The sequence below is a fragment of the Chaetodon auriga genome, chromosome 3, assembly GCF_051107435.1.
Source record: "Chaetodon auriga isolate fChaAug3 chromosome 3, fChaAug3.hap1, whole genome shotgun sequence".
Taxonomy (NCBI): domain Eukaryota; kingdom Metazoa; phylum Chordata; class Actinopteri; order Chaetodontiformes; family Chaetodontidae; genus Chaetodon; species Chaetodon auriga.
In genome coordinates this window covers 28,404,881-28,476,288 of record NC_135076.1, presented here as the reverse complement: position 1 = coordinate 28,476,288, position 71,408 = coordinate 28,404,881, and the positions used below count along the sequence as shown (strand labels likewise).

Genomic DNA, 71,408 nt, shown 5'->3' with positions numbered 1-71,408 from the left:
TGAAATGCGGTTGTGTTCAGGTAATGCGATGGTGTTTAAGCCCTCTCCCATGACCCCCGTGACCGCCGTCATTCTGGCTGAGGTCTACAAAGAGGCGGGGGTTCCCGACGGGCTCTTCTGTGTGGTGCAGGGTGGAGCAGAGACCGGCACCCTGATCTGCCATCACCCGACCGTCGCCAAGGTCTCCTTCACTGGCAGCGTGCCAACAGGCAAAAAGGTACAGAGTCCAACACAACGCTGTGATTTTTAATGTAATGTTGATAATCTTAACTGAAGAGAACGAAGCCGTCGTAGAGCCCAGACGACCGAAACAGACTGCAGCATCCCAACTGTCCCTAAACAAAATCATCCTCTTTTCAAAGGACCACAGCAGAGTTTTTAAAGGTTCTTTTGTCGCACTCAGGTGATGGAGATGTCTGCAAAGGGGGTGAAGCAGGTGACTCTGGAGCTCGGAGGGAAATCTCCGCTCCTCATCTTCAAAGACTGCGAGATGGAGAACGCCGTGAAGGGAGCGCTCATGGCCAACTTCCTGACACAGGGACAGGTGAGGCGGGAGCATCGTGTACGCGTTTCATGACGATCAACACGTTCTTTGTGAGCTCTGATTGGTTCAAATCTCTCTCTGCCTTTTAAAGGTTTGCTGCAATGGGACCAGAGTTTATGTGCAAAGAGAGATCCTGCCCCAGTTCTTGGAAGAGGTGGTGAAGAGGACGAAGGCCATCCCTGTGGGCGACCCTCTGCTGGACGGCACCCGAATGGGAGCGCTGATCACCAAACCGCACCTGGAGAAAGTGTTGGGATTCGTCAACCAGGCCAAGACGCAGGTGTGTTTCTAACACACGTCAGATGAGAGGAAGCTTTAATGGTCCCTGCAGGAGAGTCGAGCAGCTGTGGAGAAGCATTTATCTGAGAATTAATCAGCTGTGATGGCGCCTCTGGTGCTTTCACCACACCTCAAAGCACTCACATGAAGTCTTAGTGCTTCTCATAATCGTTTGATGGATTTGTGTGTTTGCAGGGAGCCAGAGTGCTTTGTGGAGGAGAGCCTTTTGTCCCCAGTGACCCCAAACTGAAAGGGGGCTACTTCATGTCGCCCTGCGTCCTCGGTAAGCTTCTCCAGTGTGTCTTTATTCTTTGTGACTCTCGTTTGAACCCACTGCAGCTGCCGTCACACCATCTGTGCAGCACATGTTACATCCAGGCCTTCCTCCCCGCTCAGACAACTGCAGAGATGACATGACCTGCGTGAAGGAGGAGATCTTCGGCCCGGTCATGTCGGTGCTGCCTTTCGACTCGGAGGAGGAGGTGATCAAGAGGGCCAACAACACCACCTTTGGACTGGCCTCCGGAGTCTTCACCAGGTCAGCAGAGGACAGATGCTTTGTAAGAATTTGCAAACAGACTGTTGACGTTTCTGTGCTTTAAATGTGAAACCGCCGCCTGCAGGGACATTTCTCGAGCCCATCGCGTGGCTGCTAACCTGGAGGCAGGAACCTGCTTCATCAACAACTACAACATCAGCCCTGTGGAAGTGCCGTTTGGAGGATACAAGAGCTCAGGTAGGATGTTTCACTCTAAATATACTCAGAATGACCACTTTTATTAATGTACAGGCAGCAGAAAGTGTTGACCTGAGCTCTGCTGTGCTGCACCAGGCTTCGGCAGAGAGAACGGACAGGTGACAATCGAGTACTACTCCCAGCTGAAGACGGTGGTCGTGGAAATGGGCGACGTCGACAGCCTCTTCTAAACTCCTCCCGCCAAGTTTACGCGGCTGTGAACTGTGAACAGACTTCTCCCTTCAGGCGCACGCCATCCGCCTGACATGAGCGCCGTTAGCGCTCTGTTCTTCGCTCTGTCTGCGTACACCTGCGCACTTACAGACCAACATCTGCTTCTTAGCTGCTCGCAAGTGAGCAGGTAGATCAAAGTAGAAGAATACAGACCCTGCTTATTAAAGACAGTGTGTGTGTGTGTGTGTGTGTTACAACCAAGAGCCTTAATTAGAGCTGCAGTGTGTGAACTGTGAATCAGCATTAGATGAAAATAACTAACACAGTTTGGTGTCAGATTTTTATACTGAAAGCTTCACTGTTGGACAGCTAACACCTTTTTTTTTTGAATAAATAAATAAAATGTTTTAGCCAAAAACTTTGTTTGTTTTTTTTGTTGCTTCTTCATTAAATACGTGATGGGGGGGGGGGGGGGGGGGGCTAGCTGATCATCTCCATGTTGTTTAATACGTTATGTGACAGTTCAATGCCAGCACATATTCAGCCTCCAGTGCTGTGTTGTACCTGCTCTGTTGTAACTGACCCAGGTCAGCTCATCAGTATTAGGTGAGTATTGCTTAACACAGTCCTCACCTGTCCTCATTTATTTTATAACAATGAACTGCAAGTGCCTGTGCTGATGTATTGTATTGTTATTGTGACTATCAACTTTTAATTAGTCACTGAGAGGGAGAAGGCAGGGATCTGTCTGACACGCTGAGTCCCAGAATATATGAAGCCATTGCTGCTGTTCAAGGGTGTTTATTGACCCTTTAAGTAAAATCAAACTTTCAGCCTTAAACGATATGCAGATGTTATTGCATTACTGGACCTTTAGATGGTAAATGGCCTTCGCGGTCAACAGAAATAAAGGCACCATACCTCACCCTCACTCTGTAACAAACAAACTGATCCCCAGGCAGGTGCAGGTGATATCAATCAATCAATCACTCTGCCCCAGTGACACTCACACCCAGCCACACCTCCACATAGACACACCCACACAGTGACAAGGTGAGAAAACACATCCCAGCTCCTACATATTAGTATTTATCACCATTCATACACTGTTTCCATGTAACTGCCATCACCTGATATAAGCACAAACTGCTTTTTCTCAAATGTTGAATCTGCGTAACTGCTCAGCATTAATTCAGGGGTAACATATTTAAACATCTGTGCTCTGCGAATGAAACTATGCACCAGTATTCAGACATGCTTTTATTTTGACGACGTGAACCGGAAGTGATTCGATCTCGGTTGATCTGTTATCCATCGTTAGTTAGCTTGCAGTTCAACAATGCAGGTAATGTAGTTTTAAAGCTCGTGTATTATAAATTACAGTATGAAACTTTGTTGGATTATTTCTGATATTTTCATTGACCTTTTCTTTGTAAACGCGGTGCTTCTGGTCTCCTTATTGTTGAGCTAGCAGTAGCTAACGCTAGCTTGCTAAAGTAGCTAACAGCTAACCAGCGTTTAGCTAGCTCGGTTGACATAATAATAAATATAAACTTGAACTGTAATTAATGTGACGACCTTGTGGTTTTGTCAGACTGTCGTTGGGATTATGCGGTGTGATTTTTTTTGTGTGTGTCTTTTCTGTCTTGCAGCAACGAGAAGAAAAGCAGTTAGAGGCGTCGGTGGAGTCTCTTATTTCTCGGGTCGCTCACGTCAAAAACGCTCTTCACAGTTTTATTTATAAGCTGGAAAATGAATACGAGCGATTAACATGGTCAGTAAACAAGTTATTAAAGGTATATTTCATGTCCTGCTGAGCTTTAAATGAAAAATCTTTCTTAAATAGTCAGTTTTATGTTGATAGCGTCACAGCCAACAGTGTTGTTTAGGTCAGTCATTGTCATTAAGACCTCAGGCTCAGCTGTTACCAGATGACGGAAGTTTAGTAGGTGTCGAGGCTTTAAGCGTTTTTATTGGTTTTATATCTCTTAAGATGAGTTGGATTTGAGCAGAGGGCGCCCAAACTGTCCCCTTAGCCCAGCTACAGTGTCCAAAGAGGCATTTTGACATCCAGTTTGAACATCTGTCTGTGGATGACAAACCTCTGTCTGTGTTAAGATGGACTCGTGTTTTAGTGAAGAAACAACGTCTGAACAGAGTTTAGGTGGTTTTAAATCTGTCTTTATGATGGAGGGCGTAGACAGCGTCCTCCACCTGTCAGCTTTACAGACAGGTGCGTCCACACCAACATAAACAGTCAACGAGGTGAAACAGCCTCACATGCTCCGACGTTCAGATCAGAGCTGTAAATTTGTCCTTTGTGACGTGTGCTTGTGTCTTTCAGGCCGTCCGTTTTGGACAACTTCGCTCTTCTGTCTGGTCAGCTGAACACCATCAACAAACTACTCAAGAATGAGAAGACGCCATCCTTTCGCAACCAGGTTATAATACCGCTGCTTCTGTCTCCAGACCGAGACGAGGATTTAGCGGTGAGTATCGGAGCCGCCGGCTGACCTGTCGGCTTCCCGGAGGCATTTTTTAAGAAACTTCCTCTTCATGTCCTCCGCAGAAACTCACAGAGCAGCGCGTCCCCGTCTTCAGCCACGAGATCGTGCCAGATTACCTGCGGACCAAACCCGATCCAGAGGTGGAGGAGCAGGAGAAACAGCTGAGTGCCGAGGCAGCACGAATCGGCCCAGAGGTGGCGCAGGTCAGTTTCAGTCCGGACGGGTGCTGAGATGCTGTTTCACCCACACTCAGACGTGTCAAACAGGTTGTAAAGCAGCCTCCACCTTCTGCTGTGGACATGCTTTAACTCCTCCGGCCGTACTTTTATGAACAGAAACAGATCCAGACGTTGAACAAACTGTGTTCCAACCTGCTGGAGAAGCTCAACAATCCTCGTGACGACAGAGATGCAGAGAGCGCAGGTTTGGCTCGCCGTCAGCTGATTGACCTCCAACCTGTTTCTGCACTGAAACGTGTTCTCACGAGTTTTTCCTTTTCCAGCGATACGACAGAACAAACCGTCTTTCAACCCCGCCGACACAAACGCATTGGTCGGAGCTGTCGCGTTTGGAAAGGGGCTTTCCAAATGTCGGCCTCCGGGTCCAGTGGCCCCCGGGCATCCAGGACAAGGGCCCATGATGAGCGGGGGTCCGACCCTACAGCAGGTCACCATCGGCGGTGGTTCGGGCCAGCAGGCAGGTATGGGAGGGCCGGTGGCTCCTCAGCAGCAAGGGCAGCCAGGTAGGAGACCTGGAGAGCTGGGTTAGTATTTCACCTCCTTCCTCTGAGCGTTCAGTGAGTGAGTGGACTGATGTTGAACCCTTAATGCTCCTCGTCTCCTGTGAACGTGTGAGAACGTTTGGACCATTTGTTGACTGTTTAAATTACGAGTATGAAGGTTAGAAAACAGATTCTGTAACGATCGCAGCATTTTCACAAATTTCAACTAATGTTTGTGTGACTTACTGCATAAAGTGATGATGATGATGCTGATGATGATGATGCTGATGATGATGATGATGATGATGCTGATGCTGATGATGATGATGATGCTGATGATGATGATGCTGATGATGCTGATGATGATGATGCTGATGCTGATGATGATGATGATGATGATGATGCTGATGATGATGATGATGATGATGCTGACTCGACCTCAGCTTTCTTTTCACCCTTTAAACTCTGAGCTTCCTGATGTTCGTCGTTGATTCCTGCTCGGATGACCTTTGTTTTTGTGTTTTGATATTTTTCTCTCTCAGGAAAAATGCCGAGCAGCATCAAGACAAACATCAAGTCGGCGTCGGGTTCGATGCATCCGTACAACCGATGAGCTGCTTCATTTCTTCATCAGAGACTCTTCGACAACACTCACAGAAAAAACTCGTCAGCTTTGAATCAGCCGCGAAGTCGCTCTGCCCTCTGAAGCTGTTTCACCGACCATCTCAAACATAAAATCTGAATCTTCAGGTTTCATGTTTTTATTTTTGATACACGTTCTGTGTTGGAGCCACTAGGTGGCAGCATGTCATCATTTCTGGGACAGTTTGTGCTCTGAAGCTCTTTGACTTTTTTAATAAAAGATGTGTTAAAAGGACTTTTTGTTGTGTGATGATGTTAAATTGTTGTGTTAAATATGAATATGGTGAATGTTTGTTTGTTTGTTTGTGCACTTGTTCAGAATAATCTTCTGATCTTATTTAAAGAAGTGGTCCGTGGTGCACTGGTTTGTCAGTGGTGTCGTTGACCTCTTGCAGTCTTCAGCTCTGCGCTGTCAGAACTGGAAACCTGCTGTGATTGAACATCAGCACCGTTCCTGTACTGTTCTCGCCTCGGATTGGACAGAACTCACTAAATGACCATCTGAGCACGTCGGTCACGCGCCGCGATCGGACGGTTTCAGCGTTTCTACGTGTCTCTTCTCCTCTGTGGTCATTTTGCTGCAGAACCAAAGGTGAGAGTAATGAGGGCGGACGTTGCTCAGTGTGGCCTGATAATGTCAAAGTGTTTAAGGGGCCAAATGAGGAAGTATCGGTGCTGACGTGTAAGGGGGGCCTCTCTCCACGCCGGCTCTCTCTGTCCGCTCCAATCCGCGTCCGGCTGCGCAGCACAGTGACCGTGCTGCTGTCACGGCGCGCGGCCATGGCTGACCTACATACACCCTCTGTCCCCGAACAGGCAGACGTCTCGCTGCGTCAGCCGCCGAGCAGAGACGCTCTGCTGAGACAGCTCAAAGCTGCACAAGGTCACACTTTGGTCCACAGATGAGCTCCAAATTACAAACAAAGACCGAACAGGCGACGAGCTGCAAACCTCCAGAAGGCAGGCCCCCCAACACTAACCCGAGTCGAAGGACCGTGAGGTTTTTAGAGCAAACACACTGAAACTTTGGGCATTTTCAAAGCGCGCGCGTGTGTTTTTCTTCTTTTACAGGCAGCAAATTAATGTCAGAACACCAGAACTGAACCATCAGAGGAGTCACACCTGCATTTGTTCTTGTTTTTCCAGCAGCTCAAGTTGATTTTCACAACATATTGAAATAAACGGGAACGGGCCCGCATTTCAAAATCAATCAATCAATCAATCAATCAATCAATCAGTTTAGAAAAACTGACGATCAGATGTGTGAAGCTCACTGGCTTTGCAGTAAATTTCCTCTAAAAACTCAAATCTTCTTGATTTTCCCAGATGACGCTGTGAAGATGTTTCCCTGATTATTTTACACTACATTTGATGGACGTGTTACAAACTACAGACGCACCTTTTCAAAACAATTAAAATGCAGTTTTCTTCTTCTTAAAAAGCAGAGAAACACTGAAGTTCAGTCGTGCATGTGGTTGTGACTGAAGGGATCGTGAAAAAGGACCAATCAAAAGGAGCGATCACACTGACGTCATAGTTTACGACTCAGGAAAAAGAGCAGGAAAATAAAACAAGAGCTTTAACACCGTGAAAAGGTCTTTTTAACCCGACTCTGGTTGAAAGTTCTGCATTTAACAATCACTGATGCTGTTTTTTAAACTATTTCTGAGGACGAGGATGAACTTTTACACTCAGCAGAAATTTTTCATGAATATTATTTTATCAAATCTGACACTGAATGAAAATAGCCTAAATAATAAATAATAAATAGAAATGTCTAGACATGTAAATCATTGGTTCAAGATTAATGTAAATGTGGTTTTTATTGCTGCATTCGAGCAAACGTGTTAAATAAATCGTCGTCTTCACGTATTAAAGAAGTTTCTGCTTCACTGCTCGTTCATGTCTGACAGTTAAGAAGTGAAGGTGGAAAGGTCAAAGGTCGCCGGACGCTTCCCGTGTTCTCTTCATGTTCTGTTGAGTCTCCTTTGTCGCGTCCTAAACATTAGTGACAGATGCAATTAAGGAAACACAGATCAGCTGGTCCTTTCTGAGGAGGACGAGCGGCAGGCAGTGATTTAAATGACACTCCCTGCAGAGCTCGTGCACAGACGTCACCATCACGCTGTCACAGTCGTGTCTCTGCATTATGCAATTAGAATATTAATGCACTCATTGTCATGAAACATGTTGCATCTGCATCTGGAAGGAAAACTGACCTGCGTGTCTGTCGGCGAAACGAGCAGCAGAAACTACGGCCTCATTCTGCTGGAAGTCCACGATTTCAAGTGATAAAAAAAATAAATAAATAAAAATCACATATTTACATGCATTTCATTAAAGACTAATTCATTAGTTTAAAATTCATTTCTTGTTTTTCGAGGCTGTTGGAGACCTCGTGGTCTGAGCTGAATCTCAATGTTTTATGTGTGCGATAATCAAGATTCTGCTTAAAAAGGTAGAAGATGAAGGTTTCGCAGCTCGTGTATCTGTTACACTGTTCGACTGAGAGCCTTCACACCCCTCATCGACCCCCCAGGCCCTCAGACCATCGGGGGTCAGCAGCGTCTCACCGCTGGGAGACAGGGGCCCTCCACAGGCCACAGACCACCACAAACCACCTTCTGTTTTCAGTGTGGAATATTAATTTGGATTCGTGTGTGTGTGTGTGTGTGTGTGGTGGTGGTGGTGGTGGTGGTGTGGGGGGGGGGGTCCCACCCAGGCTGAGGCTGAGCCACTGTACATGTTGGATAATGGCAAAACTCAATATGACAGCTGCCTCCTAAATTACAATATAGAGCACATTCAGAGGGGGACTGGGGGGACTGGGGGGGGGGGGGGGGGGGGGGGGGACTGGGGGGACTGGGCAGTTTTCACCTGACACAAATCCATCCTGACAACATAATCAGCGTCGCCATCTTATGAAAAGACAGGATTTCCCCGCAAAGCGACAAACCGCAGTGACCAAACGTGTCGAATGACTTCAGGGAAACATTTCCCAAAAACACAAACTCAAAACAAATTAGCCCACAGCCGCGTGAGAGTCGACGCGGATGATCCCACTTTTGTTGTTGGACGTGAGCGCCGTAATTATCGGAACAGCCTCGTCTCTCAATGTCCTCCATCATCAGCGCGAAGTGTCTTTTTGTCTCGTTTCTGATTCATGTTTTGGGGAGATAACTTTCTGCTTCCTTTAATAAGAGCATCTCCTGGCACCGTCTTTAAGGCTTTCTCCTCCATAATTGAAGGACATGATAAGGTCCATATCTCGCTCATTATGGAAGCTTTAGGCAAATCTAAAGAAACAGTTAACAGCCTTAAACTCCCACACCCAAACGCTCCGACACACTGCGGCTTCTCATTGAAATATTCCACGGTGGAAGTAACTTGAAAGGCTCCGGTGACGCACACTGATCTGTGAAATCTTTTCCAAATGTCGTCTTTATGAAAGTTGGGATCAGAGGAATTCATTAGAGATCTGTGGGTGGCAGTGCAGACTGAGGCTTTCCAGCAGAGCCCGTGCCAAACTGAACCGTTTCCAAATGTGAACTCTGCGGCGCTGACTGGAACAGCCCACGACCGCTAATGACTTGACCCTGATGCGGCAGAGGCTTTTCTCTGAGCTGTTTTGTGATTCGCAGGAGATCTAGAAGAAGAAGAAGAAGAAGAAGAAGAAGAAGAAGAAGAAGAAGAAGAAGAAGAAGACTTGTTTCATCACATTAATGCTGAGACGAAGCCTCTCCGTGATGCCCTCTGACCTCAGACCGTCTGCTTCAGCGGCCCTCCCCTCAGGCGCGCGTGTGTGTGCGTGTGATGCTGGCAGGCGTTGACATAACTGATGCCCATCATGCATTGTGCATGAGGCCGGCCTTTTCATGAGCCTTGTTATTGTCATTGATATAATGTGAGCCCTGGGCTGTGCTGCACGTGCCGCGCTGTGGTCTGCTGAGGATGACTGATATGAAACTCCAGTGATGAAGGTTCACATGTAGGAAACCAACGAGGGTGAAGTCACATCAGAGTGTGAGACCAGGTTTGATCTTCACTTTTTCAATTTGTTCTCTTTCTCTAAAGCTGCTTAAAAATCTGAAATCCAGACAAAAACTCAGTTATTTTCTCTCACGATTGAACCCATCGCAGTTGGTTTTCAGCTGCTGGAACATGGACGGCCATCTTAAACTGAACCACTGCAGCCTGTCTGTGCTGTGAGTGACAGCAGGGCCCCGTCAACACACAGGGGCCCCACAGAGAAAACCAGCATCGGGCCCCCATCAGCTGCAAGTTTACGGGTCCATTTTTCTGAGGAAAATCAGCTCCACTACAGGCGCTCCTTACAAGAATAAAGTAAAAAAAAAGAGAAAGAAAATATATATATATATATAAAGCAAATATAAGAAATACTGAATAAATAAATAAATAAATAAAATGTTGTTTACAAGGCCTACAAGGCTGCAGTTTTAGTTTATGTCCTTGTAACTGAGGTCTGGATCAGAATAAGCGTCGGGGACTTGGCAGCTCTTTGTTTTGATGAAATGTTCTTCTATGAAATGTGAATGCATCAGTTTTAAGACTTTCATCCTGATTTGTGTTGTTGAAGAACGTCGGATTAAAAACTTCACCTGACCTGGTTGTTTTCTTTCTTTCTTCACACCCTCAGTTCATTCTGAGCCTTACGCAGATTCTTAGCTCTAAACTGGACCTCCGACTTATTGACGATGCTCTTCATCGTATGTTTGGCACCAACTTTGGTAACTGTTACACCTTCAGGCCTTTAATTCTGCTAAAAAATGTCAGTTGGATTTTAACCTGGAGGTTTCAGCTTCACTTCGTCTCTCTGTCTTTGGGCCCCTGAGGGTCCGGAGCCCTGAAGGTGTCGTACCTGTGATTGCAAACTGCAGGAAAATGGACAGAAAAGATTATGACCGTGAAGAAAACGATGTCCAGACTGTGGAGGGACGCCCAGGTGACCTCTGACCTCTGAAACGTTTTATTTGTTAAATGTTTCATAGCCTTCTGTTAGCATTAGCATAGCATTATTATTCACACCCTTATTAGATCATTTTAATATATATCAGCTTATTTATTCTTGCCTAAAACAAAGCAAGTTTTAAGATATTTGGTCTGTCTAATATATCAGACCATGAAGGCAACATGTGAACCAGCACGAACAAAACCAGGACCCTCAGACTGAAGCGGCTAAATGGAACTCAGCCGTCGTTCATGTGATTGTTTGCGTCTGTTCCTGCTGTGACAAGTCAAAATGTATTTGGTGAAAAAGGTGCTTGAACATAAACTGAAGAAATGAGTGAAGCTGCTTTACGTTTGTTTCAAAGATCAACGACGAGCACAAATGTTTCACCGCATCCAAGATTCATCTGAACTGTTAGTCTGACTCAGTGTGGCTGGAAGGTTTCTGTTGTTTCAGCTGCATTGAAAAGCATCTTTTCACCGTGAAGCTCCTAAGTACATAAAGAAATCCAGATTCACAGTTTTTAACCCAAACGAGTGGAAAACAGCCACCTTTCAACCACCCGAAGCTGCTTTAAAGCCACACGTCAAAGCAGGTTTTCACATGCAAATCATCGAATCAGTGATTTCTGGGGAGGCTTGGATCAAAACATCAACATCTGCCAACTGATTCTCGTTTCATGAACAAAATCCAGCTGTGAAGTCTCATCCGTGCTGCGGTTTTCTTTGGGTTCGACTTCATTGATTACTCTCCACCTCAGTTTGAGCCAAGGTGTTCGTTAATGGATGAAAGACCGCAGGAAGTCCTGATTCTGCCGTGATCGGATTTGCATCTGTTCACTGTGAAATGGATAATAATCAGCGCAGTGTTCTTAAAAAGCTGCGCGGCATTTGTCACGGCGCTGCACGTTACGCGCCGTTTGTTCAGCTGTAAAGAACGTACACTGATCTCACTCAGAATGGGATTTACACCTTTTCACCATGTAATGACTGAATCAGCCTCACAATGCCTTTTGGTTTGCAGGAGCACATGAATAAATTATACACGTCCGGCACTTCTTGCCTTTCACTGCTCAAACAGTGGCTAAAAGAAGCCCTTTGATAGAAACAAGGAGGCTTCTCCATGTAATTACACTTGATCATGTTTGCATATGTCACTCCCACAGTCGCTGTCACGCTCTCTGCTTTTTGGATGCTCCTGGGAACCTAATCCACAAGTTACTGTTTGAGCCCCGTCCTCCTGCTGAGGAGCAGAATCAGACATCCTGTCTGGTTTATCTGGAGGAGAGAGATAAGTGTGGATTCCGCCTCTTTCAGGGAACGCACATTAACTATGCCTGGGAGGGAGCGCAGGGTGTGGGGAAGAAAGAGGGAGGCGGCGGGCGGGCGGGCGGGGGGGCAGGGGGTGGCGTCTGTCTGCCGGGAGCACACAGCTTTCACTCACTTCAGAAACTGTGAAAATGTCCCCTTCACACCCTCGGCGGCTCGGCCGAGCTCCGGCGGTATGTCGGCGCTGATAAAACGCCTGCGTGCTGCGGCGTCGTTGGAAGTGAGACGCGCAGAGTTATCCAGAGGTGTTGGACTGACGAGTCAACAACGTGTTAACTTGTATCCTACAGTGACTCCTGACCCTGACCCCGTTAGAGAAGTCTGCAGGAGGAAGCTCACAAACACGAAACGGACATGAAAAATGACAAAAGCGCCGTTTATGCAACAAAAGAAACTATTTATTTGGGATACGCATTGCCAGTACAAATGAAGAGACCATAAAACCTACACCTTTCAGCTATTTTTCTCCACAGAAAACAGGTTTTGAATTGGAATTAAAAAGACAATAGTTTTCCATTTGATACCTTTTTACATACGCAGAGATCTTAAAAGTTAAAACCTGTCAAGAAAAAGGCTCCACGATTTCACTCTGAAATCCTTATAAAAAAGAAGTTAACATTCAAAACACTGCAGTACGTTATTTTATTGAAGAACAAAAAGACATGCAACAAATAAAACATTTTATGTTTTACAAATTGTTCGTTTTTCTTCTCATGTCTCTTTTCCTTTTATATTCAAAAACTAAAAAGCATCATTACATGAAGCTTCGATAATATTTGACAGGCAATGTGAAAAGTAGAGTTAAGCCTTTGTTTGAGGGGAGCAAAAACAATCCTTGTGTTTGCTTTGCATGGCCGCCGCTGTCAGTTCACTCCAATGACTTCAGGAGACACGACGGAGGCAGCTTCTGTGAATCACTTCAGCGGCGCTCGGCCCCTCGACGGCCCCTCCACCGTAATACTGAGCAGGTGAGTCGAGGACGAGAAACGGTCCAAACCAGTTGGTTTGGTGGATTCGCGCCGGGGCCGACCTCCGGACCGCGGCTCTGAAACGTCCATCATTTCAAACGTGTGCAATAAATAGAAACCGACTCGCCTGCGGGCTTCAGGCTGTACTGCGAGCGGCTGGGATCTCGGGGTTGAACGTTAACGCTAACTTTTCACGTCACCTTCATTCGGACAGTAGCCACCTCGGCTCGTTTCGGCGGTCTGAGTACAAAATAAAAATCCAAATCCATCAGTCTGCGTGAAAATGGCTACTGTCCAAACCCAAAGATGCAAAAAAGAGTAAAGGTGCATATCTACATACTGTATATAGAGCATTCTGGGGCTAATTCACATATAATGGAAGCATAAAAAAAGCAAAGCCAAATAATACCAAATGAAAAGAACCAAAAAATGAGATATTCACAAAATGGAGACATAAAAATATATCCAAACAGTATCTGGATTTGTGTGCCATCAGGGTATTTGTTTCCGCTTTCACTGACAGAAACACAACTGTGTTCCAGCTGCAGGTTTGGCTTTGGATACGGAGCACTAGTGCACGATGAGATGCTCACTAGTACCGCAGATCATAAGATCCCACGAAAAGAGGAAGAAGAAAGCGTGGATAAAGCTGATCCCAACGTCCAGGATAAAAATTCTGCCTTTTTTGGTATCAAAGTATGTGAATGCTGATATCTCATGAGGACTACTGTAACCATGTCTACGTGTTCGACCACAGACTAAACTGTACATACAACAAATCTAATTTCACATTTTGGGTTGTTTGTGTTGATGGATTAGTGTCACTCCAAATCAAAACGTGGACTCCTGAATGCAGAATTTCAGATGTTCTGTTTGTCAGAGACGGGGCGAGCGTGTTTCTGTCGCAGCGTCTGATTGGATCCTCTGAGGACGCTGAAACATAACGTGGAATAATTTCATTTGAGCAAACACGAGAATCTGTGCTCCAAACGTCTCGTCGCGTCTCACCATCGTCCATTAACGAAGAGCGAATCCCCGGAAAAGACATGCACAGAGTTCAACACGACGGTACCTTCAGGTCAGATTTGGTTCCCAGCAGTATTTGGTTGATATTGATCTCACTGATGCGTCTGCTCACGTACTCGACGTTCACTCTCCTGCTTCCATATATGACTTCTGTAGTTAAATCTTAAAGTTTCCTCTGTTCTCTTCTCTCGGACATTTACAAACGCGACCCTTCCAGTTCAATCGCTCGCTGTTATTGTGCTTTAATACATATCGACGCGCCGTAAGTGCTGCTGATGTTGTCATCGATTTAGTGTTTCAGGTCAATTTTTCTTTGAACGTTGCGGATGCAGCCAGCGCTCGCTCGACGTTACACTCACTTTGTTACCTGCTTGCGTAAAAGTTGTGAATTCTTTGCGTTATTGTCCTGCGAACGAGCAGAAAACCGACGACTCTGGCAATAAAATAGAAAATGCCTTGCATGTCCATGTCTGTTGCAGAAGTTCTGAATACAAACTATATAAATTGAGGCTGAATACTTGGATATTACCTGACTAATATGACAGGACTAACATAATAATACTTCATAAAGTACGGCATGAAAAATGTAAAGACGTGACATAAAAATGTGTAATGTAAAATATCAAAATTCACCTCCAGGGTTGAACTTTGGCACTATAGATGAGCAAAATGTGTGAAGACAGTAATAAAGACAGAGGCGTGATGAGGGCGTGGGGCGGCGTACAGTAAGACTCCAATCATTAGAAAAATTTGTAAAACCGAAGCGTCTGAAACGTCGTTTTCTCTGTTGTTGTTTCGAATAGAGGTAGAGTGAATTTCAATTTACAAGAGGAGGGGCGTGACGCTGCTGACGGCGTGCCTGCTGTGAGGATATGTGATGTAGGAGAAATACAAAGAGGCAACATGGACATCGAGTGGAAACTGTACAAACTGTGAAGCGTGGATATGAGTCCGCTGCTGCCGTGGTCCAGGCGGGAAAGTGAAAGGTTTGTCCGTAACGGTGGAAAAGTGGTCCCAGACCCCAACCGCGTGACCGCGTACAGCACGCCACGGCCAGTCCAGGTGGGTTTGAGTTTTGGGGGATGCGGCCCGGGGGTGCGGGGGTGGAGGAGGTCGGGAAGCAGAGGACGGAGGATCAGTTGGAGGTGTCGGAGTGAACGCTTCCGGGTCCTTCTGTGGGTGAAGTCACTGATGAGGGGGTCGGAGCATCCTGCCAGCCACCGTTCGCCTGAGGGGGAAGAGGAGAGGAAGAGTATTACTTTCATGTTCATCACTCACAGCGGCCGGGAGGTGTGACGGATGGAGCTCCTGAGGGCGTGTGAGCGCAGTGTGGAATGCTGGGAAACTGCGAGCGCTGCACCACACGGCCGCACGCGGCCTGAAGCCAAACTGCTGCCTGGATTGGAGGAAAAATTCCAATTCCAGAACAAGACGGGAAATTTCCAGCCGAGCAGAAACGGAGTGAATTCCAGCTTCTCCCTCATCACCCTCAGATTCACACGGCGAGGGAAAGTCGAGCCGCGCCAGATTTCATCTCCAGACCAACCGCCGTCACCGTCGCTTTAAATAATGTGATTAATGTATGTAAATTGTGTGAAAAGAAACAAAACAAGCACAATCAACGTCATACGCACTAATTATGAAGCTGACAGCAGGAATTAACATACAATAAGATCCAAGGAGGGCCGCGGCTCGGGCGGCGACAGGCCCCGGTTGAGCATTTCGGATATTAATAGTAAATTTAAAGCCGTCAGAAAGGCTGGAAGCACGACAGCCTTTCATTCCACAGGCTGTTTTTAAAGCAGCGGGCGGCGGCGGCGTGTCATCAGAAGTGGAGGGTCAGACTGGAGAAGGTCTGACTTTGGTGACGCTCGGCCTGCTTCAAAACTGTAATTAGGGCTGTAATCATCCACAGCACGCAGTATGTATCTGCTCCGTCATTATCCAGGCTGTCTGTTTCAGATGGGAAGTCTCCCTCAACCCTCATCATCTGCCCCACTCTTCATTCAGAAAATCTGTCAGGTCTGAGAAACAGGCCGGATAACCAGAAATACGGAGCAGAATTTCTCTGCTTGAGTGCTGATGTGATGTCGTTTTTGATCAATTCTCAATTTTAAAAACAAAAATGAAAAGAAAGAAACATTTAAAAAGCAGCGTTTCTACAGCATGAAGCTCCTCTGTCTGAATTTTGAGACCTGAAACTGAAGGGTGAGAAGGCCTGATGACAATGCAGCGTGAAACATTACAAGACCAACAAGTCTGACAGGAAACACCACGGTTTGGAAAAATATATCAAACACGACCGAGAAGCCAGCGAGGAGCCAGAATCCGAACTTACGAGCCTCAGCGACATAAATCACAGGCAAACAGGCTGGCAGACAGATATCCTGCTCTTACATTATGCATCGCAGGGCTTCTTTACAGCGCATGAGAGTGAATAACACAGCATACTGTGGCAGTGTAAGATGTGGTAGAGCAAGCAGGCGTCCAAGGAGAACCGCATCGGTGAGGTCAAAGGACTGAGGAGGAACAGGGCCTGAATACGTTAGCGGCCTCTCAGGGCTCGCACAGCTGGCTGCGGGATGTGCTCCGAGCAGCCGGGAAGCCCATTTGAATACACATACATGTTTTTATGCGGGAGACATTTCATCTGATTATCATATGGCCACTGAGGCACGACGGCGGCGGCGGAGGAACCCAGCCGCGCCTGTGACCGTCCTCGTCCTCTCAGCGCGGCTCGCTGTCAGGGCCATTAGTGTGGCAGGAACATGATCTGAGCAATGCGCTTGGATTGCTGTCCCAAGTCCACACTCTGCTCTCCTTGTGTCTGTCTTATCGATTTTCCCCTTTACGACACGGCTTGTCGCTGTGAATTTCCCGACTGTTTGCAGCCGCCAGCGAGCAAACCCCCAACCCCCGCCCCCCCTCCACAACCCCCACTTCTATCCCCGAACTCTGCCGCAAAATAAGACAAACACGAGGAGGACGCGCCCCTGTGGCGCACGAGGAGCTGCTTCAGGCGGCGTGCGGTTTTATTTTTAGCGGGATGGCGCGTCTGCTGGGAGGCTTTAATGGGAGCTTCTGGCCTCTGGGTCACTAATCACGGGTCAGGTGGTCAGATTTGAAGTCCAGAGCAGGAGGTGTCACCTGGTCGTGCGGTTCGCTCACGGGCGACTGTACGTGGCTGCAGGTGCAACGGCAGAACTGATCCGACGTGACAGGCTCGGCATGTGCGCGGCCGGCCACGCGCCCGCGTACGCCAGCCGGCGCGCCGCCCGTGGCGTGAGCGATACAGAAACAATCAACTAGGTGACCATGGAGCAGAGACAAGTCCTACTAAGTGGCATTCTGAGCCCCGTGGCTTTGAAATAATTGGTAGGGAGAGGAAGAAAAAAGGAATCCTTACATTGATGCCCTGCGGACTGTACATCTGGTTGGCTGTGAGTCCTTCACTGTATCCGCCTGTCTGACTGATAACATGGCGAAGGGTATCCACCTGAAACATTCAGAGAGAACAAACAAAGCAAGGTCAGAGTCAACACAAGAGACAAGAAGACAAGAGAGACGACAAGAGAGCTCTGCTGCAGTACATCCAAGGACCAATCAGACAAAGAGGAAATTTAGCTACAACTTTTGCTTTTTGCTCGCTGAAATAAAAACTATTCACACGCTGAAGACAGTCTGAAGAATAGTCTGCCCTTGAGACTGAAGACGCTCTGCAGCAGAGCCTGCGCGCTCCTTTTTCCACGCAGACATCTTGACTTGTCATAGCAGGAAAAGCTCAGATACAACTAATAACATTACTGACGGCTCTGTTCCATTTAGGTCCGCGTGAGCTAGAGGTCTCCTGCTGGTTTAGCTCCCTTTGAGGGGCGAAGCAGGCCTGCAGGGTGGGTGCTGGGGTGACACAATATAGTGGAAATGAATCTGTTTCATGTGGGAACAATAAACAAACAGCAGTGATTTCATGCTAACAAGGATTGCAATGTTTAGGTTCGCAAAACGAAGTAAATTCACTCATCAGGCAAACGTATCAGTCAAAGCCAAAATCGAGCAAACACTTAATGTTGTGTTCGTGTGATGTTGTCAGAATGGGAAAAAAGGAAAACCTCGATTATTCAGAACAGGCAGCACTTTTCCAAGATGGCTACTGTTACTGTTGGCCTCGCAGTCACAGCCTAAATTAGCCTGATTAATGAGTTAACGCTGATCTGACTGAGAGTTATGATATTATCTGAATGTGACATTAGTCTAATTAATAATAGTTACACCTGTGCATGACAAGCCAACATGTCTGCTGTGAGGTGGGCCTGCCTCTGTATTATCTGCTGCACTGCTCGCGGCCCTACCTGTGACTGCACGTTGGCTCCCACCTGAGCCCCCTGGTACGAGTCCCCATTGAGAGACTGCACGCTCATGAACAAGTCCCCGGAGTTTGACATGTTAAAAGAGCCAGCAGAACCTGAAAGGAGAGAGGGAGCAGTCGAATCACAGAGAGACAGAGAGCAAGCAGGCTAAGCAAGATGGCCGGCCCAGGCGGCGGCCTGGAGGGGCGCCATGCAGGGGGGTTAGCTAGCAGCCAGACAGGCTCTGGACCAGAGGAGCAGAGCCAAGAGGAAACTAATGGACACATGAGGACAGAAGAGGCACAGCTGGAACCCGACACAAGAGGCGTTTGTGTCAGGCAGAAGTTTTAACCTCCAAACACAGAAATAAGCAAGTAAGTTAGTGCTCTGAAGAGGTTAATCATGGCTAAGCTACAACCAGGAGAAAGAGGTGAAAAGCAGTTCAAATGTCCCTCCCTGCTGCCCACCCCAAGGTCATATCATCAAACTCACTTCATTTCAGAGGTAAATACAGAAGTAGCATTTAGCCTAGCTTAGGACAAGCAGTAGACGCAGGGGGAAACTAACAGAGCTAACTGCTAGCCGCTAGCTTAGCTCTGTCAAATGTGACAAAACCTGCAGGACTCCTGAATGTATTTGGACGCTGTGTTAAACATAAACCAAACAGTCAAAGTCAATATATTTAATGTTTTTCCTCATCAGCTTCGTTGATTTTTGTAAATATCTGCAACACTCCAAAAACACCTGTTTGGAACATTCCACAGGTAAACAGACTCATTGGTCACAGGTGAGAGGATCATGATTGGGTATGAAAGGGGCATCCTGGAAAGGCTCAGTCGTTCACAGAGGATGGGCCGAGGTTCACCACTTTGTGAACGCATGAAGGATGAAGGAGATGAACACATGAACCCAGAGACACTTCAGGAAACTGCTGTCAGTGAACACAGTGTGTTTGTTAGCGACTGATTCTGCTTTTATTCATGTTTCACACAGCGTCCAGACTTTCTTGGACCCAGGGTTGGACAACAGGACACAACATATAAATAAATCAGCTTTGCGGTGGTTTAAGTGTGTATTTTTTCACTTTTTAAGGAGCTCGCTAGTTGTTTTTCATCTGCTTCCCATCACTCGTTCTATGCTAGGCTAAACATGTTTCCCATTCTGACTCCTGGTGAAATGGCAAACACACAGATTTCTACAAATAAAGGACTGTAGCTTTAAAGGATAAGGCTAGCATTATTCTTTTTTTAATTGTCAACAAGTCACATAAAAAGATCAAAAATGAGTTATTTTATCTTTCAGTGCGTTGACTTCCCTGCTCTGTTTGTCCACATGTGAGACTGAATGGGAGGCTCGCTGATGTGACTTTAATAGATTCTGGACAGCAGTGGAGCTCCATCGCACAGAGGTCGGACATCTATCCGTATCTGTTACTGGAGTCAATTCATGGTGGGTTTTGTCTTTTTTATGCGATTTGTTGACAATAAGAAGGAAACACAGAATACCACCAGACGGATCCTTTGAACGTCAGTACAGCAGAACACGATGAGTTAAACAGTCACACATGAAGAACATGATTAATTGAGATGAAGACAGAAGGACAGTAAGCATAGGGAGACTTGGCATGGGGCTCAGGTTGGCTAATCACTGACACAGCTTCGCTCTGGAGTGGTAGCTGTACTTGTTAAGGGGAAACGTTTGACCTGTTCAGCATAGTTTTAGTAATAATGGTGCATTATCAGGTGATAGACATGTTCCTGCTACGGGAACTGCCTTTTCATGAGCCCTAACTCTTTCATTCCTTACGAATCACCAGCACCAGCATTGAAATAGCCTCAGACTGTAACCGCTGCTTAGTTGGAGTAATGCACAGAGAGGAGGTACACGTCTAATAGCTGAGCAGAGCCAGGGACTTCCTGTCTCACCTGCAGAGTTTGGAGTTGAGGGTGAATTTGCTTGGCTTCCATGTGAGGATGCATTAGCCGCATTCACGGCAGTTCTCGCAGCGTACATGTTGGCTTCTTCTTGGAACTTACCAATGTTTTTCTTGTATCTGATTCTTTTATTCCCAAACCAGTTGGAAACCTGAGCAGACAAACAAGAGAAGGTAGTTACATTTTTCCCATGAAAACACGGAGCCTCTGCACATCTGAGGGCGAGCGCTCAGAGGTACCAGGGTGGCCTTTAGCTTGCAGGACTTCACGGCAGGCGTAACCCTGCAGAGAGCCTCTATCAGAGGCAGGGGGCTACAGAGACCGGTGCTGTGAATCCACATTAGTGCCAGAATGGAATGATTGCCAATAACAGTCTCATTATGTCACCATGACTGCAGCTATCATCAGAACTCACGCAAGCACCAATCAGTCAACATCCGCTAACACCCATTACTGCTAATGGACTCCCAGATGAAGCCAGGGGGGTAATCCCAGCGCTAATGATAAACAACATTAAAATGAAAACCAAATCAATCCTGCAAAGTTTCCAATACACAGAGAAGGTAAACATTCTCCTTTATTATGGCCAAGAAACGGAAACTCTACAAATCATTCAGCCGCTGAGCAGCTTCCACAATCAGGTCCAGATGCATCCTCAAATCACTTGGTATAAATTAATGAAACCAATTGAGAAAACAATCCATTCCCAAATGATGGATTCAAAACACAAACTGCTGTTTACCTTGGCGTTGTCATTGTTTTCCTTATTATCAACTCTCACAGAACTGAAACAACTTGAGTGCTAGAATGCAAAGAAAAAAACACGGCGCCTAAATATTTGACTGTCTGCTCGTCAGCAGCTTCGGCACAAACATCTCAAGTTACTGTAATATTTGTAGTAAATCATCGGCGCTGCACATGCCTCAAATGACTGCAGTGCTAATTTTCAGACGCTAATGGTCTCGCTAATTACTTCCATATACTGTTGGGCTGATTATTATTTTCACAATTAATTAACCTATGGATGTGTTTTATTAATCAATTAATATTGTTGTCACATTCTTTGACTTATTTGTGTGAAAACAAAGAAAAGGAAAGTCTTTTTTAATGAGCAATTACCAAAACAAGTGGTTAAATTTAGATCGGGATTTTGTACATTTTGTGCATTTTAAGAAAACTTATTCCACCATATGAAGAACTATGACAGCACTGCTCGTGTTACTTCAATAGAAACAAACAGTCATTGGTCCAAAATAGCTTTGTCTGGTTTGAATTACAAGACAACAAACTCATGACATGGCATATTTATACTTTGAGTCCTTTGTTGTCTCAATGAAAGGTACTGCTCAAAGATTAGAGGAGCTGTCTGTACTCGTGACACTCAAAAACTTCTTGTTCGGTTACTTGCCAAGATGCTCACAGCTGCTTCGCATTACACCGTGTGTGTCTCACTGCTGTGTGTGCAGCGCTTTCCTACAGGTGGGGCGGCGCTGATCGCTGATCTGGGGCGTACCTGGGCAACTGTGATGGCGCACTTCTTTGCCAGCTCCTCTTTAGCCTCCTCGCTGGGGTAGGGGTTACTGAGGTGTGAGTAGAAATACTCGTTCAGGATCTCTGTTGCCTGTTTGTTGAAGTTTCGTCTTTTCCGTCTGCAAGAAGAGCATCAAAAGTGAGAAGAGGAACAGAACTCAGTTTACCTGAATAATAACTGTCTGTTTTCACTTCAGTCAGAAGTTCAGAGAAAACCGCGGTGATAAAAACGCCTTTGCAGACTGAAGCGGGGCTTCTTCTCACTCAGGCTCTGACTGATTCTGTGTAAGTCGCCGACTCCAGAATACATTTTATTCTCTTCTGCATGAACACAGTCGTGTCCTCTAAGACTGCAACACTAGAGTTTGATTCATCTGCTTTAAGGCTTTACGGCTGCAGAAGTCAGTTTGTTTTTGGAGCCATTAAGCAAAATTCCATAAAAACCTTTGAGCAGACCGAAACTCAAGAGGTCTGAGAGAAAACTACACTTCTGCACGTCCTCATGGCTTTTTTTCAGGGCAGCGACGGGAGAGTTTGACCAGTCACAGGTCAAATCAGAGAGATGTTCCTATTGGCTGCAGGTGCATCCCTTCAGATGGTGAGAGGCTACATCTGTCTCCCTCTGCAGCTTTAATTCAGCCTCCATTTTGGAAGTTTTAAACTTTTAAAAGTTTGTTGCTGAAGAAGTGGTTTGAAAGCTGCGACTCACCAGTTAAATCCAATCATCTAAACTCTATTTCTAATAACTGGAGCTTAGCATTAGCGTTAACTCGATAGCATCTTGGTCTCTGTAGGTCTCCTGCTGTTGCTCTGGATGAACACCACTTTGTTGCTCTGCCACACCAGAAACGTTCGATTTAGCAGCAGTTATGCTTTGAGACACTTTGTGAGGACTCCAGAGGACAATTTGGTCCAGAACTGCTTCACTACAGCTGAGTTTATGAGCAACTGAAAAAGGAATTAGCAGCAGCAATAATAGCACATAGACGGCCATAATAATCTACTTAAAATACACTATTAGGTGTGGAAAGATCTAAACAATTTACAGTCATTTTCCTTTTGAAAGAGTCAGGTTTAACAGCAATATGTGCTAATTAGAACAGGGTACCAAACCGTGGTACTTTCATATATTTTATCTGTTCATAGTGCTGAATAAAATGTCTGTAACTCCAAATACTGAAAGGTCAAGTGTCTGTGGGTGGCATCATAATCTTTCTCCCTTGTTCTCTGATCATTAGATTGTTCCAAATTTAATAATAATGAACAACTTTGCTAATTTTAGACTTGATTTTAGGCCTTGTGGTTACATAAAGATGTTTGGCCTCTATTGCTCAATGAATTAATATCCCTTTTTACTGTTTCTGTTCCTTAAACCTGCATTTTTAGGCACGACGAGCTGTGAACACCACACTGAACCACGAGGCGTGGCCAACACGTCGGCTCGTGCTGTTTATTTACGTGACATGCAGAGATAAAACATTAGCATTCATGTGAAATCATATTTCATGGTGATCTGATGAAAGTCCAGAATTCACTCCTCCAACTCCTGAAGGGATCATGCCGGCATGCAGCCGCTAAGTGCTCCACTGTGTTCACCGGCTAGCTGCTAACTGCTAAGTCGTAGCCTGTACAACCAAAACAATGAGCTGAAAGATGCTCAGAAGGAGTCAGGTGATAAAAAATATCAAGACTTTGACATTAAACACTCATTTAATCCATTGTTAATATAAACATATTAATTAGAGCAGCCTTTTTTGTCGGAGTTTGTCGGAGAAGAAGTTTGACCTCAAGGATTCAGAATAACTGCACAGATAATCCAAATCAAGTCTCAGCCTGCTAAAAATACACAGCGACACAGAAACGAGGCTGATTGATCAAACATCAAATACTGACTCCAGAGACTTTAATAAACCCTTTCAGCAGTTACAACCTGGATGTCCTAGAATGAATCTATGTAGATCAAATACTAACATACATTTTTTCACAGTTTCCATATGAAGCCAACGTGGTGAAAGCCCCCCCCCCCCACCACCACCACCTTAAAGCTGGCAGCCATCGTACGCTGACGCCCGCGAGGTGACTGACCCTCTATCTCCTGCACCTATCAGGTCATGCGTGCATGTGCCACATCTGAAGGGGGCTTTACATAAGCTGGAGGGGAACCCTGTGAAATCTCTATGCGTGCATCCACCGGTGAGGAGATTTGTGCTAAAATCTCTGTCCCGCACTCCAAAAGCCTGCTCGAGAATATGTAAATGTGCACAGCATGGGCTCCAGCAGCCAGTAGATTAATCAGCGGAGCCGAGCATGGCAGTGCCTCTCAACCAGTGAAAGCTCTCCTCTTCCTCTCCCTTCCCCTCGCTGCTGCACCACCACAATCATTTGCAAGAGAATAGATAGGGAGCTTTGTAAGGGAGCGCATGCCTCATTTAAATGTTATGCCTCCAACTCAGACTTTGAGCGACATTTATCCTTGGAGAAATGTATGCAAATCCGGAGCACGCATCAAAAGGAACAAGCGATTACATTAAAAAAGGGAAACAGTTAGCGTTATGGAACATGCAGGAAACTCTTATTGGCCAGTGTTGCTGGGTATGCTGGTCCAAATGGCATCTATAGATGCAAACCAGCCCAGTGTGTGTGGCAGGAAGCAAAATAGCATGTGTTACAGCACGTTCGTAGCATGATAGGCCTCCTACATGAGCCATTCATATGGAGATCAGGCTGAGAGGGAAGCACATGATGATTTGCAGAGTTCTTTGCAGCATGGAGCATGCGTGTGTGTGTGTGTGTGTGTGTGTGTGTGTCTGTGTACGCTTTGCACACACGTACTGTATTCAAGGACACGCACCTGGCATCGAGGAAGCGGGAGCGCAGGATCATGACGGCCTCGCAGGTGCTCTGCTTGAGCTGCATCTGGATGGAGCTGAACTTGCGGTGGATGATGTTCACCATGCGCTCGATCTCTTTGGGCGAAATTGGCCGCGTGCGTGACTGCTCCCGCAACAGGTTCATCACGTGGGTGGTGAACTCGTTACACGCCTGTGAGGAGGACACGCACCCAGGAGTAAAAACACACACATAAACACACTCCGCCTGAGGTCAATAACACTGTGCGTGAGACTTTAATTTGTCAGTGAGGCCAAACACACATCTGCGCGCGCGCACGCACACACACACACACACACACACACACACACACACACACACACACACACACACACACACACACACACACACACACACACACACACACACGGTGACGTACAGTATTTAAAATTCACAGATGAAAGAAGACTAAAATCCGGCGCTTCGCTTCGCGTGGTTCTGGGCCAAGCTTCCTCGCAGAGCCGAGGGGGAATATAAGCGCTGATATATTTCATATTTAACAGAAGTGGTGATGGCAGTGTGTTGAGAGGAGCCAATGACAGCTGCTCCCTTCTCAGACGCACACTTTCACAGCGTAGCCACCCTGAGAGACGAACATGCCACGACGTTTTATTCATCCCCCCGTGTGACACCAGGCGTGAATCTGCCACCATATTACACTCCGACTCTGTGTCTCTTACTGTCTCCACTTCTTTATTTCTGCTCCTGCTGTCGATCTCTCTCTGGATTTAGCCGTGTCAGGCTTTGTCTGTGTCTGTCTATCTGCGTGTTCATCTGTCTTACTCACATTCATCTGAGAGGGATGCTATTGTCATGAATGCATCGGTTATCAAGGCAATGAGAGGAAATCATCCCCCTCCACCAGACTTTCAACACTGTGCTTGGAATAGACACAGAGACACAGCGTACTGCATGTGCTGGACTATTCTGGGGTGACAACACAATCGAAAGTGAGTTCTTACTGACAGTGACACATATTGAGGAAACCTTTTGATTTAGTGAAGATGGACCAGCTCAGTCTGTGAAGCCCACTGTATGTTAACGCAGCCATTAATGGACCTTTATTAGGACTCAGAGGGCGGACAGAGAGTGAAAAATGACCATTATAATTCCCAAAAGACAAATGTGACATCATAATCATCATTTGTCCAAAACTTCTAAATACTGAGTTTAGTATCAAGACAAAGAGCAGCCTGAACGAGGCAACTTTCTGTATTTTTACTTGAAAAACAACGTAAATAATTATCAAACTACTTCGACTCGTCAAATAATTGTTTCAGCTCTAAATGCACGGCCTTCATTACAAAGAGAACGTAAGGCTGGGGCACGCAGCCAAGTCATCAACAACCAAAGCAAAAACAACAAACATTTGTTGTTTCCAGACTCACAGCTTTGAGGATTTACTGCTTTTCCGCTTTATATTATTGCAAATATTAATACAAAACAGATTCAGCTTTAGTGGAAGTAAAAGTCAGCTGGAGCTTTAAACCCTGGTGAGGTCACGAGGGTCGTCTCATCTTGAGCTCAGAGAGCACATTTTAACAGGAAGCCAGCGTTAAAAACTGGGCCAAGGAGTTGGAAAGATATTCACAAGGTAACGAGGGTCGAACAGAAAGATGAAGGTCGAGCTGCTTTATGGAAAACTGAGGCTTCAGTGCTTTCGGATTGTGACCCACAGAAGTCTGATCATTTCCATCTTTAACACAGTCTGCAAACTTCATGAGTCCATCATTGTTAAACTTGGTTGTTATTATAGAGACGTGCCTTTGGACAAACACTGCAGGAGTAAAGATGACTGTCAGTATCAGCGTTGTTGTCACGTGGTCTCATTGGGAAGTGATCACAGTGTAACACTCAGTGCTTCGTGTCAGCTGATCAGGTTGAGACGTCTGGCGTTCAGGTGTGCAGCTCTCACCTGCTCGTACTTCTCCAGCTCTGTGTGGTAGATCTGTCTGATCTGGGACAGCTTGGCCCTGTAGTCAGAATGCTCTGCGGAGTTGTCGGCCCCCGCGCCTCCCGAGGCCGCCGCTGCAGCCGCCGCCGCCGCCGAGCCTCCGCCTTTCTCCGGACCGGATACGCCCTCCGCCAGCAGCATGTTGTCCAGCCGCATGAGCTGGGGATCCGGGGGCTCCTCCTCCTGGGCGCCGCGGATACTCAGCACTGCAATGACAGGAGGAGGTCAGAGGTCAGCCATAAAGGTCACACCTACGGTGGCGTGATGCACCGTAACAAGCTGTCAGCTGCAGAGGCCGAGCGCACGGCTGACGCCGCCATGCTGCACCCTCACATCCACCAGCTCGCTGTGACTGATGCAGTCTGTTGTAGCACAGAGACACATGAGCAGAGACTGTTAGTGAGACGTGTGGACGATTCATCTAAAGCTGATGACTAAACACTGAAGCACCGCCGCAGACACTGAAACTGTTTGTTTATCTCGTGTTTAATGACAAAGCGCTGACATTTAAAGGGAATCCAGGACAAATTTCCCACAAATTCCTCCAGAAATGCAGCTTCTCTGCTGTATCAATGGACTCTGCTGCTCTGATTGGAGGACTGATTGGAGGTTTGAGGACGATGAGCGGGAAGAAGTTTAGTCATTCAGATCAACACATTTCTATTTTTGCCCAATTTTGTTTTCTTTCTGGAAGTGTACTTTTAATTCTATCCATAACATCAGGCTCATGATGAAACCTTTGGAGGTCCAGTCACCCCCCCCACATCAACTGGACGGCTGATTAAACAAATAGTTGATTAATCGATTATTTTATCTACAAAATAAATAATTGGCAGCTATTTTTACAATCAATGAATCATTATTATGAATTAATTTAAGAGAGTTTTGAGGGTTTTTGTTTTTTGAGGGTTTTGGACAAAATGAGAAACTGTGAAATTTTATAAACCAAACAAATCATAATTTCATGAAAACAATAAATAATGAAAAGAATTATTAGCTGCACCTCTGAATGTAATGATGTACCTTCATCCTCAGACTAAGGTTCAATATTTGGGAAAAACAAGGTGCAGATTTTTTTATTTATTCCAGAAACTTTCTCACCTGTCTCCATGCTGCTGGGAAAACTCTCAGAATCTATTTATTTTCTTTGTCTCTCCGGTTTTCCTTATCTCATTTATTATTATTATTATTATATATTTTTTTTATTTTATTTCTGAGTTGTTGTTGTTTGATGGGGTGTAGTTTTCAGTGTGTGATTTTTTCGTAGTCATGAAACGCAAATGTTAAGATAAAAATGCTTAAAAAAAAAGTCCAGAGCGAGTGGACGTTAAGTAAAGCACATTTGGTATTTATGAGTATCAAATAATTAGATGTTGATTTAAAGTGCAAACAGACAAAGAGGGAGCAGTTATGATCCGGATTCACACCTGAAGCAGCACAGTGTGATTCACACGAAGCCACATTAAACACAATGTGAAGTCTTTCACTGCACAACAAACGTTCATCTTCAGATTCTTCAACAATAATCTGGATGAGCGCCTCTGCCTTCCACTAGAGGTCTCCCTTGCCATTCTTTTAAGGATTAAAGTCCCACCTTCCATTTTCTGAGGTGAAAACACTCCCCGGCTCCGACTCTTCCTCCTCCATCTGAGAGCCATCCATTTCAATATAAAACACCTTCTCCTGTGCGGAGCGCCGTGCTGCCAGGATCCAAATTGATCCCAGAGTGGACATCGAAAGCGCATCGACGCCAGCCGGCATTATCGTCGCAGGGCCTCGGCCGCGGCGCCGACACGAGCTATGACTCTGTGACTTTGCGCCCCGCGTGTGTCGATAGCCATTTAAAACGTTACCATTCGTCATTTGTCTCGTTGTCTCTGAATGAGAAGGGACAGGCAGGGAGCACTTCATTAATTCAGAGACAATGGGAGTGCTTGGTGCATTAACCCCAGACTGCTGTCCGGGTTGGTAGGCCTGGGCAGGGGGTCACTGGGATGAGAATGAGGCCTGCTGTACTGCCAGAGGAAGAGGAGGGGGCTCCCTCAGTCACCCCCGCCTGCCTTTAAGTGGACTGGAAATGCAAATATGGCAACTGTTGGCGAGTGGGAGAGGTCAGGGGTTCAGGCCACAGGCTCAGCGGGAGGTAGATTGAGTGTGGGAGGAGTGTTGGAGGAGGGGGAGGGTGTGGGGTGGGGGTCTCTTGGGATGGCAGGACTGTACAAACATCCTGTCTCATTACCCAGACTCCTTCATCACTCCTGTAATGTATGGACGGGCTTAGAGGGGGAACTCTCGGATGGCTTCACACCCGTCTTACCTCCGCGACTGCAGCCGCGTTATGACCCGATAAAACCTGCTCCATCAGAAACTCTAAACCCGCCTGTCTGCTTTAGTTAACGTACATCAGCAGAGGCCCCCGCCGCTCCCCGGCTCCCGAGCGCTCACGAGCACGGAGAGGCAGTTTTTCTCTGTAGTTACCACCTCATAAATACCAGACTAAAGTGGGTGTTAAAACGAGAGCACACCACAATATCCCACGGAGGAAAACGAGCCGCGCTTTCTGGAAGTCATTTTCAGCTGGAAAGACCTCATGGCAGTTTGTGCTCACAGAAGAAGAAAGAAAACTGACAATTTTGATGAAAGCACACAATAAGATGCTGCATTTACTGTTTCAGGGGTGAGAAAATTAGGTTTAGAGGATTCACAGAAAGTCTCTTCTCTAAATCTGGCCTATTGCTTTGGACGACTCACCTGACCCTGGAACATGAATACATGGGTGGAGGCAAAAAATGTCACGAAATACTGAGCAAAAGCACAATTCAGAGAGCAGCAGCACAAAAATGTAAGGGAGGAAGCTCTTCTCAGATGTTTCTCCCAAAAAACCGAGGCCAGGTTTCTTCCCGAAGTCATAAAACGTCTAGACTGTCAAATGAAAATGGAACATAAAAACTCCCGGCGTCCACAGAAAAGATTCGATTCACGTCTGCCAAGTTCCAGCTTAACATTCACGAAGTGTTTATTTTAGTTGGCTTGAAGCACCTCCAGCTCCGGTCTTATAAGAGCCGCTGCTGCAGAGAAGGTCATTTCTTAGGAGATCTCTTGGAAGGCAAAGAGAAAAAAAAACAAAAAAACGGTGGGCTGACTTTTTGTATTTTAGAAGAGATGGAACGAGAAAGGTCACGGACAAATGGAAAGCAAACGACTACATTGAACGGGGCGAGGTGAAGCCCAGCACTATGCTGAAAATAAACAGGTAAACAGACAATTAACACAAACTCCGCCGTGATCCCGGGCCGAGCGCGTTGACACGTGTATACTCTCGCTAATCAGCCGCGTATCACACCCTCCGCTCGTACGCAGCCCACATCCCAGCGCCACTCGTGCTGCTGATCCAGCTGTCTTGGAGAGCATCTGTCAGGAGGGACCCAGGAAGGAACAATGCATTACGCCATGTTGGCTGTGTACTGTCATCCCTCATTGACAGCACATTGTCACACTTACACAGTGTCCTCTGAGCTGGGAACAAGCTAAGTAGCTGCTGCCTATAATATGAGCTCTTCCTGCCGTCTCTTATCATACAATCTGATGGGAACCTGCTCCGAGTGGGGTTAATGTGGATTCTGCAGAAAGGATGCGACCGTGTTCATTTTTAATCTACGGACTAATCGGTGTGATCCTTACAACGATGACAGCGCTCTCTTGTCTTGCGATGGGCAGCTTCCCTGCGCGGAGGAAACCGCAGACCTGCAGCGTTTGGAAGTGATGGAAGCAAATGATGATTTATTTATTCCACCCTGAACCTAAAGCACATAATTAAAACCATGGAGGGATTATCTCAAACAAATAAAATTAATAAAGAAAAGAAAGGGATAATGTGCCTCCATAAAATTGGCTTTGCTGTGGGTCATAATTACACGACTCAGTGAGGGCCACTTTATTGGCTAATGGCAGCCTAATTGATTCATCCTAATGTTTGTCGAGCCTTGGGTCTGCTGGGCACTCCCTGTCCAATAGCGCTGCTGAACTTACTTAGCCACCCGCAGACAAACACTGAAGGTTCTCCCAGGGATAAACAATTATCCGTGTGTATGTGTGTGTGTGATTCGGACCCCCCTCCCCCACAGTCAACACACATTTTCTGTATGTCTCTAATGGATGCCATTTCCCTCTTGGAGGCGTTTCAAAGATGGCTTGTTGTCAGACGAAGCCTTATTCCTCCCTGCTGTTGTTGACAAGCAATTCTCACAAGGAGGCGCGCGGCGGGCTTTATTGCGCCGCTTTATTTCGTGCGCTAATATGAATAAAAACATGGGATTCTTGCATCGCTCGGGCTGCTGACGAATCTGCTAATAACACGCAGAGGGCAGGACTGCGGTGTAACGTTGGGAGGAAACCTCGACGTGTGTTGAAATGCATCTCTGCGAGGATGGACCGGGTCAGCGTGGGTGCGCAGCGACCGCTGGCCTCGCCGCTGTGCGTGCACACACAGCGAGACAGAGCGTCATCCGCTAAGACGCCGAGGAAAGTAAACTGGAACGGGAGAACACGACATTTATTTAACCCCGCAGCATCTGGCCTTTTACAAATCAAATCGATATCTAATAAAAGCCCGGGGCAATTGGCTTTTTGAGAGGTGGATGTTTAACTGTCCGGTTGTTTATCTGCAAATATTCATTTAATTCTCACACAGCCGAGGGAAAAAGCTTTGGGCCTTTTAGGATAAGCTCGGAATATCATGCTCGGAGATGATTTACGTCCCCATTTGGGGGGAAAGCAGCTTGCCTAAACCCACTTCTTCTCCCCCCTCATTGCTTGTTTTCAGGCAGCACATGTGTAAGACTCTCTGTTGCCCATATATTAGTCATTCCAGAAGATTGGCTCGCAGCCTCATATGAAGATGGGTGTGGGTATTAAAATATTAATTGAACTACTAGCAACAGAGATACATCACTTCAGAGCAGCTCTGCGTTTGGGGTGAGTCTCAATTGAACAAAGACCAGAGAATAAACTCTGTCTTCTCTCTGAAGGGGAATGAACCGTGGCAAAACAAAAGTGGGCTGGCAGCCTGGGGCGAGCATCATAACTAGCTTCTTTGGAGAAATGTTATCACCGGGGAAGGACACAGGTCCGTTATAGATTGTCACATCATCTCGCCATACATGACAGGAGTTCACGAATGTGAGACTTATTAAAATTGACAGCAAATACAAACAAGATCCAGGTCTAAAAATACACTTTTGAGTCAGTGACAATATTTGGGATCCTATCAAAAGCTTGTCAGGGGATTAAGATTTCTTCCAGGACACTGCCTGCATCTTCAAAATGATTCAGTTTTTTCATGGCATAACAATATCAGACTCAAAGAGTTACAACACACCAAGCTCCGCAGTCCAGATATCTCATCCTATCAGATTAACAGAGGCAAATGGCAGGCTGTCAAAAACCATTACCATATGTAATCCCCTTCTAGATTTCGAAGGCATGTCGACGGGGACTGTTGGCATGGCAGCCTGTCATGGCGATCGGGTGATTGTGGGAAAGCCTGATGTTTAATTAATGATGTTGGGCTGTTCTGTCACAGTTAGCGAGATGGACGGTCAAACATGAAGGCCTCTGACAGAGATTGGGTGCCTCGGTTCAGACTGGCAGACACCTTTGGAGGCCCTCTGTTCTGCACCCAGATGCTGAAATGCGATCCGCAGAGTTACATCACTGGCAGCGGCGCAGGGGGAGCCGGCCAAAAGTGACACGCAATGCCGGTCAGGTGACAGCGTGTCCAGGCAGATCAACAACCGCCGGGCCTGACGTTTCTGAGAGCACTTTGATTAGAAAGGTGACGGGCGCAAGGCTTTAAAGTCACAACCTGTGATGTTTCGTTTGAGAGCAATGCCACCAACAGAAATTCAGGATATTCAAACATTTGCTGTCCAGAAATCCTTCAGTGCACAGAAGTGACGCTTCCTGTGTTTGGACAGCAGCAGCAAAGGTGGCTTGTTTAGGGGGAAAGACGTTGGTTGTTGGCATTAGCTGCAACCACCACGACGGCTAAAAGCAGGCCTGCTGGTAGGCTAGCTCACCCACAGGGCTGTCATTTATTATTTGACATTCAAACTACTGTTCAAACAAACAAAAACTGAATTTTCAACCAATGTAAGGGCGCATTACGGATCCGACCGCACTGATGGAAAAACGAGGCTGATGGAAAGACTGTTCACCGGCAGCAGTGGCACCACAGATGACCAGAACCACGTCAAAGCCACAGCTTTGTTTAGGATGTGGGCTGATTGTGTGTCAGCTGGAATTTGTTCATACTTGAGTTTTGGAAAACTGGACCCAAGAGGCTCATCAGAAGGAAAAACAAGGAGGCACATACACAAACTGTCTGAAGAGCAGTGTCAAAAGACATTAGCATTAATGTGGCATAAGGGCACAGTCGCTAATAATATTCTATATTTATCAAAGATATTCACAAAACTGAAAGAGTATCTGGCATATTAACATTTTATCAAACATCGCTTGATAATAACACCATTACTGGAGCCATTCTGTAATAAACTTTTTGGGCCTTGAGACTCACATCAGGGCAAAAATATTCCACCATCATCATCATCGTCACCAGCAGCTGTGACCACTGTTGGCTTTGCCCATTTGTGAAAATCGTTGCTCATTTTTGACATATAGCTTTACGTAGTTTTGGGAATATACAACTATAGAAGTGTAAATTGACACGTAAAATTCTAGTGCACAACCTAGCTGTGTAAAATCATCAGATTTGAATAATTTCCTTTCACGTGTATTAAAATCACTGCTGATTAATTAAAAAAAATAAAAAATCCTCAGCATGCAGTGCAAAATAGGGTTGTGATGTAACCTTGTCTGGAATTATCAGTCCATCCTTAAAAACTTGACGGGAAAGCCAAAAATGCTTTTGCATAATTAACCCTTTCTGGTGAGGCTGCGGTCGCCCTGTCTGCTTGAATTTACAGTGACAGCCCTGGCCCTATTTGTTTGCATTGGTGCTTCAGTGGGCACACTTCATTGTGGCTTCAGCAGTTAATAAATCACAGTAGAAGCCCCCTCTCTCGACGCCAGCCTGTGCTACGGTGGTCCTGTCACAAGGCAGGCACCAGCGCCGAAGCGACAGCTACATGCTAATTCAACATCGGCATAATTCATTATACAGTCGCAAGTGTACTGGAATGGAAAGAGAACCAACATACACCAGGAGGAAGACGACAGGCATCAAACTGTTAAATCCTGCTCCCCTTAAGTCCCCTCTGTTTGCCTTTGTAAAGACTCAAGTCTTTAAACTCCTGCCAGCAATATAAAATTATACCTCACTTGCTAGTTCTGCACAGAAAGAGCTTTGGGATGTGTACAAAATAAAATAATTTCAGTGCACTCACTTTCAAAGCGTGGACACAAAGTCATGGGATTCATTTGAGGGAAAAAGGTTAACAGACAAATATCAGAGAGGCAAATGGACAATGAGGACAATTAATAAGAAGTGAGCTCCTTACCAGTGTTGCTACAAAGAAATCCGCCTTTTTACGAAATATGGTAATTCATAAAGGCACTTCCTGTAAGTCCTACAAAAGCCAATGTAAAATGACATATCAAAAGGTAGAATGGGAGCTACTGCACTAAAGGGGAAATTAACAAAAAGATAAAGAGTCAATTAAAGCGATAAGGCCTCGTGCTCTTCAGAGGGTGAAAACCGAGGGGAGTGGAGCTGACAGCCTTCACATTAAAGTGCTCTGCCTCCTCCTCATCCTCGATGTGGCCCCTTCACTTTGTAGTCACCAGTTCAGAGGAGAAAGAGGCGGCACAGCCTTTGTTGAGAATACTGATCACACACACTGCTGTCATCTGCAGATACCACTAATGAAGGTAATTACAATTAGGTCCACCAAGGCCTCGGGGCCACTGGTAACGACACAAGCACAATGGACATTCACTTCCTATTGGAGCTTGCATGAAAAATGCTTTTTAATAGTTATCATCCACACGTGTTTCAATGAAAGAACAGTATGCTTGACCAAGTCTCACTGTGTTCAGGATGAAGTTAAGGCGCCATCAGCCTCAGGCGCTCGTCCATTCTTTGTTCTGTTCATGTCTGCAGAGCCACAAAGAGCGCAAACTATTTTTTAGAAGGAGAGTGTTTTTGGGTTTTTTTTGACTGCACTGGGCTCAATCGACCGTTTTGCTAAGTGAGCCTTTAAAATCAATGCTTTACATTCTCGCGGCTCCTCGTCACGGGCTGCATGTGAGCTGAGACGTTTGACTGAAGAGTGATTTTCCTTCCTCAGATCTCATTTTTCAGTTTCTAGAGGAGAAATTATCGAACCGCTCAAAACAAAGATCGTAAAATAAGTAGTTAAAAATAGCGTATCATTCTTGATCTGTAGTACTTTGATAAAATAATCTCGACTAAAGGTCCACTTACAAGACTTTTCTGAAGCTTTCAGCTGCATCTCCGGGTCCTCCTCAGCCTCCAGCCACTGATGCAGAACAGGCTCGTTTATCATTTTAATTATCTTGCGACACCTCAGATTTATTCTCGGGTCAAGTTTGGGAACCACTGGACTGAAGGACCAGCCTACCGTCATCATGTCATCACTGATTAAGGACACAAAGCAGTGAAACGCTTACAAAAATATAAATTGAAATGCCAAGTTGTGAACATGTCTGTTGCAGGACCCGGTAGCATCTGTCAATGTCAAACTGACTTTGCGATCTTATTGGCTATCATGATCTTTGGCTGGCTGATGATGCAACAGCAGCAAAGCTTTGACTTGGCTTCACTGTTTCTGGCTCTGTGCTCTGACTGTGGACGAAGCTCAGCGGAATATAAAGCAGAGGGTCGGCTGGTTTTTGCATAATATCAATGTTATCGCCCTCCTACAGTCTGTTTTACACTGTTTACCAGGAACATATCTCTAACATATTCTATGACAAATATATTTGAGGGTAGGGGAATGTTCTTCAACACAACCAACCCTCTGCTCAGGGAATCTAAAGAATTTGGTACAGTCTGTTGTCCATATAAGGCAGAAATTAGCTGAACAGACAGCAGCGTAGTTGCTCTGTTCTGCTTTCTGATTGGCTTTTTGAAACATACTGTAAGGGTGTCTTCATCCATGTGGTCAGTCTCCAAGTTCTCAATTTTGACAATGCACAGTAACAAAAGTAAAGGCTCTATCTACCCAAGTTTATTCAAACCAGGTGAGACGCTCCTGTTATACTGCATGTAATCAAACGCAGAATAAAGCAGGATTAAGACGTAAAACCAGTTCATCTCTCGCTGAAGTCGGGTTGGGTTCATTCCACTGTGCAACTTCTCAGCCCACATAAAGGATGGGTAGCAGTTAAAGAGCATCCAGACAAGTGTCCTGTGTGTCCCACATGAGATAGCAGCGTCCAGCAGCATGCACCAGACTGAGGCCATCCATGGCCTCGGGCGGTGTGTTGACTGGGCCTGCCATGTCATTAACAGTCGCCTTGATCTGCTCTACCTTATTAAAGCCATTCCTTCAGGAGAGCAGACGAGCATGTCAGTGTGAAACCAGGCCAAGGAGGGAAGGTGACCACACTGCCACCCTCAGCTTGTGCAGGGTGGGGGTGGGTGGGTGGGGGTACGAGCACAGTGCAGCGGCTTTGTTGTCAGCCTCATCCCGGACCCCCTGATGTCCCTGTGATTCCCTTGTCAGTCTGTGTTAATGGAACTCGCAGTGGTTATGCTCCTTCACATTCTTATCTCCTGCAGCAGGACAGTCGTGCAGCCCAGTGGTGTCTGTTCAGCCCCGGCTGACCAGGAGCAACTGCTGTGCTGAATATTGACAATGTCTCCCCTGTCAGCAAGAAATATGTTCGGGGTGACTCCTTTTCAGGTGAGCCGAAACTCAACCAATCAGCACACAGCTTCCGTACAAACTGGCCTTGTATTAGTTGACCAGTATGAACTGATGCAGAGAGTTATCAGAGGTTAACGTCCTCCGACTGGTGTGCTCATGAGTGAAAAAGCTACAGCAGAAACCCACACAAACGGCCGAGTGGGAAGCCTGGCAGCCTCCAGCTCTGCCCCATTCCATCTAACTGACTACACACACACTGGTGTGGCATTTTTCACAGAGCAGCTCTCCTACTGCCAACCAGTTTATGTAAAAGTGATTAACAGTAATTAATCCTTAATCACCATGATTAGCCAAGTCGCAGTAAATTAAGCCACATCTGGAGCAGCTGAGGGCTCGAGAGTGGCAGCAGGCGTGCGGAGTGTGAACACCACTGTTTACTGAGGTCTACCTGAACATCTGAGCGCAAACAGCACATCATCGGCTTTGTTTGAGCTCTGTGCTGCGAAAGGGTCGCGTGTGAGGCAGACCATCGGCACAATATTCAAGAAAAGTGCGTTTTCAATAGTGTAGAATCACCTGAAAATAAAAATCACCTCAGAATCAGCCCTTTATACCAACAAAGTCCGCCACGTTGCAGCGCCATGTTTCTACAGTAGCCCTGAAGGGACAAACCAAACACTGGTTCAACAGAGCGCCGTTTGAGTTTTCTGAGTTTCACGACCACCATAGGTTCTCCCGCACACTTGGAAAGGGTCTGAATACCCCTCAGGTCGATAAGGTAAGATAAAACTTTATTGATACCACGCCAGGGAAGTAGAAAAAGAACAAATAGACAATAAAAAGCATCCAAAATAAAATCAACTACATAAACATGTACTTTATATACAAATCCTGCCACTAAATCCTGCACACTGGGCCTTTAAGTGGTGTGTTAACTCAGCTGGTACCTATAAAAACCTTTTATTGCTCTGTAAAGAATGTCCAAAAGCAGAAAATAACAGAATATAAAATAACTCATTTACCCAGTTCTAAATGTTTGCGCTGTTATTTTTGATAATTATTAATGCACCTACTCACACTGTGTAAAGTTAAGCTGCTAGAACTCGTCCTATTGGCGTCCTGGTAACAATCAGAGAGAAGTCCTCACACAATGTTCTAAGAAACTGATTTAAGTCCGACTGATAACGGATTTTTGACAAGCAGCATTTTGATAAGCATCTTTAAAATGTGTTTTTTTTTTTTTAAGAATTGTGACCAGGACACAACCTGAGCGAGACATTTTACAAACTGTGTAATGGAGACACTGTTTCTAAATGACCTCAAACATATCTTTAGCATCTCTTACAATAACGTTGTGTCATTTATTGGACTACGATACCAATATATCTGTGACAAGCTAATATCGACCAATACATCATCCTCAGCACTTTATCACTCAGCTGTAACACAGACGACCTGGTGGAAGAGTTATCAGACATCCAGACGTGAGTCCAAACGTGTCTCTTTAAAAGACTTCTTCTGAGGGACGTCTTTATAAGGTGATACAGATGGTGGTTTCTATCCTGATATTTTTTTCTGCTGCAGCCAATCAAGTGTCAGCATGACCTTGTTTAGCTGAACAAATTAAAAAAACCTGCTGTGTGTTGCGAACAATACGATAACAACTAAGAGTAAGAGTTCATTTCTCTATTTTCTGATTATTCAATGTGCTACAATCGACTACTGCATGTCTCTTTAAGTCTATTAATAAATTGATGTATAATAATTTCACAATAAAAAAAATAGCATAAAAACGTAGCACCTTGACTCTGACTGACAATATAATAACGATGAGCTGAGGTCTATGAATACATGAGTGATTTCTGAACACTCACATTTTGATGTACACATTAAAAAACAGCCTTCCAAGAAACCCAGAAACTGACCTTCAACATCTACAGTAAACAGACACCAGAGCAGATTCCCAACATTCACAAGGACACGCACACACACGCGCACACACACAGCCCCAGCGTCCTGTGTGTACCCGGGCTGCATTGTTGATTGGCTGAGTTGCCTGAAGATGTCTCGTGTGCAGCAGCGGCGGCGGTGGCGGTGCCTCTCTGTAGCTTTTTCCTGCCAGATAAATGATGCAGGCGGACTGGTTGTGTGCCGGGGAACTGGTTCCATCACAGCGGGTGTGCTGTTTCTCTTAGCCCAATGTTTCTCTTGTGCCCCCTGGAGAGTTTTCTCCCTGCACCCCAGTCTCTCCCTGTTACACAGCTCCAGATTAATTACACACTTTAATGAGCTGAATTATTAATGGGGCTCTTACTTGGCAGTTTAAGGAAATGCAGAGGAGAAGACAGCGTTGAGCATCGGGAATCAGGGCTCTCATTAAAACATCACACAACGCCTGTGGGAGCGGTGTTATTTAGCCGGAGAAATAATAGGATTTGGTATTTTACATATCAGGAACAGCGAAGCTGCTTGAGTATGAATCCACAGTCAGAGATAGAGAGAAGAGCTCTGCAGAGGCTCGTGCACATTATGTCATTATGATTGTAGGCCCGAGGAAAATGAAAGGCCATCTAACGCAGCCGCTAGAAAAGGTTTCCTTTCTGATTGTTCAGCACAGATGGGAGCAATATTATCTGAAATGAGGTGGACTAAAACAGGAGTGAAATGAATGAAAAGAATGGCAATTTCTAGGTGAATATGTCTCATTCCCTTCTCACTCAAAAGGGACGGTTTTTATCTCGCTCAACTGTAACACTTACGGCGCGTTACAGTGTTTCATCAAAATCAGGAATGTGGGAAATTGTCATTATGAAAGCAGCAAGAAGCTGCACGAAAATGAGATTATTCACATAATATCACACTGGCTGATAAGAGAAAATCCCACAGTGAAGAGACAGGAAATGAAAGCAGGAAACAAGTTCCAGAGTTGTTCCTCTGAGTCTAAATTTATATTTCTGCTGGAGCAGAATTCAATCTCCTCAGCATGTCTATGTATGATGAGTGTGCATGCATTACTGTGATGTATTCAATAAGAATGTTACAGCGTCAGGAACATGTCCAACACTGTGAGGCCTTGTTAAAGCTCACATATATGATCTGACAGTGTTGTTAGAGAACAGAAAAAGGGCGATTTGTTCTCTGAATACACTTTAATGTGTCTCACAACTGAACTCTATTTTTTTGACGAAGCATCTTTATCAGGAAGCTGCTCATATTTCCGGTGTGATGGTTGTTCATCAGACAGGTTTCGCTGTGATGGCTGCTGCACTAACACGAGCTACATGTCTTGAGAGTACCAAACGGCTTTCACGCTCGCTCGTGGAATCCACAGTGGGATCCCAGGGGATCTCTCTCTGTTTGTGTACAAGCTGCTGCCAGGGCTGACTGTTCCTGGTGTTTGGGAGGAAACAATAACAGCCTCATTGCACAGTCAGATTATATTACAGCTCTGCACGGCGAGGACTCTGAATGGATTTTGGCTTTATTGCCATATTTGGGACGACACTTCAGGAGAACTGATGACATAGCGCCTGACAAACAAGATTGAAATCTGTCTGATGATTTCGCCTCCGTGCCTCGGTGATACAGCATATTAACACAAGCCGCTGATTAGTAATCACCGTGAAGAGTAATCAGATGACCTAGAATGGCCGGGTGGCCGCGCAGGCGGGCGTCTGGGTGGGACAGTGTCTTTGTGCAGCCCTGCAGCTACAGACACAAAGCCCCCGGGGACACAGCTAGCACAGCAAAGCTAAACACCCCCCTGTAGCCAGGATGAAAACCACACAAGTTCCTGCTCAGGATGCAAGAAAATGGCCGAGCGGCTCATTACGTGGGTCCTATTTGGGTCAGGGAGCAGATGCAAATGTAGGTCAGAAGGAACCCCTGTTGTCAATCAAGGAAGAGGAGAGAAAAGGGTGGAGTAATGAAGGAGGATACAGAGAGTGTCTCCCCCGGTGAAGGATCGTGCCTGCTGCTCTCCACAGCCGTCCCTGAGGACAGAGGGTATCAAATCATACGCAGAGGAGGGGAGTGGTGCTAAGCTTCAATGAGGAAACTTAATTAGACTCATGCTTGTGAGGTTAATTTGAGCTACTGACGCGAGTGAAAAAGCATTAACATTTTTCCATAGCAGGACGGATCCAACATCCAGCTCTGCTTTCAGTCTCGTGCCACCAGACCACATATCACCACCGCACCAATAAAGCGGTCTCACATCCAGCCGATCCTGCATGTTTTGCAGTTGGATGATGAGGCCGGTCTGACCTACATGCTGCAGACCTCCAGAGAGTCCGGGATCTAACTCCTCCAGCAGCCTGAAAGGGAGTAAACTGTACACGTGAAGTCACCTTGAAGCTAGATGGCTGTCACATTTCCATGCTTGAATTCCTTTAAGATGACTCGTGTTTTTTTCCTTTAAGTGCAGAAATGCTGAAGTACATCATCTTTTCTTACTCTCGCACTTTTGGCCAATTCCAGCTCCTCTCTCAGCAGCAGCGGCGGCGGCTCTTCCGACTCTGTAGCACTTCATTTCACCTCACACTGAGCTTAGATGCAGCGGTAACTGCCTAGAGGTTGACACTTGTCTGAATAATGTTATGCTAATGCTCTAGTCTACCTGTATTTACCCCTAAGTGCAGCAAGCAATCTGTTGATTGCGAGAAAGCAATTTTCCTGAAAGAGGGGGAGAGCGGGCCGCGAGAAAGACTGAATGAGAGGGTAACAAGAGATCTTCTTTAAGCTGCGGCAAAAGCAATTTACAGAGGACGACAATTTTCTCTGGCTGTGAAAGGAGTGCTCTCTCTAATTGTGCCTACGCAGAGCCATCAAGATGGGGATACAGAAAATAGCAGAGCAGGCTAGCACACATCCCAGAGCGACTTAGAGGTATAAGCAGGAAAACAGCTATAAAACCTTCCTTTTATTTAAACAGAGATGCCCATTCATACTGTAAATTATACACATAGAGAAAGAATGGCTCACCCAAACACGGGAACAGCTTGGGTACGCTGTGTCTTCCAGCTCAGGCTAATTACCTTTAGGTTCTACATTACATATAACAAACTACAACCAAACATAATGACATGTATAAGAGAGAATGGCCTCCATCTCCATGCTCTTGTTCCTTTTCTCACGCACAGGCATAATGCAACTCCAAATGCTATGATGATGAATGAGGACATTGTCCTTTTAATTTGTTTGTTGGTCCTTGTGTTGCCCAAGAAGGCAGATGTAGAAATTAATTGCTCTTTCTGACAAGGAGCGAGGCTTGTGTTCGTGTAAGTGTGTGTGTGTGTGTGTGTGTGTGTGTGTGTGTGTGTTTGGGGGTGTGACAAGGCTTCTAAAAATAAAGCAGCAGAACCGTGTGTGTGGTGCCAGATTGGGCTCAGTGCTGTGCTCGTCTCGCTCTGGCTCGACTTCTATCTGCCCGTGTGATAAAGCTGCTAACAGGCCTTTATCGGGGAGCAAGGGGAAATATGCTCCTGCCAGATTAGGCCCCAGACTCTGCCAAGGTTATAAACAGCCTGTTATCTGTGTCCCAAACAGAGTAATCCACGCTCTATCAGCACCCAAACATATGGGCCACACAGAGCAGAGATAGCCTCTGATGGACACTTGGTTTTAATTGCAATGAGAGCCAGCGGAGCATCGCTGGGAGAGAAAAAGGACATAAAAAAGGTCTGTTATTGTGGACATGTCCCAGCCCCGGTGTAGCTGGCCAACATTCACAAAGACCAACCTCGACCTTTCCGCAGTGCTGCACCTGCTCCTTCCTGTGCGCTCAGGCGACGACATGAATGAGCAGGGCAGCGTCGACGTTACGTTTCCAGGAATCTATTAAAGCCCTGCTGGATATTTGTTTCCCACTCAAATTAATATTTTCCCTTTTCATCTGATGTCATTTGGTGTCTTTGTGCATTTCGCCGCCATGCTTAATTAGATCTTGGCAGCAGTAAGTATGCATTAATTTGATTAGGCGCTGATGGGCTATTTTCAGTTCTCAACACAACACGGGCCATTCTTCAGCTGATGCCTCACAAACGTCAGACCTCTGGTGCACTCTGTCCCCATAATCAATAACAAACTTAAACTTCTCCGGATGCTTCTTAGTAAACAAGAGCCACTCAGACGCTGTGTCTTTCAGCACAAAACACACACTCAAACACACTCGGTGAAAGTCCGAGCACAGCGGTCAGAGATGATGGAGGGTGAAGTCAGACTTCAGCCCTGCAGGAACTGCCGTACATATGTTCAATATTTTAAATCAACTTTAATTTAATTTCTACTTCAGTGTTACAGCTTAGGCTGAGGATTGCCTCATCATTTTGTTCCAATTAGTTTTAATGGAGGTCGAGGTTGATCCTGCGCTAACTGATGTTTTGGCCACTTGGGGGCAGCAGAACTAGTTGCGAACACAACATGGACATATCGTCATCTTAGAAAGTTGATTGTGTGAGCAAACTGTTCAGACAGCACTAGCGTTCATGTAGAGTCATGTTTGCCTCCACCTGAAGCATCAAAGTCCACTATTGACTCTGTTTTGGTCTCCTCCTACCCCGGAGGAAAACTGTCTTCACTCTTTAGCTGCTCAATGCTAAATGTTTTTAGCTGAAAGACGCTAAAATGCTCCATAGATCTGAGGGGAACTGCGGAGTCAGGTGATAATTCTCTGTGGGTTCGTACACATTTTATATTAACATTTGATGTAGCGTTAATATAAAAATATTGACTAGTGCAGCTTGAAGCATGAAGGCTTTGACTAAACAGGAAGTGAAGACGTGTCACCTCAGCCTTTAGGAAGCTGCGATGAGCATCTTTGTTTTTTTATAGACCATACAGTTAAACGAGAAAATAATGAGCAGTTTATTTGATAATGAAAGAGGTTGCAGCCGTTACCATAATAGAAATGATGGATGCTAAAACTATCAAAGTACAGCCCACGTTTTAATAAACCAGACCATCCTTGTTCATAACATCTAACCAACCCAAACACAACACAGAAACACACTGACTGGTTTATTATTATGACAGTATTTCTCGTATTCCATCACGGTGTGAGAAAACTACACCGCGCCCTCACCTCTTCCTCCGTGAGGCACGAGGCGTAACGAGCAGCAGCTCCTGTGTTAATGAGGATTGAGGTAAATCAGGGAGAGATTTAGACCCTCTACTACTCTCTGTCTCCTCATATAAGCAGCAGGCTGCTCTTTCTGTCGGCAGAGCTGTGATCTGAATACCTCTGCCTTCATAAAAGATTCAGGCCTTATTGACTTCCTACTTTGGTTTCCCCGCAGAGCCTACCTCCCCGGCTCCTTTTAAATTCTGCTCTCGTGGCTGAGGATGTGCACCTGCCTCAGGAAAAAAACTCTCCGGATTAACGCGGGGCTTTTATAGCCTTCCCTGAACCGCGTCCAGAACATATCACTCTCAGAGCAGGAAACGTACACCTCATCGCAGTGCATTATCCGAAGATGACCCTGGAAATAAAAATCACATCCTGTGTATCTGATATCAGAAAAAACAAACATCAACCAGCCTGTTTTGGACCATCGTATTGTCAGATTTACTAATCACTCAGCTCTTACAGGGTCAGCGGGGGATTATTGGCATTATAAAATGCCACATCACATCTGTTATGCTAAATATTGATATATCATGCTCCCTTTATTTCAGCATCTGTTACCTGCTCTTTACTGCACATCATTACCGACTGACTGCAGCATTAAAACCACACAGACTGAGCTCATCTGTCTCTCCACACAATATTTCAAACACAGCCTACACAAAAGGGCACAAAGTCTAATAAATTCCTCATTTTATATACTGCCCCCAGATTTCGAAGTCCTGTCCAATAAAGTTTTAAATGTCATGAAGGACCTATAATATAGATAGTATAAACCAGAGCCAAGAAAACCATACTGTGCTCTGTCCCTTATCTTTTTATCCAATAAAGTTTTATATCTTTGAATCAACTATAAAATGGTTTGGAAACTGTCAACAAGGGGATAATTGGCTGACTTTATTGTTATGGTGATTTGTCCCAACAGGCTCATTTGTCTCCTCTGACAGTAAATGAGAAAACTGTATACTATACAATGAAGTCTCTCAATAAGGCTGATCAGTCTGAATTAATCAAATTAATATATATACCGAGTTTGGGATGTGGCTAAAACGAGAGATCTTGAGCGGAAATAAGCAAAATCACTGAAGACATATAACACGGATATACTCTCAGGTTGGTGTTTGTGTAAGAAAAGCAAAGAATATCCTAAAGAAACGCTGAATTCAAACAACACACCGTGTTCTCGACCTCTAAAAGCAGCACTAACCTTCTGCCCAGGATTTCCGAGTTGCGACAAACTGGTCGAACAAACAAAAGCAGACCAGCATCTCCAAGGCGCAGCATTTCACACTTGGGTAGAGGCAGAGGACGGGCCTTTAATGACACACAGTCCCCCCAGTCACCTAGAATGAACACGCAGCGCTGGAAATAGACCGGAAAGTCAGCCTCCACGCGGGCCAGAAACCTGGTGATGCCTGCCTGCCTGCCTGCCAAACAAATCCTGCCACTGCAGAGAGACAAACCCCCAACTATGTCTCAATCATACAAAGCAAACATGATCGAAGCATGTTATTCACTGGGTTATAATGCTGACACCATCACTGAGTGTGCACACACTGCAGCACACTTCAGTCAGCTGATGTGCTGTCCAGTGATGTGTGATAACACTGTAGATGGCACAAAGCCCATCCTTGGATTTTTTTCAGTGTTGTGTGCAGCTACCAACAAAACACTACACTCGCTGTACAACTAAATCCTCATCAAAACCGGGAGGATATTTCTGCTGCAGGTAGAGCTGAGAATCCTAAAAATGTTCTACACTGGTACCGTTACTGATATGTTGACATGGACACCGGTTCTTGAAGGATCCTTTTTTTTTTATACCACTTTTACAAATCAATTTACCAAATAGAAAACAAGGTTATACATTATGGTCCTATTACTCTCTTCAAAGGAGGAAGCAGTCCATTTTCACAGTATTGGACTACATAAAAATATAAAAATAACTGTCAAAAGGAACATTAATAACAAAATGCAGCAGCCATTGAAGCGTCAAGTCCTCCTAATCCAAAGAGGAAGAAGAGAATGACTGTTTGCATGCAGTGTTGGGAAATAGTTGCGGAGTGAGACCTCTTGCTTTATCGGTGCTAAAGAGCAGCTAGCCGGGGTCTGACAACCATCACTGTGGCAACTTCAGGTGTGTTGCATCCCGCCTCACCTCCAGGTCATGCAGGCCTGCTATGGCGAGGACAGGATGTGCCGGGGCGTCCATCCCGGTGTGACGATGGGGCGAACGGACTCAGCCAGTCACCAGCATTATTAAGGTTAGATCTTACAAACATGCTGCATGTTTACTGGCTCACTGACACTGATGAGATTTATTCCTGAAGTATTTAGGCATTCAGTACTCCTTAGAAACTGGAAATGGCAGAATCAACGATTCAACTTTGAGACCAAATTCCCTCTTTCAAAACATGTAAGCATGAAATCTAAGTAAAATCAACAATGCCAAAATATTAGATGATTTAATATGAATATTATCTGAAACAATAAGTCCATTACTGAGTAGACAGAAAAACTATTTCCGTCTTTTGTGATAATCAATAAATGGTTTGTTTTCCAAGCAAAAATGAAAAAGGCTGGCTAATTCCAGCTCCTGAAGATTTCCTGCTTCTGATGTCTAATGTGTGTAAATCTTGAACTCTGAGGAACTGTGATCAACATTTTTACAGCTACAGCGGCTGTGCTGTACACCTGCATGAATATGGTTGGACATTACCAATCAGCTGATTGCCACAGAGCTTAGAATGAACCAGTGGGTGTGAAGCATGAATTCAACAGCTGATGCCAATCAGCTATTACAAGCGTGACGTCAGCGCTCTGCCTGGACTAAGGCTACGCTTCTCGAATGCTTAACGCCTAAAGGAATAAAATAGTACAAACTCAGAAAAAAAAACAACAAAAACTAACTCATCAAAGAATGAGCGGAGACATTCGAGGCCACCTGTGAGCTCTGGATGCTATGGACACATTTTGGTCGGTGGCTTTAAAGTATTAAGGTTCAATACCCAGCCCTCATGAGGACTCATTTTTAGGCTTTAGATTTGAATCACTACTGCCTTCGACTTTTCTACACATTTAACATGAAATATAGGTCACTTACATAGTATTAATACCGAGTGCTTTCCTATTGATTGTGCTTCCTTGCCGGTGGAAGCGACATGGCTGGTTTGCTGCTTGGAGACAGGCCATTTCATACATAAAGTAACTCACCTGTGCCTCTGTGCAAAGACTCCCAGTATTGAATTCCACCTCCCAAAATGGATTCCCCCCCTCCAGCACTGAATTCCCTGGTTTCCACCAGTCTGCTATGACAAAGGGAGTAAAGGCAAGCAGCACTGGGGTTAAGGCTCCAGTCTCCTAATGAGCTTCTCTGTTCCAGTATGTTGCATAAAGCCATTACCTCCCAGCACATTACCTCATTCATTTCTTATATGTGGATAGCTTCCCTCTCCCAAGAGCATGGCATTTCAGACACGGCTCATGGTATACTGTATGCACATATGCACTTGTACCGTCTCACAGTAAGAGTCTATAATGTTTCTATTTCACATGGCTGTTGCGTTGACCCTGAGATATCAGGCAAACATCAAGGAATAAAAAAGAAACTCCACTGCCAGGAGATCTATTATTCAGAGAAAAGACAAACAGAGAAAAACAGAACGAGGGTAGGAAGGAAAATGTCTCCCCTCGCAGTAGAATTATCTCAGTATGTGGCAACTATTGCAGTGTCGGATAAAAGACGCAGGTGGCAGTGAGCTGCACGGTGCCTCGAGCTAATCTGCAGATGCAATCCAGGATGTCCCCAGATCCTCTCTCAGTTTGCCTGATGGTGGAGTACAGCAAATTCTCAAATTATAGCAACAAACAAACAAATAAAGGCCAGTTGCTAATACAGGCCGGGTGAAAAAAAATGTGGCTTTCACAAATGAAACTGGTTAATTCTGAATACTGTTTCCTTCCACTGCACAGATTTCACCAGAACTCTTCATTCACGAATTACTGCTAATCGCCATTTTTTCAATCACAGACATCCATCAGCTCGGGGTCGGTGGTGAACCGGTTTCATCACTGTCATCTGTGTCACGTCCTGCCACAGCTTGGATTTTGCAATACTTTCATTATTGTGATAAAATCTTTAGCATATCAAAAATAATGTGCTGAATTGTGGCTGTGCTAACATGCAGGTAGAGGACTACGCATGTACTCATAGAACTGGAGTTACATCCAGTAACTACTATTTTCCTCACTATAACATTGACTCCAGTAGCAGGAAGATGTGGAAGGTAACATCATGAGCAATGCATGTAGACGTCTTTGCTGTTGGCTGCAAGAACCAACACAAAAGTCTTCATCTAACCCACCATCAGAGGAGTGAAGACCCAGTGGATTAACTTGGTGGGAATGTCCCAACAACAACAACAACAACAACAACAACAACAACAACAACAACAACAACAACAACAACAACAGGAAAACTGTTAGGCCATGTGTGCGTTAATATTTTACTTCAGGATTATTTGAGGGCCAATTCAAAGCAGGATTCATTCAAACCTGAAGCTCAAAGCTCGATCAGTACTGACCTCAAACTTAGAACCTGTAAGTTTTGACATTGTTATGTTTCTTTATCGTTTCTTTTGCTGGTTAGCCTGTTGAATTTGGTGTTAGCATGTTCCACGTCTATTGTGGCCATTGTAGACCCACAGGCTGGAGTCGTTGGTATGTTTAATATTGAGGGACAGTCACAGTCAGATAAACTGTGTGAACGTTCAGCCTCATTTGAAACCAGTTAAATAACCAGAGCAGCAGGTTGGATGTGGAAACATGCAGCTTTTTGTGTCGTCTCTCATGGCCAGAACTAACGTTAGCGCCACACTTGCTGCAACACAAGCTCAGCTGGTTTGTCGTTACAGGAAAGCCTCCTCTGCAGCGTCGGCAAATTACAGTTTACTATTGTACTATTACTATCACTAGTTCTCGTCAAAGAACTCAACGTTTCCTGTGCTACCTTCCACATTAAGAACTGAGCTGGGATGGGTGGATTATGCCCTTTGACCCACTGTAATGCTTTTAAGGTGAAACATCTGAGCAGGACGTGTTGAGTTTCACTGACGATATCTTAACGCTGACAGAAAAGGAGAAGCGACTGAAATTAATTAGTCAATGACACTAAAAGGAGAGAAAGTCAGAGCAGCGCAGTGGAGACTGTAGTAGAAGATGTACTGAACTGAACTTTGAATAACTCACTGTTGATTGATGGTACTTGCATTAAAGCATTAAATGACCAACAGAACACCTATTTACCTTTGAGCTGAGCATAAGGAAGACAGATGAATGCACACATCCTGCAGACCTCTACTCACAAGCGTGTGGAGCACACTTTGGCCTGCACTTGTGCAAATCAAATAATCAAAGACATGACTGGCTTTCATGTAACAAACCACTTTATAGTGTTGTGTTGATTGATTGTGGATGCTGAATAAATCTTGTCAATTATCAATTAGCCAGTACTAATCCTCTGCCTTTTCTCAACCAGAGAATATTTATGCCTGTGGAAGACAATATTAAATTACTGCGACAGCCGTCGCTGTTCACATTGGCTTCATGTGTGTCACAAACCGAGGACATACGTGTTAGCTCGCGCTCTCAGAAGGATTTATTCAGATTCATCAACACCTTAGTTGGAAATCGGTCGGGCCTTAATTTCAGCTCGGTGTCAGAACACTTTATTTTGTCACCATAAATCAACAGCGAGCTCAGAAACAATGGGCCTATTTCTCAAGCGAGCAGCAGCTCATTCCACACTGCGGAGGGAGACTGTGACTCTGAATAAACTACTCAATATGGCACGAGTGTTTACATGGATATCAATATTTAATCAGAGTTAAAGGCAGCTGCAATTCACAGAGACAATGGATGGAGTTTATATGGAGCGCCACTGCCATCAGCCAAACAATTTGTGGAGTCTGCATGACTTCCTTGGCACTTAAATGAAAAAATAAACAATGACATCAAATCAAGGCCAAGTGGGATTCTGTACCCTGAGCCTGTACACAATAACTACGTTTTCATACATTACAAGTGATGATGAGAATAACGTGAGATCCTGTCTCGTGTTTAGTTGATTCATCACTCACTTCTCCCACTTCTGCGCCAAGGACACTGATGTCTGTTGTTGATGTTATTGTTTGTCAGGCTGAGTCAATAAGTAACGTTTCAATCCGAGCCATTTGGACTTCGTTAGAGCTCCGACCGCAGCCCTCACACATCAATCAAAGGAAACATTGTGAGCAAATGTGTCCCCTGTTATAATTGGATGCAGCCCTTTTTTCTATCACACAGTGACAGTGTATGCATCGCTGGAAAACTGCAATGCAACCCACAGTGAATCATTCTGTTTGAAGAGGGAATGTCTGCAATATGAAATCCATATGAATGTTTCAAGACCTCCTCCAAGTTTCCATTTAAAAAAAAGAATCTTCTAATAAATTGCCATAGAAAATTGTCACCATCCTTCTCTTCCTTCAGGGGAGGGATGTGAGGCTTGGCGAGGCTACTGTCCTCTGCATGTGGCTCCCTTCTCCCCTCTTCTCTTCCAAGGCTAAGTTAAAACAGAGCATCAAAATCCCAGCTTTAATAATTGAGGGAGAGACTGCAGGGTACTCTGCTCAGGCCTTCTTGATGTGAAGAGTCCTTAAAAGATGCATGGATGCCTCCCCAGAGGGAGATGGAAGGGCTTCATGGAGCCAAGGCTCTATACACTTAAAGATTATGTGTGCATCCGCTAAAGCAAGATGACCAGAAAAATGCTCGGAGGACCATTATTCTCCACAGAGCGGTTTGAGGGATGGGCACCAAGCTGATAAGATACTATCAATATTCATGCCTCTAAATCAATTATATCCCCATGTACTTCAAATGCAAATCATTTGGCAAGCGAAACGTTTTCAGAGTGACTCTGCAGACTGCAATAATTGAATGCGGGATATACAAAGCTAGGTAAACAAGCACTTAGACACAGACTTAGCTTTAGAGGAAGAGCGCTAAGAATTCCATTTAACATAAATGTGTCAGCTGTTTACAGCAAACACATTCAGGGGCTTCTAGTTAACTCCGGCAGCCCGGCTGGAGCTCGGGCTGTGCCTTTAAAATGTAATCTCTGACTCAGATGTATCGCTTTCTCCTCACCCCGCCATTAAGGCTAGAGCCTAAATTATTGATCCCCTGCCTTCATCAGCATAGCAGTCACGTCCGAGCGCAGGGGATCTAACTCCGGCTGTGTCCCCACGCTCCAGCCACTGAAATAATTAGGAGGACTTCTCATTAAGGGAGAATGAAAGGTTGAGAAAGAGAGGAGGGGAAAGCAGCCTGAGGGGCATTCTGGGTGTTTAATGTCTTCCCCTGGGCCTCGAGATCATTCTGATCAAATCCTGAGGCTGTGTCTAAAGACGACAGGCCGTGCCGCAGGAAAATACGCACGCTGTGTGGACACACAAATAATACATCAAGACATCCAGAGACAGGAGCGATGCATAAATAAAGAAGCTGCACTGTGCAACCAAATTAATAATAAATTGTTGGGATTGGGATCAATAGCAGCAGAGCATAACCTCAGCTGTATAAATGAGGCAAAAAAGGCAACCATGGATGCAGCATGTTCTGCAAATGTAGCAGTGTGAATGAAGTGGAGCAATCCCTGCTCAGCTTGTTTTATTTTAGCTGCTGAGGGAATCCACAGGGCTTCGGTGCCCCAAGGTAGTTTCCTTCTTAATGCTTAGTGAATCATACAGCCAAAAACTCTACACTGTGTCGGTACGTGCGTGTGTGTGTGTGTGTGTGTGTGTGTGTGTGTGTGTGTGCGTGCGTGCGTGCGTGCGTGCGTGCGCGCACTGCACAAGGAATGCAAAATGTCTCTGACTCTGAACAGAAAGGTTCAAAGTTAAAAATGAATAAATTGACAATGGCAGCATAATGAATATTTGATTTGTAACTATTTATGGAAGCTCAAGACATTTTAGGATGTAGCTGCCAGAAATAACAACAAGCCATATGTGCCAACGCTACGCAGAGGCAACAAACACCTTTGATTTTAGTCAGTCCAAGACACATGACTAAATTAGACCAAAGAGCCAGCAATATGGAGATTTCCTCATTCATTCTTCAAGAGTGCACTACAAAGAAATTGCATTGTCATGTCTCTCTGCAGCAGGAAACACAGAGCAGAGCCTGTAAACTGAGTTTGCAAAGGACCCGACTGAGGAATTTGCATGCTACAGTTACATTCGTGCCAAAATGGCTTTCGCAACGACTAGTGAAGTCCATGAATCTTTTTGTCACACTGTGCTTTCACTGTCGGCTCGCCTCATGCTGCGACTCCTGAGCTTTCTAAGTAGCTCAGTGTCGAGGCCACACCCCTCGTTAGTGGGGAGGGTTCATTATGCAAATGATCCTGCTGGAGCGGTATCAACGAGGCGCACGCTCCGTTATCATTTTCTGCCGCCGGGGCTCTTCTTCTCCCCGATCGCTCATACGGAATCATGGCCTAATAGCATCCCATTAACATAATTGCCAGCACAACTAGTGTTCCGTGTCTCAGAGCCACTCTGCTGCTCTGCCAGCCGAAAAAGAGAGAAGAGGATGGGTGATGGTGAGGATGAGGGGGGGTGGAAAAAAATTTAATTAAGCCAACGCGTTGGCCACTCCCTCCCACAGTAAATGTCTGTTTTCTTTCTTTTTTTTTCAAAGAGGTGAGGGCAGAGCTTTTGTTTTCAGGAGACCTTGAGAGTCTCTCCGTGCTCCTGAGAAGCAGGCGAGGTGCTCAATATTCCACTGATGAGCTCACAGCAGACGCCAGAATCATGTCCAAACCCAGTCTGCCAGGCAAAATAAAACCCCCATTATTTTTTAATTAATCCTTAATTAAAATATATTACAGCGCAGATTCAGCAAATCTCTCCTAATGTGAAGATGCGGCCCATTCAAGCATATTTACACATCTTTAATTAACGCGGCACATTCTTTTAGTCTAACAAGCCGTGGACTTTGAGTGCCAAGGTGGTCCAAAACATGGCAGAGACTGTGGAGCGTACCGGGATGTTGGGAAGGAGGCCCTTCAGACACCCCACAAAACAACTGATTGCAGTCGTGGTCCAATAAGGACGCTCCGCAGGAATCTTTGTAGCTGTGGACCGACGGGCGCACAGCTACAAAAGTCCATTAAGGCACTGCAGCATCAGCTACAGCGGAGAGGGGAAATAGTTGCAGCAGGGAGCCATAATCATGTGCTGCGCTCCTCCTGCATGCTGCCATTACCACGCCCCCAGCTCTCCTCTCTGCACAGCCACCCGTGTTGCTCTGATGAATTGATTGACACCATTTTCCATCTTCCAGTGCTGTCAGAGAAAGAGAGAGAGCCACACAGGGAGGCCTGCTCCTCTGACACTCTGGCAGCAGCAGCTCTGTGGTCACTGCTGAAGGGCCTCCACTGGGAAATGGACATACACTGAATAACACTGGCACTGGCCTGTCTCAACCTCAATATGCACACTATATAATCATGAAGGACAGAAATATTGGTGCAACCCAATGACTGCTAATCTACCGAACGCATGTTGGCTATGCGTGTTTTAAAAATGATCAGCTTCAGATCAATAGAAATATTACTCACGCTACATCTCCCACAAAGATAAATGCTCATCATAAAGGCTCCATTAATGTGGGGTGAATGTAAGAAATCTGCTTTCCCACTGCAGCCTCACAACTCAATAACACGTCTGGCCTCGTTACGCTTATCACAATGACAACTAAATAAGCACAATTAGCAGTCACCCAGGCATCCTCACTGCTGTTAATTTCATTCCCCAAATTATCCCAGAGATCCCAAATGTTAAAAGCGACAATTCTTCATCAAGTAATGCATGATGATCACGCCGAACACAAACCAAAAGGAAGGTTAAAGCGTCACGTCGACATCAGAAACAGCTCTTGTATTGCAAGATCAAACTCATTTCTACAGCAGAGAGTGTTTTTGTCTATTGTTGTTGCCTCATTTTCTAATTGAAAGGTTAAAAGTTCCCTTTGCTCATTTGTTCTTGATGATCAGGGCCAAAAGCAAGCTCTCAAACCTCTTAGAACAAACTGCCGCGCTGAACAAATTCAATAATGCAACAGAGGGGCACGCATGCAACCAAACAAACATACACACATACAAACAAGAGCAGCTTCCTCTCTCTTTTCGCGGGCTGTTTTAATTTGACACCTTGAGCTGGGGTAACTAGGTGGGGAGTGAGGAGCCGCAGAGGAATTCATTAGGCGCGCCACTGCAGGGTCCTGGCTCGGAGCGTTAATGACATTGGAGGATAGGGAAACGAGACAGCCCAGACGCAAAATGAAATAAACATGAGGACTGTCAGTTCTGACAGCACCAGCAAAGGGGACAGAGTCATTTGGGCCGGAGACCTTCAGCCCGTAAGATCAGACCAGACGGGTTATGGACCAAAACAATATTAGTGTGGGAGCACAATCATCCTCACTAGGCCCTTAGATTCACATTGACAGACACTATCTGTGTGTGTGTGTGTGTGTGCGTGTGTGTGTGTGTGTGTGCTCACATTGATCTTTCTAGGCTTCACTCTTCATATCATTAAAAATATCCATCACTTGGCGCTCCTGCAGCATTCAGATACACGACTGCAATTAAATTATTAATGTCAAAGCCCCCCCCCCCACAGACTGCACTCTTAATGTGACTGCTGAAAGACATTAAATATACAGCAATCTTTGTCTGGCTTCACCGCGGATCAATTTAGATGACTACAAAAATAACACACAGAGAGGAAATAGGGATGCTAGCCACAGAGTATGAAGAAACAGGTACGAGAGAGAGAAGAGGGGACGTTAGTCATTTGGCTTTCACCGTTTCATGAAGCTCCTTTGAATAAAAATGTCACATACTGGCAGGTGGAAGAGCAGGAAAATAGGGACAAATTTGCCTGTAAAATGATGGCACATCCGTCTCCGCATCCGTCTCCCTTTTTGTCTCTCCACATATGCAGCGATGGTAAAGTTATAACAAAAAAGAAAATTAGTGTCCAACTTCACAAGTGGTGTCCAGTGTCCCACATCTTAACAGCAAACTCCTGCTCTCCACTAGATGATGGGCACACTGCATCGCAGCACTGTTACATTGCACAAGTGGTTGTGGTAGCTGCTCCAGACAAAGCATCATCTTCAAATGCTGCTGCAGTCGGTGCAGCTCTAACAGCTTTTCCAACTTGTAACCTGATTGTTCCATTACATGCATGTTCTAGTATATGTGTCTATGTAAGAGATATTAGTCTGACTGCAAAGCCACGTTTGAGCTGCATTTGCTGCAATTTTTCTGCTACTGTTGCTTCACTTTTGAACAAAGACTGTCGCGTTTGAAGAACAAAAAGCACATTCTTCCTCTTACAAATGAAAATAGAATAATCAGCACTTAAACTTTCAGGAGTTTTGCTGCTACAGTCTTATTTGGTTTGGTGTGACCAGTGGCTTATGGTTCCTGATGTTGGCTAATGGAAGCAACCATCACGCTCCAAAAGCGAGCCAATCCTCATAGACCCCCATATTAAAATGGCTAACATTACAGCAGAAATAGACAAGTTTACAGCCTGGTACAAAAAACAGTTTCTGGTCGCTAATTTTTCCATTCATGGCAACTGTGTGGAGGGTGAATCTTTATATAACTCACTCATTTAAATTGTATTAAGGGTTAAAGTTAGGCATGGCTTTGAGTCACAGCTAGCAGCTAGATTTCAGCTTCATCCAGCCCCATTCAGCTCCACCCACACTCCACCTCTTTGTCCATTTTTGGATTTGCCTGGAGTTTCAGGAGTCAGGCGCTCCCAAGATGGCGCTGGCCAGAGTCACTCTCGCTGAGGTTCACAATGGCTCCTCAGAAATCTGCGGGTGACGTCACGGAGGCGACATCCAGGTTTTATACAGTCTCTGGGTTTGAAGCTCTCCGCAGGCGACTGGGAGACGTTATTGTGAAGCTGTTTTAGGAAATGCTCTGTATGTAACTGAGATGCTGCGTACGCAGTGCAGCTGCTCAATAAAAAAGGGTTTACACAATGATATATGGACATATTTGAGGCTATTTTGTCATTGGATCCATTTTACACATGGTTTCTCAAACCGTAGCTTGGCTCAATGCTTGTGTCCCCACCCATATGGAAACTGTAACGACTGTAGGATCATTATACTGCTTTTATCTTGAACAACAGCAGAACAATTTTCAGTGGAAGTTCTCAAGAAAAGAAGCTAGCAAGCTAATAAGAATTCCTCATGAAATTCCTGATTCCCGTGTCCTCGGGCTGAAGCTTTGTAGTCAGAATATAACATGTCAGATTCCTCCATGGCTGCTTTTGTACAATTAGAGAAAGAGTGTTGTCAGCTAAAAGACGTGGACTCTATACAAAGAAACAACAATGCATACAAAGGAACGGGTAATTCCTCCTGAGCACGACTGAGTATGGTCTGTGTTTGTAAGGCCTCTTCATGAGAGCCTTTCATCCCCGTTCCTCAAAGGACACAATAAAGCTGTCAGTCAGTGTGTCAGTCAGTCAGGACGCAGCCCCAGTCTGTAATGCTCTTGGACTGGGACAGTCTCCTCTGGTGGATGCTCCATATCTGACATGAGCGCTCTCACACGCTGATGGAGTCTCTTGCGATATGGCGACTGTGAATGGGTGGCAGAGATGACCCTTCTTTCCATGTTGCTCAGCTTCAAATATGTGGCTCCGTCGCAGCAGGCATCTGCCTGGACGAGCGCGAGGAGGGGGGTTGCTGACACCTGTCTCTCCCAGGACGAGCCCGCCTTTGTGACGTGGGAGTCCGGGTTGGCTGTCGGGACAGGCCCGAGACAGATATGACAGGGCCGCTGACAAGGGCCAGGCTGCACGCTGGGAGCAACACTGGAGTCCAACACAAACAAGACTTGTGCTCTCTTCGGTGGGCCTGCAGTGAGACCCACAGCTGGCAGCTGAGAAGCTTCAGCCTGTGTGCACTGAAAGCAATGCCGTGAGCCGCTGGCTTCCCAACAATGCTAATCACTGTTGCATGGATGGACCTCCAAAACACAAACACAGAAAATCAAATGCAGCTTTAACTCTATGTTTGTGGCACAAAGCTCTGTGCTTCTCTTCTCTTCGGACTCTAAACTCTGCAGACATGAGTGTTCTGCTCCGTGCTGGATCTGTTCATCGTGTCGGCCTCGCCTGGCACGCTCATATTTCTGACCCCCATTCCAAAGCAGACGCCTAATTGTTATCAGGTCTGTGTTGAGACAGTCTGAGCAGAGAGACGCTGATAAAACCTCCCCCGGAGCTGATGAGACCTCTCACAAATAGCTGCAGAGCCCCGCACATTATGGACGTCTAGGTGGAGCGGAGGGTGTGGAGGCATCGGCGGTGCGACTCGCCTTGCTCTCTGACCACAGTTAGAACAATATGACAAATTGGCCTAGTTTCCCTTTTAATTAATCATGCCTTGCTGACAGCTACCTGTGCCACACATCATCATTAGTCAAGAGGAGAGCAAGCCCCAGCTACATATGATAAGAGAGGAGGATACACCTCATCAACTAATTTTCCTCCATTTATTTCTTACAGCAACAAAGCAATCACAGAAGGAATATTTTACACCTACATCTTCTAAGATTTATGCCCTTTAGAGCGTCGTAGGTACGCCGTGACTCTCCGGATCTATCAGACCACTGCCTCTCAACCTTTTTTGGCTTTTGGCCCATTACAGTCCAGCCATGGGTACTCGTGACTCCTCGTCTAGGGTTGTCAATGATTGATGTTCTCAGATTTCTTTGTTTTAATAAAGTCCTCAACAGATAAAGCTCGTCAGCATTTGAGATTTGATTTGAACAATTTTATCCAAATCACCCACTCCCATCTGTTGACCTGTGAAAACTGCAAGTGAAAACTGGCTTTGTTGTGTGCTTTGTAGGGTTTCAAACCTTAAAACTTTTTGGGTTATTACCACTTCAGTTTTATTTATAGTTCTGGCCAATATTTCTATAATGACTTAGAAAATGCAGATTTGTGGCAAAAATCACCAAAAATACGACAATATGACAAGAGAAAAGCATTAGCATTAGCTGTAATATGAATTTACCAAACTGCCCATTGATTAGTAAACATTCATTAAAGGAACTGGTAAAATTTTGACCTACTGGGCTCACCGTAGTTTCCCTGTTCAATAATGGCTTATTACTGACACTGTGGGTGTGCACACATTCAGTTTCACCTAAAATGAAGTGGTTTAAACAATCTGGCTAGCTTGTTAGCTTGTTTAGCAGCTGTCTGGTTGTCTGTTGTCCGGATGTGATTCTTTGTTGTAGCGATGCAGCCATGTTAACAGATCTCAACAGTCACTTTAGTGAGTACAATATTACCATAACAGACAGAAACGAAAATATGACCCAACTGGTAATAAACTGGAATTATCATTTTAAAAAAAAGCATTCAACCCAAATCACAGGATCTAAACGGCCTCTCTCTGCATCCCTATATTCAATCAGTTCAATTATTTGGACAACCATCTGTGTGCCTCCCTTCAGCTTCTTTCAGGACGAAAGAATGAATTTAATTAAAGGGTAGCACACTGTCCACAGAATGCTCAACAGAAAAGCACATGTGTGACAACAAAAGTCATTGTTCCAGTCCCTCGCTGAGAACTGATGCCGCCTCGCAGGACTCAGGAAGCCTGCAGATGATTGACAGCTCCATCTTTACAGGGGCCATCTGACAAAAAGGCAGAAAGAGAGAGGCCATCCCCGCCCAATGAGCTGAATGCATTTGGAGAGCAGCGGTGAATCGCTGAGATTAAAAAGCAAAATAAGCCATCTCAAAGACAAATGAGAAAAAAAATGATGCCTCTCACACCTCCAGATTCTCATCTATGTTCAGGAATACTGATCCTCTGCAGCTTATAATTGGACTCAGGGTTTATCACTGTCAGCTCAGGTTTTACCTTCCATGCAGGCATTTTAACAACTACCCATATGTGGTTTAATGCAAAGTATTTGGTCTTATCTTACTCATAAAGGGATAATTACCAGCTTCATAAGGCAATAAACACCTCGTTACATCCAGGATCCTGAGATCATGTAGCAGGGATGTGACAAATAAACGCACTGGAATAAAGGAAATGGTGAAGCAGACTCCGCGCATGTGGAAGAGGGTTGATGGATACCATCTACAACATGAAAAAAGCTGGTAGAGTAATAGCCTTCCTGAACTCACTCAAATAAATGTTCCACAGCCTGTGCTGACATAGTTAAAAATGAAGAGAAATGCAGCAATGTAAAATTCTCTACAAGCTGTTAATATTTCATGAGTAGCCATTTTGACAGTGTCAGTATATACCTAATTTGTATGGCATGCGAGGAGAGGGGAAAGGAAACGATGGGAAGGGGAAGAAAAAAGGGGAAGAGCAGTGGGAGGAATGGAAGGAGATGCAGAATAAAGGTGGAAAAATGTCTCCAAAAAGGCTTCAGCATGCGGCGAGCTGGCTGACAGTGAATTTTTTGGAAGTCAGCATAGTACAAAGAACATTTGAAATGGCCCATTTAACAGCACTGTACTCCACTCCCAGCCGATGCCACCATTTGCATACTTCATATCAGATGAAGATGGATGGTGAAAATCAATGTCACTGAGATGAGCGTTTTATCAAGGTTATGCTATCCTCCAAACTCCTAAAACCTCTTTATCTCATCTCTGTTGTCGGAATATTAACTTATCAACACAATCTCTTTACAGCAGAGGCAGCAGCCATGTGAATTTATCAGCAGGAGGAGCAATGACAGGGCGGCCAGCTGGCTCTTAGAGCTGCAAATAATCATTGTTTTGATTCCTAATTAATCTCCCGATTATTTTTTTTGGATCAATTCATTAATCTTTAAGTCTATAAAGTGTCAGAAAATAGTAAAAGTGGTGGCGATTCAAACATGTTAAATTTAGACTTCTAGCACGACCCCCTTGAAACATAAAATGTCCCATCATTGCCCCCAAACATTCAAGGGCAGAATCACTGCAGTTAGCAGACGCCTTATTCTTATATTGATATTAGCTGTATCAATATTTATTGAGTTATGCTGCAATGTGGCAGAACAGGAAAAACAGCCTTTGTTCAGACTTGAGAGTGTTAGCCCTGAAGCTAACGTTCTACATTAGCTTCCTCTGCTGTGTTATGTGTTTGTAGCTTAGCGTTACCAGACCTGGTGTAAAATGAAACCAGATACAGACATTCAGTTTGTTGACATGTCTGTAGCTCGTGTCATAAAGTCAGACATAAAACAGTTTGTTGCTGTTGTTTGTTGTGCCGAATTAGCCTTTCTACAAAATTAAAAGGCTGGCTGTTACTGAGTAAGCGTGCATTGCTTTGCTTTGTCAGACAGAAACATAACTCCGTGCCACTGAACAACAGAGAGAGAGGCAGTCTGTTGGTCAACAAACCATCTGACATCAGCTCGTCATGCTGCAGCCCTGCGCGTTCAGCTCGTCAGGACTAGCCATCAGCTAATGCTAGCAGGTAGTAAATAACAGGCAGAATCTCTCATACTAAACATCATCAGCTAACTCACAGCAGTCAAAAGTAAATATAATGCCACCTTTCAATGTGTTGATTAGATACAAAATTCAAAATTAAGTCTCACAAATATGAATTTAGACCAATTATTATTATTTTTCATCCATGTAATTTTTTTTTAATTCGTGAAAATTCACATTTGTTCAGCATTAGCTAATATATAATGAGTAACGTCAGGTCTGATTTCATGCTAACCTAATCTTGTGGAGCTCAGTGGATGTACAGTTTTATCAGTATGGTCTATTGTCCTGCTTGGATTGAGCAGCGACGCTCTCCTCACTGTTCACATCACAGCCTATCCAGCTCCATGTTTGGCGGAACATCATTATACCTCTCCCACTGTCAGGCTACAGGATCCTTCCCTTTGTCTGCATGATTAGCTGCTGGTTCCTCATTATGGAGGTGAGGACTGAACTTCCATTTCAAGCCTTTGTGACTCCCACCTTTACCTCAGTCCAGTAGTCATAAAAATGTCATGGCAGCCATAGAGCACGCAGGGCACACCGAGATCTAACAGGAATCACACGCTCGCTGCCAAATCCAACAGGGCAGATTCGGCCAGTGGCTACGACTCGGAGCTCCGTGAGGAATCTCTGCATGTGACTTTCTACATGCTCACCCTTTCCAACTTCCTGACATCAGCCTGAAAGTGACTTCAACCAAGTGCACATCCTCCGTTTACTCTGGTGGTGTAATGTTGCACCGTGGAGAGACAATGACAGACCATTTATAAAACAGGAAGAGGAGCTAACTACAGTAAGCATAAGCTATTTCTGGAGGAGGATGACTGCAAATAACAAAGAGCTGTCAAAATCTAACAGGTCCACTGTGAAAAAAAGAACACTTAAAAAATAAATAAAAGGCTAATGTCAATGCAGACAAACTCCAACTTTTACGTCTGTGATCCCACCTGCTGTGACCCCTGCTGATGCTGCAGACAATCACACTCCACGCTTCCAGTTCCCCACCGCGCCGCCGGTGTCGGTGCCGGGAAGGCGTCCAAAACCACAATGCATTTCTGCTATGGAACATTTGTTTCCTTTCAGGGGGGCGCAGGGCCCCAACATGCTCCTACATTTTTCTGTCCTGCCACATTGCATGACAGTTTATTTTGGGAAGCGCAGGTTGGCACCTGAGACACAAAGCTGACAAAGCACTCGGTGTCACTTCAATGAGGCCAGTTGGTGCCATGACAATGCCGCTGGCCATGCAATGCTACAAGATGGACAACACTGCGCTGCATATCTTGGCAAAGTAGGAAAAGAGGCATCAGCTGTTTGCACAATTTCATCTTCACGGGGGAATAAAGCAACACGCAATCTCTAACTCTGAGACAGGAGGGATTCCACCTGAGATTACTGAACGTGCACAAAATCTGAACCTCTGTGACGGACTGCTCTCCAGTTCAGGGTGTTTTCCTGGCTTCCAACCAGTACATGCTGGGAATAGCTCCAGCACATCGAGCTCCCTTAACAGGAACAAGGGGGTAAGAGCTGGATGAATGAAAATCTGAAAGTAAGTAAAGCTAAACTGTAGAATTCGTCATGCTTTCATTTTCTTAATATCAGAAGAGAAGGGATGAACAGTGAAGTGATGCTTCATCAAAAAGCAGACTTGAGCAGATTCAAAGCAAAATATTCTTCATTCGAATGTATTTGAATAATGCAGAATTGACGTTCTGTTTATTGACGGTGGCTCCGCATGAGTGAGTCCGCTCATTTAAAGAATTCACTGCGGTAGAGACATAATAACTCTGTGCTTTATGTTGTGATGGTGCAGAACCACACCAGAAAATGTGCATTTTTATTTTGACAAATTGGTTCTGCTTGCATCATAGTTATCATCTCCATCTGATTGAATGAGTTCTTTGTTTATCAGCACAAAAATCGTAAATGACGAAATTTGAGAAACCAAGTATAGTGAAGAATAACTAACACAGATCAAAGTCACAGAATGGAAACACTGATATTCTCTGAACATGTTCAGAGCTGACAGGACTCACTAATGCACTCACTGTTTTCTAGAAGAATAGTGGAAACTACATCTACTGTACATTCACACTTAGGATATAGACAGCGTTAAATTTTATGCATATTTCTTGATAATCGTCCCTCTGAGCCTGCTTTTATCGCAGCCAATGGAACGACAAAGAGATGAGTAGCAGCAGAGGAAGAGCGGCTGCATTAGCTCGGCCAATTACGAGCCTTCGCTGCATGTTTAATGTTACTCAGTGAGGAGGCCTGCTGCTGAGAGGAGAGTCAGCAGATCTGTGGACGCCGCTGCTGCCAGTCAGAGAAATCAAGAGAATATTCCACCGCGCTGGTTTGCACTGGGGGGTGAACACTGTGTACTCTGAGCACTAAAACACATCGAGCTCTTCAGAAAACACTGGTTGAGGTCTCATAACTGGACCTTGACTTCAGCTTCCTGGCAGTGAGTATTTTAAAATGCAACTTTCCAGAAATGAAGTGTTGTATAAATACACTACCTGACACACACACACACACACACACACACACACACACACACACACACAGAGTGAATGCATATCCTGTTTCTCATAATGCAGTGGCGACTGAGTGCAGATAAGATTACTGACTGAATTGACTGCTTCAAAAACACACACGCACAAAAGCTGTACTGTAAAGTGACAGAGCAACTGCTTTGCTGTGTTAAATATCAGATGCAAATGAAAAGAGAAAATCTATCATGACTCTAATGTGGCCTGATAGGAGGGGGCGCACTCTCCTCTGAGGAGCCGAGCGGTGTGAGGAGGGTGATGTATGGAGGAGCTGGATGAGAGGTGAAAAGCGTAGCGAGACGGACGAAGGGAGGGGTGGATTGCTGGGAGGGAAGGGAGGGGGGGCCGCGCAGTCCTGCCAGACTCCTGAGAGCCCAGGGCAAAAGTGGAATAAATGTTGATTAGTGTTGATTTTGTCCAACGAGCACCCGGCAACTGACAGTGGGACTAAGCTGCAGCGAAAGGGAACCATTAATCTTGGTCTGGTTTAAGTAGTGTATATTAATTTGTGTCATTTCCACTACGTGGAGAGAGGCCTCTCTCTCCCTCTCCCCTTCCTTTCTCCCTCTCTCCAGTGTTTGAAAGCCGTGGCAGCAGAGCCTCTTTCACACTGAACATACAGTGGAAGCCTGGAGGTGGCGTCTGCAAGCAGCGGCGGGGGAAAGTGGAGGAAATGAGATTCCAAACACTACATTATGGAAAATGAACTCCTGGGGGGTTGGTATGGCAACCACATTCAAATGTGCCATCGCATGTTCAATTTAACGTGCATAACAAATTTGCAGACTTGATTAAATTCGTAACATATTAAGGAGGCCGGTGTAAAAAAAGGCAGACCAAACCTGCAGGGACCGAGATTGCAAAGAGAGCCTGAGCGAGGTAAATGGCAGAACAGTGATATTTAAGCCACGCGTGGAGCCCGGGAGTCGACGTTCAGGTAAAAGATTGAGGCCGGCGCTCTTTTACAAGTCTGCCTGGATCTCGCCTTCATTCTGTAATCTCCACACTGGCAGGGCTGCTCGGAGCTAAATGTGATTTCTCTACAAACTGCATTCCAGTGGCCTTCAGAAAAGAGGCAAAAAATCATTCATCAGTTGAGGAAATTCTGGAAATATATCAGTTAGAAATATAAAAACAATGGAGTGCTGCTGCTGCTGCTCCTTCAAGGACGAGAAACTTGGCCTGGAAAAAAAAAAATAGATCACTTTCCTTCTACATGTGATGTCAGTGTTAATTAACAAATCGCAGCACAGTAAGATTCCTATAATTAAGCTCCTTAATATGATTAACATGTATCAATTAGGCGACTGACAATTTGCATAATGTATAATGTAACCACATTGTTCTATACTGTAATAGTATTAAGACACCATTTACAATGCTGTCAGTCACAGACGAGTCTGTGATTATGACTCTGCATCACATACAGTAAAAAGTCCGTTTGTGCCTTCTGCCAGTTAATCAGAGCACATTTTTCCACAGTTGTCGACATCCTCGGAGCAGAATTAGACTTCAGCTCTTCCTCTCTCTCAGTGGATGATTAAGCAGAGAGATTGGGGAAACAGCTGTGGCGGCGAGCTCGGCGTTTCTCTCCCCCCGAATGCTGCTGCATCAGCACGGAGGAGGAAGGATAAGAGACAAAAGCTGCACGAATCAGTCGTCCCTCCGTCCGCCGAGAGACGGCACGAGAGGGGAGGCGCGGCCCCGTGACACGCCGCTCGCTATCAGAGCAGACATCCACGTCGCTCGTAACACAGAGGCTAACGCAGGCGTTCACTACCTGCCGGTTCACAGTGAGTCCCGACAAGCCCGGAAACCACAGCAGACGCTCCTGAGGACGGATGCAGCCGTTAGCTAACCTGGACGTCCTAAACAAATGACTTTAGCTCTGGATCACCTCGTTAACCAATCTGAAGACGTCACCTTCAAAGGAATTCTCAAATTTGGAGTGAATGGAATGGAATGAACCGATTAATCAATCAAGAAAGTAATTAACAGATTGATGGATAATGAAAATAATTGTTGTCGTGCTTTTTAAGCTTTTTTTCAATATTAATTAATTTTTCAATAATTTTTCTGATTTCTATTAAATACCAATCACAGGTTTCCAGAGGCCGAGGTACTGCCTTCAAACATTTAGTCAAGTAATTGATTAATCGAAAACTAATCAGCAGCTGGTTTGAAAATTGACTGTTTACACTAAGTTATTAAAAAAAAAGATTCCAGGTTCTCAAATGTGAGAATTAAAATATTTCTGAATATTATTAACTGAATATTTGGTGTGTTGGTGGGACAAACAGGACATCTGATGACGTTTCGCTGGGCTCCAGGATTTTCTCCTCAACGTTTTCTAATGTTTTATTAAGCAAACAATGAATTGATTGATGGAGAAAATAACTAGCAGATCAATGACGAAAATCATTTTTAGCTGCCGCACTAGTTTCGTCCAATTAACAGTCTATTTTCAGAAAAACAGAGAAAAGCAATAAATCCTCAGATTGGAGAAGCTGAAATCACAGAATATTTATTTTTCCTTCATGAACGACGTCAGCGAATAATAACTCATCCAAATTGTTGCCAATTCATTTTCTGTCTAATTGCGAGCGACTAATTGTTTCAGCACCACACCGGCTCGTTTGATCTGATCCGATTTCACCTGATCACCATGAAGGCTGCCTCAAAGTGTCTGCACAGTGACGGCAGGGCTGAGCTGAGTTCAGCCTCTGTAATACAAATAGGCAGATGCCAAGTATCTGAATGGACTGACAAGTCAATGCAGTGTAGGCTTCCATGCACCTTCCATAATCAGACCTCTGGCTCATTTCATCCTGTCAAACACTCCTCGCCTGCCCTCTGTAAAACACCCTATTTTCACCCTTCAAAAAATAACATTACATCACTCGGCTAGTCATTTTTATAAATGGAGGATCCCCTAGGCTTGAAACCTAATACTATACAAACACGGGCCACAAGAAAGCTGGCCTTTTGTTGAGGTTGAGAAGAAAAAAATTAAACAGCAAGTCAGAGCAGCAAATTTACTGAGCAGCTCAGTCAAGGAGTGGTTTTGTTTGACACTGCTGGAGATTTATGATGCTGGTGAAGTGTTTACAGAGGTCAAGGCGGCTCATTTTCCAAATCAGTTTGTCAAGCATTTGCTTATCTAAAGAGGCCTTTTCATCCATCATAAAAAACTGACGGTGAAGAGAAAAAGTCCACCTTAAAAAACAGCAGTTTTCTGCACGGAGAGGTGGATTACATGCAGAAAGTCGAGAGGTGGATTAAGTTGTGTCATATTATTTGATATCCCCATCTTGACCAGCCAGCTAACTTAAATCCAGTTAGTGGAAGGATGAGGTTTCATGGGCCGATAGCAGTGGAGTCAAATTGTTTGGATATATTTTTGGAGAGCCTGTGAGAAGCTCTCATAACAGAGCACTCTGCGTTGCTAGGACCAACAGTAACACAGACAAAAGCCACTGTTTCTACCTTTGCTCCACATCGGACACATCGAGTAATCACAGTAAAATGCTTCATATATTTTGTGCTTCGGTTCTTCTTAGGAATGTACTACACCACGCATGCACACGCACAATCGTGCACGGCGTCTGAAAAACAGCATTCCTTTGAAGCAAAAAAGACAACCCAAATATTCCTGGAATGAAAGTGGGTAAAGACGAAGCCGATGTCTGTCAAAAAAAAGGGAAAAAACAACAAAAAAAAGGCATTGGTTTAAATAAAGTGTTCCTTCCTTGTCCTTTCCTCCCGGGTGTTGCTGAACCATTGTGCTTGTTTATACTGCACAATATTTCTGTTGGCCATCCTTCACTTCATCCCAGTAAAAATACACAGAGTAGGTCACAAGTTCAGGCCCTAGATCAACACTGGCATTGTGTCCTGCAGGTGCTGTCAGCTGCTCGGGGGACAGCCAGGGATGGAAAATACACACAAGCAAACAGCAGCTCTGTGGAGACACGCTGCCTCTGCGCTCAGACACTCAGGACAGAGTCACAGCGGCTCGGCTGCAGCTCTGACGAGCAGCTGAAGCTGTTGGACTCGGCCGGTTTACACACTCTGACGTGTTTAAAGGTGGAACTGGGAAAGTCCGACTGACGGTTGTTTCAGGTTTGTTCCCTGTGTGACATCAGTCTCATCACTAAAATACTGAAATAATGACTATACCACAAAATTAAAACGGAGCATTTTGATAGTTAATTACAGCTGATGTTGTCTTTAATTTGTCAAAATTAATAATTGGGTGTAAACCCTTCAAACCAGGTGGCATCATTTATTCTTCCATTTTCAGCCTTCAGTCAAAGCTTTAATCTAAAGTCAGTAAAGAGACAGAAAACCTGACTTCTTCCACTAATAAAGTGAAAACCCACTTCAAAACCACAAACATCATGATGCTTCCAACCGCCCAGCGTTAGAGAGGCTGAACAGCTGCTGACCATCACAACTAGAATTTCTATAAATTAAGAAAACCTGAACAAAAAATGAAATAAGTCACAAACATTTTTTAACCCTTGTGGGCGACTTAAAAAGATGTTTTAGTTCAGTTTCGACAGGAGACCTCCCGCTAGAGGGAGCAACAAGCTGCAGCGTCTTCTGAAATGTCAGATACGTCCATTAATATTAATATTCAGTTCAGGACTGGCAGGTTTTCCAGAGCAAAATAATACTGAGAAAGCCAAAATCTGGACTGTGTCTCCAGTGGAAGTGAACTTCACAACATTCAGGGGAGTGAAATATTGTCAAAAATCATTATTATTAATTATCAGCCTATGTTCTGTCTGATGAGTGGAGCCACTGAAAGAGGAGTAAAACACGACATTCGCATCCTGACTTTTTCCAAGTTTTTGGACAGGAAATGGATCTTTTTAACACTCCAGGTTTTATTTACACTAAACCCCACCGCACTGCTGAGGTGACGAAGGTGAAGCACATTACTCCAACACGCTGGATGGTTTTTGTAACATGGCAACAAGCGACCAAACATGTTTCATTAACTCTCCATGTGTGGAAATTTAAAGTGCTATGAATCCACTCAATCTTAAAATTAGGCCTGAATTAGTGAAACTGACAGTAAATGCGAACTGTTTCTCCCTAAAACCCACAACAAAGCCAACTGGAGTGTAGGAAACAAGACAAGCAGCAGATCTCCTGTGTGAAGCTCCATTAGCTGCACCTTGTATTTATAGTTTGCCAGCTGAAAGAGAAAGAACGGGTGTGCAGGCAGGAAGAGGTCCAAGTTACTTTGTACTCTCAGCAGAGCCGAACTTTGGATGAACTCCGAGGAGCGCCAGGGAGTAAAACACTATGCATAACTGTGTCACTCCCCCTCCAAAAAACCTACCAAGACAACACAAAAGACGAGTGAGCCAGCAGGCTTCAAACGGCCCCCTGCTCTCTCCCGAGGCAGTGGCCGATTCAAGATAAACTGCGGGGCTTGAGGGTAGGCAGAGAGGTGAACTTCAATGAAAACATCCCTGAAAGGCGAAGGTGGAAGCACGCACGAGAAACAAAAGCAGCACCAGTCGACGCTGCCACAAAGGTCAAGTATGAGCAAGTGCAACTTTGGCTACAATGAGAACAATACCTTCCTCATCCTCCATCCATTCCATTTGATTTCACGCACTAATGAGTGTGAAACTCGCAGTAAACTCGCAGGCTCAACATCTCAACAGTGTAAGTTCTGAAGAGTCCTGCAGCACATCAGTCTGAAGACAGCGAAATAAAAGACGAGCTGCACGCTATCAGTCTGGAGTGCACTGAGTTCTATCTGTGCCAATTTCAAAAATGTCACGAGGAAAATGATTTGGAAACATGACTTACGCCTCCTATGTTACGTTATTTCTCTTCCCAGCAATTATTCTGCTGACACGCTCTCTCACAACTGCTTTAATAGAGAGACACAATACAGAATAGAAAGAGACGTATTCACCAGACTTGACAGTTAACTCACAAGGGGAGACATCAACGTGCTTGTGACAATTTTGCTCAATACTCTCCATTATTCCACAATAGCATCAAAAAACCTCATTCATATTTTGACACAATAATTGATAAGGACTGCTCGAGGTAATTGTCCACAGTTCCTATTGTGAAATAGTTAAAACGCGCAGACTTTATAGCTACAGGAGGAAACACATGTCTTACATGTCAGTGAAATTTATATGGTGAATTGTGTTGTGACTGAAAATCCAGCATCAGGTTGTGACTTAGAGTGTGAATAGCAAATTACCCTTTGATGATAAAATAGCCCACACAGAGCCGGTGCTGTGCCTCTGTGGATTTTTGTTTAGCTTCATGCTCCATTAGTGAAAAATACAGTGTGCAGCATTGGGTTCATTTAACCTGCTTGAAGACACTTGGAGTGTTTCTCGCAGACAGTGTGGAGACAGCAGCGGTGCTTCAGTGTTCAGGCTCTCGCTGGAGTGCAGAATTAACATGAACGTACCTGTTTTTTCTTTGATTTCACACAAGACATTGAAAAGAGCTGGCTTCATTCTGTGACAGTTCAGAGCGTGTTTCCTGAAACAGAAGAGTGGCTCCATGAGCAAACCGCAGAAAAATATATCACCTCTAAAACTTATTCAGCTTCTAAACGACTGCACTGCATCATCTTTATTTAGATTTTTTTTTTTAGATAAATGCTACAGTACAATTACTGGGTTCAGATGGCTGAATAACACCTGTGCATGTGCTGCAGCCTACATCCAGATTAACATTTTATTTATCTTTGCTGCCATTATAAAATTACACAATTCATACATGAGTTGTTTATTTCTGATCAGCTGCTTCGATAAAAGAAAATATTCTAAATGCATAACTTTCCTCACTGGAAGCTTCTCGGAATTTAACGTTTATTACACAACACGGATGAAATGCTGAATTGTTGGGAAAGTTGCTTCCGCGCAGTAAACAGGCTGGAAGCCACTCAAAGCACAGCCCGAGCTGCTGCTCCGTAATCACGGTTCATTTCTAGAAAACATCCTCAGCTCTGCTCTGGTCTCGCCCGTGTGAAGGTGTAAAGTGCGACACGTTGGCAGCTCTCAGTAATAAACACCACGTTCACACACTTTGATTTTCTCTGCCAGGCGCGCGGCGCTCTCAGGCACGCCGTCGTTGTTTTCCAGTTTCTGTCTGATCTGCAAAAACCTTTAAAATCATCCTTCCATCTACGGCGCGCTGGATTGTAAATTCAGAAATTTCACTACATATTTTTTGCATTTTCATTCCCTCGTTTTTAATTCACTCTCTAGTTTGCCGCCGCCTCCCGCTGACAGAGGAAGAGGAGGCTGATCGGAGCATGGCTTTACCTGGCTTGGGCTTCGTCCAGACTTTGATCCGTGATGGTCATAATTTGCTGTAAAATGTCTCCAATGTCCTGTTTTCTCCCGTCGCCGTCCGTTCCTCCGGTGCCTTCCTGCATATGCTGCGGCAGGCCGGGGTGCCCTGCCATGCCTACCCCCGTGTGAGAGTGCATCAACCTCGGCTGCTCGTCCATCTCTTCTTGCCGCTCTATTTAATTCTCTGTGGCGCTCTCGCTGCTGAAATCCTGCAAAAATACATAAAAGAAAAAATAGGAGGGGGAAAAAATCCCGGTGGTGCTTTAATATTGGCGCTGCGCACTCGGTGTCTCCTCGCAGGCGCTTTTTCTGGCGCACAGAGAGGGGGATCGGAGGGGAAAGCGGAGATACGCGTCCTCCTGCTCTCTGCCTGTCTCTCCCAGCTGGTCGGAGCTGAATGTGAAATCTGATCTGAACTGCTGCTGCCTTCTCTGGAGTAGAGTGTGCGCAGACACAGACAGGCTGCTGGTTTCTACTACTAACATGAACCGGGACACGTTTTCTTGTAATGTGGCGCAGTGATCCAAAACCCCCTCTTCCTGCCAAATTACAGAAAAAAAGTGTCTGTGAGAAATAAGAAGTGTGGGTTTATTTCACTCTCTCCATCCTCCTGCTTTTGTCATGTACAGTACAGGCTGGGCAGGCAGCAGCAAAGAGCGTGAGAGTCCCAGACTCCGCCTACGCGACATGATTGGGAATATAAGACCATTTAGCCCCACCTTGAGGTGCCTCTCATGAAACGTCGATCATTGGACTGTAAAGGTGGGATGGAGAGGAGAAGCTGGGAGATGTGGCTTACATGCAGGGGGACGGTGAGGAGCGGCAACACAGCCTGAACTCCAAATAAATAACAGAGCTGACACGAGTGGTCTGCTTTAGTCTCCCCCCCCCCCCGACCTCGGTATGAGCCCCGCTGGCTGCACAGGAGACCATTTCATTTCCAGGCAGTGCCAAGATGGAAGGCACACTAATCAAAACTACTGGCCAGCCCTTTCATTTAATATAATTATTAGACAGATAATGTGAGTGGAGATTTATGGCTGGAAAAATCCATCCACTGATGAGACACCTTATGAAAAACACCTTTCATTTATTTCATTTTCATACCGCACCATAAACAGAACGCGCTCTTTTTGTTGCAGCGGGCAGTGCAGCGTCGACTTTGTTCATTCATTTTCAGGTATGTTGCAGGGCTCCGCTCGGCTGACTTTGGCAGGGTTCTCCTAATGTAAGGCGGTGACCCATGTTACGCAGCCAAGCAGCAAGGCCCGAGTGTGTCTGGCCAGGCTGAAAAGTGCCCTTCAGGCCCAGTGCTGCCTCACTGCCACTGAGAGCCATTCAGAGGGAAGAGAGGAGGTGGTGGAGGAGGA

The 71,408-nt window shown here is 45.1% G+C and overlaps 3 protein-coding genes across 6 annotated transcripts in view; 2 read left to right on the top strand and 1 right to left on the bottom strand.

Moving 5' to 3' along the window:
• The window catches only part of aldh9a1a.1 (aldehyde dehydrogenase 9 family, member A1a, tandem duplicate 1), a 4,050-nt gene extending 1,903 nt beyond the window's left edge, over positions 1–2,147 (top strand). For both annotated transcript variants that reach the window (XM_076726725.1, XM_076726724.1), the window contains exons 6-12: positions 21–217; positions 404–544; positions 636–824; positions 1,019–1,106; positions 1,220–1,361; positions 1,447–1,559; positions 1,656–2,147. In XM_076726725.1, coding sequence (XP_076582840.1) covers positions 21–217; positions 404–544; positions 636–824; positions 1,019–1,106; positions 1,220–1,361; positions 1,447–1,559; positions 1,656–1,750 — 965 coding nt within the window. In that variant the 3' untranslated portion in view covers positions 1,751–2,147. The remainder of the gene's footprint in view (positions 1–20; positions 218–403; positions 545–635; positions 825–1,018; positions 1,107–1,219; positions 1,362–1,446; positions 1,560–1,655) is intronic.
• An 858-nt stretch (positions 2,148–3,005) lies between these two features.
• med8 (mediator complex subunit 8) lies at positions 3,006–5,838 on the top strand. Of its 2 annotated transcripts, none has more exons than XM_076722174.1 (7): positions 3,006–3,078; positions 3,386–3,507; positions 4,078–4,222; positions 4,303–4,443; positions 4,576–4,663; positions 4,743–4,982; positions 5,504–5,838. In XM_076722174.1, the coding sequence occupies exons 1-7, from the start codon at positions 3,073–3,075 to the stop codon at positions 5,572–5,574; spliced, it is 813 nt and encodes a 270-aa protein (XP_076578289.1). In that variant the 5' UTR covers positions 3,006–3,072; the 3' UTR covers positions 5,575–5,838. The 2 variants fall into 2 exon arrangements, with proteins under 2 accessions (XP_076578289.1, XP_076578281.1); XM_076722166.1 differs by having other exon boundaries at positions 4,743–5,003.
• Positions 5,839–13,726: 7,888 nt separating this feature from the next.
• Positions 13,727–70,603, bottom strand: LOC143318414 (pre-B-cell leukemia transcription factor 1). 2 transcript variants are annotated; one of them, XM_076726722.1, is made up of 9 exons: positions 70,009–70,603; positions 69,147–69,220; positions 26,509–26,753; positions 24,556–24,746; positions 21,688–21,823; positions 20,166–20,325; positions 18,244–18,356; positions 17,301–17,390; positions 13,727–15,122 (listed from the first exon to the last, which is right to left on the bottom strand). In XM_076726722.1, exons 1-9 carry the CDS (start codon positions 70,194–70,196, stop codon positions 15,030–15,032), a joined length of 1,290 nt encoding a protein of 429 aa, XP_076582837.1. In that variant the 5' UTR covers positions 70,197–70,603; the 3' UTR covers positions 13,727–15,029. The 2 variants fall into 2 exon arrangements, with proteins under 2 accessions (XP_076582837.1, XP_076582838.1); XM_076726723.1 differs by lacking the exon at positions 18,244–18,356 and having other exon boundaries at positions 70,009–70,451.
• Positions 70,604–71,408: the final 805 nt, after the last annotated feature.

Bases quoted from the DNA above. Each gene is read 5' to 3' on its own strand.
- med8 (XM_076722166.1), top strand. The intron at 4,223-4,302 runs GTGAGTATCGGA...TGTCCTCCGCAG, and splicing joins ACCGAGACGAGGATTTAGCG to AAACTCACAGAGCAGCGCGT. The intron at 5,004-5,503 runs GTTAGTATTTCA...TTTCTCTCTCAG, and splicing joins TAGGAGACCTGGAGAGCTGG to GAAAAATGCCGAGCAGCATC.
- LOC143318414 (XM_076726722.1), bottom strand. From the start codon at position 70,196: ATGGACGAGCAGCCGAGGTTGATGCACTCTCACACGGGGGTAGGCATG. The intron at 24,747-26,508 runs GTGAGAGCTGCA...TCCTCCTCACAG, and splicing joins AGCTGGAGAAGTACGAGCAG to GCGTGTAACGAGTTCACCAC. The intron at 15,123-17,300 runs GTAAGGATTCCT...CTTCCCCCTCAG, and splicing joins ACAGTCCGCAGGGCATCAAT to GCGAACGGTGGCTGGCAGGA.